The 59982-nt window shown below is 37.3% G+C and overlaps 2 protein-coding genes across 2 annotated transcripts; one reads left to right on the top strand and one right to left on the bottom strand.

Annotated features, from left to right (window-relative positions):
- Positions 1-621: 621 nt before the first annotated feature.
- Positions 622-13227, top strand: NTS (neurotensin; the record flags this gene model as incomplete). The annotated part of the gene is made up of 4 exons (XM_082309219.1): positions 622-682; positions 4922-4983; positions 10799-11023; positions 13081-13227. The coding sequence occupies 4 exons, from the start codon at positions 622-624 to the stop codon at positions 13225-13227; spliced, it is 495 nt and encodes a 164-aa protein (XP_082165345.1).
- Positions 13228-47081: 33854 nt separating this feature from the next.
- On the bottom strand, positions 47082-55579 carry MGAT4C (MGAT4 family member C; the record flags this gene model as incomplete). Its single annotated transcript, XM_082311094.1, has 3 exons — positions 47082-48238; positions 50076-50223; positions 55451-55579. The coding sequence occupies 3 exons, from the start codon at positions 55577-55579 to the stop codon at positions 47082-47084; spliced, it is 1434 nt and encodes a 477-aa protein (XP_082167220.1).
- Between the last annotated feature and the right edge of the window lie 4403 nt (positions 55580-59982).

Genomic DNA, 59982 nt, shown 5'->3' with positions numbered 1-59982 from the left:
CGCTGTAGGGAAAGCTAAAAGAGATGACAGACAAAGCGCATCAGACGACGACAGCACGAGGACCGCGGCGCTACGCGCGGTGCTTACGCTTAGGCGCGGCCGTTTCCCGCTCCTGACCTAGCGCACAGCACGCGCTAGGGGTCAGAGCAACGGCGGTAACTTTTTTTTTTTTCTTAATACTAAAAAAATCATTATTTCGGGGCTTTTCCAGATCAGAGGATAGTTCCCGTTCGGGAAAAACCCGCTCCGGCCGCGCCCCGCGGCGGTGGGTGCGGGGTTTCGCTGCGCGCCCCGCGGGGCTCCGCATGCGTCAGGCGGCGAGTGGCGTCAGCGCTGGCGGGCGCGGAGCGGCGGGGAGGGGGCAGCGGGAGCGGGGGGGGCTGGAGGGGGAGGGGGGAGGGCCCTTCATCAGGAGGCGATGGCGGCACCGCCGTGACATCACCCCGCGGCTTATATAGTTGGGGAAGGGTCCGGGTCCCCCGTCTGGTGCCTGCAGCCGCCTGCCAGCGCGCGTGCTGAGGACGCGGAGCGGCGGGGCTCTCTCTGTCTGTCTGTCTGTCTCTCTCTCCGTCTCTCCCCAGGATTTATGGACTTTACTTTCTAGAGGGCGGCGCGGCAAGGATGAGAGCCCAGCTGGTGTGCGTGGTGCTGCTGGCCTTGGCCTCCTGCAGCCTCTGCTCAGGTAAGCCCCTGGCGGCGCCCCGCACCGCCCTCCGCCCGGGCGCGGCCCCGCAAGGCGGGCTTGGCGCTCGCCGCCGGCCCCCGAAGTCTCTGAGCGGTGGGCGCTGAGCCGCTCCCGGAGCCTTGAGAGGGGCCAAAAGAAAGGAGGTGAAGTCACTTCGGGCTACCGCGGCTGTACCCAATGATCGCCAAGGAGCTGGCCCTGATAACGGGCTCTGGCCAGCATCATTTGTTCGGTCACTCCCATAACTTTCTCCCTTCGTGTAAGCCATTTCCCCTCACACCATCCATACCATGGCAGTTAGTGTAAGCTAGTCATTGGAAATACACATCAGTATAGACCATCTGCTTGATTATGCTGCCTTGTTTGTGATTTATTGAATGCCATGCATTTCCAAACTATCATAGAAATTATAATTTCTGCAGCTCGTATGAATAACTGCCATAATCCAAATCAACATGAATATAGATGCACTTTAGTCACTTTTTAGTGACAGCAATACAATTTTAGTATTCTGGGGAAAAAATTGCTAGCAACTGATCTGAAATTATGACAAAAAATGCTGAATCAGATGCAGATCGCACAATAGGAAGGTTAATGTAAATGCATTTCTACTCCAAGAGCAGTTGCTTTAGAAACCTAAAAAAAGAGGACCATATATTAAAATGCATTGCCTGCGCCTTTGGAAAATGACACAGGTAAGTGTGTGTCATTTATGCCCGAAGTTTGTGACCAAAAATAGGTATAGTGGCGATTAAACAGGTGTACACACACAGACATGAAGCAGAATAGGCTTCAAAATCCAGTCCTAACTAACTTGCAAATTATTTTAAACTCCACAAAATTTAAAGAGTAAATTTACAAGTAGCTTCATTTTTCAGCTTCAGTATTCAGGAGGAGTCAGAAGTCCTAATTCTCGCTTCAGATGAAAGTTTCCAGTTTGTATTTCCCTGCAGAAGAAAAATGTAGAACACGTAGTATCTGCATTTTATCACAGTTTAAACATAATTGTTCTGTATATTATAGAGAACTGGTGATCTTAGTGACAAGGCTTAATGTTTATTATTTTCTCCCCATATATTTGAAGCTTTTTAAACAAATACTTGACTAGTATTTTCAGTGAGGCAATTTCAAATTCAACTGTTTGTAGAGCCTGAATGAAAGCCCACTAAAATAAATAAATAAAAAAAAAATCAGTGGAAATTAGAATGGGCTCATAAAAAAAACCCAGAAACAAAATTATATGTGTAACCGACATGATGGTTTATTTGCTTGAAAATTTGAAATTACATTTAAATGAGAAATGGCATGGAGAGGCTTGTGTGGAGGGGCCAAATCAGTTTTAACTAATATAGACAGTTATGTCATAAAGAAAATGACCATTCATTTTAATTTTCTTTTGAAAATGTTTGCTCTCAGGGGAAAGTGTGTACTTGTAGAATGTAACCATTCCTGTAGAATGTGAATATATGAATAGAAGCTATATTTCTTGTCAATAAGAAGTGAATCAAGAGGACATCAAACTGTGTGAATTTCCTTCTGATTTGAACAATAATGTGTAACCAGACTTCTTATACATTGTTCTCTGAGAGTCTGCTCTTTTTACACTTCCACTCCTCATCTGTCTCCCTCACTCCTGAACTACCTGGATGTGCTCCCTTCTCCTCCTCCAAGCCTGGCTTTATTCTTCAGTCAAGGAATCTTGACCAGCCTCCTAAATAATGTCCTCCAGACTTCTTTTCTCAATCAAAATGTTTCTTAATACCTACCTACCTTCCACGTCTGCAGCTGTCTTCCAACCTCGATGGCGTGGAAGCTATCTTCCATCCTCTATAGAATATAAAAACCAAGTGCTAACCAGACACAAGTCCTTTCATTGTCCTCAGCTGGTATGACCCAGGACACCACAAATCATGATGCTGTCACACGTGTGCTGCTCACCCATTCACAGGAGCTGCTGCTGTCATTAGTAGAAATTCAGCTGAGGTGATCTTGTGCTGCCAGCAGAACTTTGGCTAATGGTAAAGCGGTTAAGAGATCAGGTAACACTGACAACCAGTAGTGCTGAACGGGCTGAAAGGCACTGGGTTTGTGATTAGTTGCTAATGATTTGCTGTAATACTGATCTACAAACCAGTCTTAATATTTTCAATAACAACTCCAATGAAAAAAGTAAGAATGAATGAATGTAGTGCGCTGGTAATGCGGAGGTGAACAGGAGCATCACTACAGAGGAGGATGGGCATAACACACAGAAGTTTTTGATGACCTGAGTAATAGAAACGAGAAGCAGTGCAACGGTAAAAAATGCAATAGCTTAGGAAATAACAGAAGTTCCTATTAAAAGCTCCTTTTAAGAGAACTTCCTATTAAAAGCTCCTTTTAACAGAAGCACAGCTGTTGGAAATATCTGGGGAGATAAAAGACTTGGTCATATTATCTGACTTTTTTTTTAAGAGATACTAAAGTTTTTCAGCCATGAAAGACAAACAAAATAAAAAAAATGTGTAAGAGAGCTACTTCCTGTAGTTAATGGTAAGCATTAAGGTAGTTAAGTACTGAGGCTTCTGATCCAAACTGTGCTATGCTGTGCTGCCGTGAGATCACATCAGGCACAGAGGAGGGCCACTCTGATGAGCTGGGGAATACAAGGCTATTACAAGAGAGGAGAATAGATGAGAGTCTCATAGCTCTGGGCATCACCTTTCAATGAAGTATTTATGGGATTTCCAGGGGAATGGTTTATGTCCAAAAGGCACAGTGATCTTGCATTTGTTTGCTAATCACCATGTAAGCACACCCTAAAAATCTAAGCTGGGAAGGGCTGTGATTGCTTTCAAAAAATACATGAGTTGGGTAAATATTACAAATAGAAAGGTATCATTTATAGTGAAGGAAGTTATATACAAACCATTAATAAATTTGTAATTAGAAATAAATTAGGCTTGAAATTAGAAGGTGAATAACCATTGATAGTTTGGAAGAATTCTCCAAAGAAGAAATAGAGTGGTGGTGGTGGTGGTGGTGGTATCTTGTTATTAAGATTGAATGTGATTGATTTTTAAGAATATTATAATGCTTGGCTTTCGTGTGCTAGCAGAAATCTGACAAGTTAGCACACGTTTGTATAAAAGGTCCCTTGCAGTCTCATGTTCTGTGAAAGGTAGTGACGCAACATGGTGATGATCCCTGAAATGAAAGCATAGGCAGAATCTATCCATGGATTCTGTGGTAGGGTGTTACATGCCAACAGCATTAATCATTTTAATGAAAGTGAGGTGTGACTTATACGAATATGGAATAGATTTTGGTTTAGTTTGGTTTTAAATATAAGCAAGCATATCGTTTGGCTTTGGACTGCTAGTATTCCAGGAAAGCTAAAAGCCATGTGGAACTGTTTTGCCTGAAGACTTAACTGATTTCTATACACATCCCATCTTTGAGCTGTGATTGCTGCTACATTTTCAAGGCACCAGGTTTTCCTTGTGATTCTGTACAGCACAAAGCAGAAAAGTTTGTGTCTCTTTTCTCTTTCTACAGCAATTTTTAGCCTATTCACCAAATCACAGGTCTTGCACGTCTGCTGAGCTATCAAAGGTCAATTAAAGTAGTAAAGAAAATCCTAAGGCTTTCAGTCAGAATACTTTCTTTTGGTGTATGTGTTGTCAAGAGCTTGTATCACAAACTGGTCAAGCTCAATTCCCTCATATCAGTAAAAATATTCTTAATTTAACCAAGAATAATCAAGACTAAATCTTGCCAAGTAATTATAACTGCTATTCACTTATACACTTAGCTGCTACTTAAATGAATATTCTTTGAAAATAAATATCCAAAATCTTCTTCCAAGGTAAGCAGAGATGACAAATAGTGATTATGAAAATCATACTGATTTTGAATGAGGAATATTGCAGCAGTTTTGTTTACTGAAAGGGCTGTAGGTTAGTGGGCTTGTCTACCAGTGAACTGAGATGAATGAATCATTTAATTCACTTCTCTAAGCTTGATGATGCTTTAAAAAGGTAGTATCCATTTTAACATAATGTTGCTGTTACCTGAAGACTCCTCACAGTCCCTCTAGATCACTTCGCTGTGTTTTTATCTAAGAAGTTGTTTGTTTGTTTTTGTTTTTTTTTTTTGTTTTTCAAAATTCATTGATATATCTAATTCTGTATGCTGAATTGAAATGTCCGTAATTTATGATGAAATAATAAACATATGTTTCTGGTTTATTCCCAGATTCAGAAGAGGAAATGAAAGCATTAGAAGCAGATTTATTGACCAATATGTACACATCAAAGGTAATTATTTTTCCTCTTTTAGCTGACGGGTAGGGAGCAAATGAATTCTCATTACAAACCCAGAAGTCTTTGCATGAAGTAATAACCTATGGTCTAGACCAAAAAGTTCAATGCTAGACATTACTTTGGTGCAAGATTTTCTCCAGTTCAAAGGAAATTTGAAGGTGTTGATGTGACACACTAAAAGTGCTCCTCACTAGTAATGCTGGTACTTTCATTAAACTGTCAAAACTGTGTTAATGTGCAGAGATGTAAATTTATATGAGGAAATGTGTTTCCAGTAGGATTATGCCTGATGAAAGCTAAATTAACCTTGAGTCAAATCCGTAAGTGCTATTTTTATGCAGAACTTTTCCTATAAGCATATAAAATTAAGACAGTCATAAAGCAAAAACTATTAGTACATATGCTGATTTTGGTTTAGGAACTTAACCATAGTGTTAGTATAGGAACATGGGGACATGACTGTGAAAATATTAACCTGATAAATTACATTTCCTTGACAAGTTGCAAGACTATGAGCGATGTACATGTTATTTAATACAAATAGACAAAAAATCAGTTCCAATCTCATATTGCAAGGTGAAGCGGCAAGTGTTTCACATATGTATTGAACAGGCTGATAGACAAACACTTTCTCAACACTGTTATTTTCCATGAATGATCTAATAAATATATATGTCTAATATTTCTTCAGCAACATATTAAAGAACAAACCCTGAAACAAGTGCCATGGACTTAAGGTTGAATGTTTTAGTTCTTTGTTCTAATGAAGTTCAAGTGGTACTTAAATTCAATGGAAAATAAAATGAGAAATGAAAAATTTCCCTAAAAAAAGAATTTCATAAGCCAATGACTAGTTGAAGGTTAAAGACAAAGCCTGCCTGGAAGAATTCTGTATTTACTGTATTTGCTTGTATATGAACTTTTTCACAGGAGCCTTTGAATAGACTAGAATAAGAAATGAGGCCAGAAAATACATGGTTTTGATCTGGTCTGGCAGTTCTTAGGTTCCCATGTTCTTTACTGGCATGGTACTTAACCTTAGATGCCAAATAAACCTGTTTACCACTCGCTTCTCTAAAGTACAGAAAGATTTAATAGATATTATTTTCCTGAGACAAATTTAAATGTAGGAGGCTGACAAAAATACTTCTCTCTCTGTGTGGCAAAGCATAGTATGCCCTGGGAGGAAACCCTGCAGCTATTGGTATTTCTGCTACTGACTAGTGGAACTGTGAACCTAACTTCCACTTCCATCTTTTTGTCCCTCTCAGCACAGAGCACAATCTCAGGTAACTAAAAATGCACAAATATAGTACACCAGCTAATAATGTAATGATGTTTGCCATCATACTCTTATATGTTGTTTAACATCATGTAGCTTGCTATTCAATTTTCTTATGGTACATACCATAAGTCAAGTGACATCTGAAGTTCACAGAAGCCGTAGATGCATGGTGGAGGCACTGATTTAATTCTACATTATACTGCCTTAAATCACCATCTAAAACTCATTAGTTCAATATGTATTGTCTCTTGACATCAAAGTAAGGCATGATGGAACCACTAAAAAGGGTGCATAATTGCTTCTACAAGAGGCATACCACTATTCCATTCATTACTGAAATGACAAATTCTTTTTATTTTTTTCTGTTGTCCTCTGCTAGCTTTTAACCCTCATCAGAACCAAAGTATGATTCTGGTGTGAGAGACAAATTTGAGGATGGTATGTGTAATAACTGTCTTGTAGTGTGCCTGAGATCTGGTTCCAGTTGAGGGCAATTGCTGTTAAATTTCATTAACCATGTTTGACACTGACTTGGTAATAAGCAGCAAGGGAAATCCAGACAATTTAAATAGCATTAAGACAGAGGGAAAAAAAGAAAAAAAAAAGAGAAAAATTTATGAAAGCTCAGATCTAAAACCGCTGCAAAGTGGATTATCACTTGTGGTTCTAGTATTTGACAGAAAAAATCTTCATACTTGTGAAGTATAGCATCAAGACTACAGCTAGGGTTTAAGCACACACCTTTTGCAACATTCAGTAGTCTACCCAATATTATGGAAAGAGTTACCATATGCTTTTGACTTCACAGACTGCTGTCCAGTGTCTACTGGCCCTTTTCAAACTGCTCTTTAAAGTCTTCTATACGCTGAATCACTCTCAGTCTTTAAAGAAGTATGTCCATGCTTATTACCTCTCTTCAACATTTAATACAATTTATCACCCTTCCCTGTTGTTACATCTTAAAGAAGATACAGGGATCAAACAAGTCCCTAAAATGCTTTATCTGTCTTTCCTCTAGGATAAAATCCAAAGAGTCTTTTGGAAAAATTAGTAAGACAGCACAACCTGAAGTGTCACAAATACGCAGACAGTTATCTGCTGTCTCTCTTTTGTATCAAATAGATAGCTCTATTCCCAGCTTCCTAAATGCTTTCCTGAAACCACCACTTGCATGAAGAATGTCCTGAACTCAAACAAGATTGAGATGATGTTAAAGAAAAAAAAAAAAGAAAAAAAAAAAGAAAAAAAAGAAAAAAAAAGAAAAAAAAAAGAAAAAAAGAAAAAAGAAAAAGTGTTTCCTTGAAGAATATATCATCACTAGAATATACTCCACCTTTGGGATCCTCACTCATATTAATTTTCTGAAGTCTTGGGCCCTCACCTTCTTACTGTTGTAGGATGCCTATTGCTGACTGTATGTGCCCAGGCAGTTTAGCTTCCTTGCCTGAGGCAGATGAGGTTACAGCTGCCTAGGAGTTACTGGCTTCCTGACTTAGTCATCACATAAAAAATCATTACATTTACAGGCATTAGTATACGCCATGGAAGAACTTCTGCTGTAACAGAAGTCAGTACCATATCTGCTTAAAGACAGATAGTATTTTTGTTATTTCTATGGTTACATTGTGAACAAAATTCAGCTACTATTCCGAAAGGGAACCATAGAGATCCTCCGTTACCTTGGATTTTGCTTGGTTATGAATTTGTTTTTCATTTGCTTTCACTAGATAAAGACAAGAATATAAAAAGCAGAGAAATCAACTTTCTTTTTGTAAAAAAAAAAAAAAAAAAAAAAAGGCATTTGGGAGGTATGTATCATAATATAAGAAGTATCTTAAACTATTAGGGGTATCATTCAACCAGAAATTGAAAGAAAAAGATTATAAAAAAAAAAAAGTTATAACTTGGGATTCTCTCTAATCTTTCATAGGATAAGCCTGTTGTCAAAGAAGGACATATTCTCAAGCTTGTTTCAGTTTCTTAGATGATTTAAAATTCTAAATTTAAAGAGCTCCATGTTCAGATAAAAAAAAGAATTCACTCTTGACTGAAATTCTTAATGCTTTATAGTCTCATTCTGTGAGCTGGCAGAAGTGTAAGTCAGAAGCAGGTGTACCCAAGTAAAAATACTTTGAAGTGATATATGCGTGGTATTAATGGGAATTAGACTCCCTTAACAAATGAAGTATGCTTGCAGGCAGCGCTGCAAAATTTTTTTCCTCTAACCTTATAAGTAGCAGCTAAGACCAATTTCACCTAAAGAAGTCTGCTATTTAAGTATTTTACTAATATACAGAGGAAGGTTCCTTTAAACAGACATGCATCAAACTAACATAAAGTAGTGACTTTAGATCAAAAAGATTCTATAAATTATGCGAGAAGGCATAACAAAATTTCCCTGTCCTTTCCTTTTCTCTTCTGTTCCCATCCAATGGAATATTTTTTGGTTTTTTTTAACTCAGAACTCTCACTTGCTCACGTAGCACTCCCCCTAGATTTTATTCTTCATTGCAATTTAGCTATTGTAGTGCTAGTTCACATTTCTTTTTGTATACCCAGGAGAGAGAAGTGCACTGGAAAAGCCTCCTAATTTGTCATGGAAAGCTCCATATTTTTGTATTTCACAAATATTTTAAAATAGACCAAGTAAGATTTTAAAATTGCAGTGGACACTTGCTCTTTTTGCTAGTTTAACTTCTGTTAATTAAATTAGACATTCTGCAAAGAGGTTAATTTTTGTTTTGAACCTGTCACATCTTTTCAAATAATGCAGCAGACTAATTAGGCACCTGGATGGGACAACAGATGAGCTCAAAATAAACAATGTAGAAACATTTTCAAGCTTCTGAATAAGATTTGAAATTTGTTTTCTTCTTAGCTGCAAAGCAAAATACTGTTGTTGGGGTTTTTTTGAGCCATGTCAGGGATCTGAAAACACAGTGGTTTTGTTAAAGGGCTAAATTATTCTTATTTTGAAAGGCATGCATATATCAGATGTATATTGGAGTAATGATTATGGGCAAAAGGGAATTTTTTGTAACTAATGGTAATAGAGATGCCAGCTTTTCTTCTTTCTTCCTCACTCCTCTCCATTTTCTTTCTTTTCCCTCAAAAAATAGTGAAGTGTGCTGAATATGCATAAATCTTGCATACAACACCCCTTTGTTAGGAAGGTGCTTTAAAGAAACAACAGATTATGTGATTACCTTATGTTCAGCTAAGTAAGAACTGCATCCACACTCTTAATTAATGCTGTCAGTACGTAAAAGGCAATGTCTGTGTTAATGTAATACCTATATTTAACTTTGTACATCCAGGAAAAGAAGCAACTACATTTCAGTTTATAGGTAAAGTGTTATCCTAACGTGCACAGCAAGGAAGCCCTTGGCAGTAATAAATAGGAATTTGCTATTTGGCTTTTGATTGGAGATTGCTATGTCACCAGTTCTAGTTTAAGGAAACTAATTTCTATATTCACCACTAAAAGGAATACAATTTGAAAGAAATAATTAATAGTGGGAGAACCAAGAAAGTGGCAAAGATATCAAAAGGAGTGAATGGGGTAGGAATTAGGTTTTTCACTTACTTTTTTCTATTAATAATCAAAACTAAAGAAGACTACTGCCACAGCTGATTGGAAAGAACAGTACCAGTAGAAAAGTAAAGTAAGTATTTTTCTCAATATTTTTTAAAAGGCTTTAAAAGTTAAATAGCTCCTAAATAATGCCAGATACTGCAGCAAGCAAAATTTGAGACAAACCATGGTGAAATTTGTCTATTTCTGTCTTTCTGTAACATCTCTAAACAGGTCCATTATGGACCACCTAAATACAGTTGGTCTGAGTTTTTCCATCAAGTTACCAAATCAGGAATACATTGTTTGCACAGCTCTGTTTCCTCTTTGCTCCATCTTCATCTAAGCCTGTAGACCTTCGATTCGCATCTCCTAGGCTCGTGACTCTCCAGCATCCAAAACTCCTGGGGCTTACAGATTCCATAACTTCAGACCCAGCCTCATCAGACAGCTTGCCCTGAAGCAGGGACTCCATTCCTTTTCTCAGGGAATTTTGAAATGACTAGTATTTGTTCTGAACTGGGGAGGAGTGTCTAGTTAACCACAGGCATCCACCTTGGATTCCAGTACTGGGAATTTATCCAGTGCTTTTGACTCATTGTCCTGATTTACACCTGTGAATTTATATTATATTAATTTCCATCTGTGTGTTTGTTTGCACCTGTGCAGAAAGACTATGAAATGCTACCATTCTGGTTTGGTAGCAGTTTACTTTTTCATCGTGTATGTCTACCTGGGGGGTAAGGCTGTGGGGAAGCAGACTTGGTGTGTTTAATAAATGAGTTGTCCTAATTTCAGCACTCTCTAATTATTGTCTAAAAGTTGAGCAGATGAAAAGTACTTCAAACACACAAACTTATTCCTACCAAAATGTTTGAATGTCACACATTATTACTAAAAAACAAAACAAAAATTGCAACATGTTAAATAGTGGGTATTTGTATTTTCAGATTAACAGAGCAAAACTTCCTTACTGGAAAATGACCCTGCTAAATGTCTGCAATCTTGTCAATAACATAAACAACCAAGTGGGGGAAACAGTAGAGGTAGACGAAGAGGATCTTGTTTCGGGAAGACAGTTTCCTGCTGCTCTGGATGGCTTCAGTTTGGAAGCAATGCTGACAGTATATCAACTCCAGAAAGTTTGCCACAGCAGAGCCTTTCAGCATTGGGAGGTAAAACAAACTCACAAATGCATGTTTCAACTGCTATTAAACTCTCAGGCTCTGTTTGTAGTGATGTTTTAAAATCCATATCCATGTGACCCCCATCACATTGTCTGAGCTTTCCTTCCCTTTTTTATATTCTCTAATACCTCTAATATGCCTCTTACTGAGAGAGTTGTGAATTAATGTAGTTTCTGACAAGCTGAGTGTCTGTTTTTGTATAACGAGCCATGGATAAATGAGAACTATTCTTAACTACATACTTTCTCCACTCTTTGTAGACATTCCAAGGAAGCAAACACATAAAAGTGACCTCTATGCCAGAACACAAAACTAATATCTGCTTAACAGATGTGAAGTTACTGCAGATTTATTGAGGCATAAATAAATGTAGGCAGAGTTTCTGAAAACCCTTTTAACGCCCTAAGGCAAACTGGATTCAAAATGCACGGACACATGCCCATGTGTACATGTAATTTTACCAGGTACTCTGAGCTTCTTATCATTGCTAGGAAACAAGTAGCAAGGGAACTCTTGTTTTTCACTTCCCCACACTTAAAGAGGGCCCTGGAAGTTGACATTGTGATTGTATGAGGATTGCTGCTCATAAATAGTGACTGTTTATAGTTATTTGTGATATTTATCTTAGTGCAGTGATCACACAGAGGCACACTGGGCACAATCCACTTGCGTTGTTATATATTACACTAAAAGCTGCTTTGTGTAGCAAAAAATGTTATGTCAGTGTCACTACCCGCTTTCCAGTAAACCCAGTTTCTTCAGCTATTGCAGGTTCATGCACAGTCTGGCTGAATCTTGATCCTCTTTTGTTTGTTGAATCACAGCTCTGTGTTTGCAGGCTTATTCTCAGTCCTTCATATCAGCTAGCATAGTCCATAAAAAAGACTGCAACATCTTTGAGAACCAGAGTTTTCTGAGGACTCTCTTCATCAGTACATTTATTGTTGAAAAGGAGCTACCATAGAACTGGCTATATGCAATAGCCCATATGACTTAATCACAGTTCCTGACTTTGCAGCCGCATCGCCTCTTGTGGTAGTTGGGGATCATTACTCCTAACAGTACTGCATGCGAAACCGAAAAAAAAAATTCCTCTCTCAGCTTAGGAACACGCTTATGCAGTGCAGAGGTTTATAAGACACGATAAAAGAAGAAGGGATAGAGCCAGAGGGAGAAGGATTGAAGAAGGCTTGAAATAAACAATTTATGTAATGAAATAAGTTCTTGTGATCTTATTCAACCAGGATTGACTCCAAAGTCTGTTGAAACCATGAGAGTCTTTCCATTCATTTCAATACAATTTAGATGAGCACTCATTTATTAAGTAATTAAGTGAGTAACAGAGTTTGATTGCTTAGGGAAATACTGAGGTGAGTGTAAAAATGTTTTTAGTTAGCCTTTCAACCAGATGGTAGGACTGTACTTGACCATAGAAGAATGTGGTGAGAGAATGGATGAAATCTCAACAGACAAAGCAAGAAAAAAGCTGAACAAAACACTTTAAAAACTCCAAGTAAAACTCAAAACACAGTTATATAAGAAACTTTGATTGACAACATTTTGGCTTTTTGTGCTTTATTTCATTTCTTATTTGTTTATTACACATTTTGATTTTTTTAGCTGTAGGAAGTTGCAGATAAAAATATTGCTCAAAAGCTGAAACCAGCAAGCAGTGGGTGTTTTAGGAGGTGTTTAGCCTAAATGAGTGATTACGTGACAATTATTAGGAAGTTTTCAGTCAATTTGAGTTTTAGTCCAAGGAGGACATACCAGCTTTTCTCTCTGGTCAAAACCAATGATCTGATTTGTTTCAGTGGAATTTAAATATCATCTCCGTAGGATTCAGCTCATCTTTAGCCTGATCTCAGTTTTGTGTCTTGAGTTTTGGGCTTTTTTTTTTTTTTTTTTGAAACCTGCAACTATTATGGTAAAGATTACTCTTGGTGGCAGATGTTAAAATAAAGTTTTATAAAACTTTCTAGGAATTGATAATCTTCACTACCAAAAAAAGCTGATAATAGTGTGTCTCTTCTTGCATCCTACAGTTACTTCAGCAAGATGCTTTTGATCTAGAGAACTCAAGCCAAGACAAGGAGATAATGAAAAGAAAAAATCCCTATATTCTGAAACGGCAGCTACATGTGAACAAAGCTAGAAGACCATACATACTCAAGAGAAGTTCATATTACTGATACAGCAGAAGAAAACAATGTATATTTAGTTTATAGGTAACTGTGCATTATGGTTATCTTATTTAAATCTAAAATCATACTTGTGTGAAAATATACTATGGAAAATCATTAAGATGATAACATAATTGTGTCTTTTTTGCAATTGCTGTTTCTTGATTGTGATTTTTTCCTACTTGAGATTAATTGGACCAATACATTTGCAAATAAATCTAGTTTCTAAGCATGATGTATTGTACAAAACTGAGATTTCAACATATTTCCAGCAATATTGTAGTCTTTTCCTATTTTATAAAGCACACTGACATACACCAAGTAAATTGTTATTGTCCATAAAACCTACTGAGAATCTTACAATTTCTTAATGCAACACGTCAGACATATATATGCTTGCAAATTTTTGTATAATACACTAGTCAGAACTGCCACAATATTTTATATATTGGCAAGTTTAATTTCTTAGGGATTAGGTCTAAGGAAGGAAGGAAATACTATCAGCTAACTGTTAAATGGCAGTTTCAAAATTCATATTTTAAATAGCCTGCTTGTAATTGAATTTTAAGTTCTTGACTCCTAACTTGCCACTGAAGAGTCATAATTTAAGAAAACAATACATAAATGAGACTTTAACAAAGTATGCTAGTGAGAACAAACCTAGATGTGCTTCAGAGTCTTGTGTATCACCAACTAAATAAGGAAAACAGTTTATTAAATCAATAAAGGAATTTACAGTGTTTACCTAAATCTATGAATGCTAAGGAAAGAAAAAATAAAGAGAAAAAAAAGAAGCTGATTCATGCTCCTATGCTGTTACTGTTAAAGTCAAAATACTAATCCGGTTATATGAGAAACTTGGGAGAAATATTTGAAAGAGGAATTAAAATTAGAACATCTTAAACTTAAAATTAAAAGGCATTTGCTTTCCCTCCCTCTACAAATTTGTAATAACAACAGGCAGTTTCAGGGGTTAGAGACAGTCTTGGAAGCTGATGGAGAGGGAAGCTCCCAGCATGGAAAAAATTTTTTTCAAGCCATGAGGAATCAAGTGCCACCTGAAACATACACATTTTCCAGCACTGTGTCTGTGATATGTACGTGAAACTTGGGATCTCAATGATCCTGGGTTCCAGTCTGGAGGAAAACAGTCTGAAAGAGCTGGGTGTCACAACAACGGTCAAAATAGAGGGATAGTCCAAGATCCAGGAAGCCTGGATGCTCATACCAGGAGGCAAAAAATGGGACAGACATTGCTTTTGAAAACCTACCTGTTTTCTGTTTGAGGTATTTCCTCAAAGCAATGCTGTTCCAACAAATTGCCAGAAAAAAAAAACCAAAAACCCACACTCAGAGAATTTCCAAATCCTCTCACAGGTCAGATTTTCTGTCAATTACTATTAAACATATACAGAGATATACATAGAAAAAAACATACTCATACCAATGGTTATGCCAACTTTCTTATATGGGGAGGGATGGGTTTTTTACAGTAAAATGTATTTTCACTACGTTAAAGCCAACTATATTTCTTTTTCTTACTGCAAATGTTATTAATCAGTTTATTTATTCAATAGCCACTAAATGCGTGCACTCACAAGATATAACTGAGCATACACTAATTACTGTAATAAGCGTTATGACTTGAATACAGCAAAGCACTTAAGCACATTTGGTCTCAATGTTTTAAATGCTTAATGCGCTTAAGGGCTTTGCCTAAATAAGGTTCTAGTAGATTCATACCCTTTATTTTTTTTATGAAACTGTCGTAGAATTAGACTGGAGACACGGTATGCTCTCAAGTGGCTAAGAAACATTCCTCTTTCCAACAAACCTACAAGCTCCCTAGTCCTATTATGGACACTTTAAATTCTAAATTGCCTGTTGGTCTGAAATAACAAAGCAGAACAGAGTTCATTCCAAAATTCACTGCTAGCAATATTTGAGGAAAAAAGGAAAGAAACTTCAGATCACTGTTTCATGGTGAATACAGAAGAATAAGACAAAAAGAAATAGACTGCCATGATATTTTTCTCTCGTGTTCAGTTTAAGAGTATAGAAGTTAAAAAGTAGGGTATGGTAATGCGGTTACCATCAGATAGACAATGTTAAAATTGTTGAAAACAAAAGTACCCTTCCATGTTTTGTTTTGAAGGTGATTTAGATATTCAGGGTGATGGCAGAGGACCTCAAATAATGATTAACTGTTCCACCCTCATCTAGTGCTCCACACTCAAGTGGGACTTACCCTGCAATTGTGTACTTGTTCCTTGCAGTGCAGAATTAACAGATTAGCCAGACTGACTGGCTGAAAATGGCTTAAAATAACCCATTTCCTTTCAGCCTGCTGTGAATCCACACATGGTCAGATACTGTGTGTCACTGGAGGAGGCAGAGCTTAAAGTATGGCAGGAGGTAGCTTATTCAGTTGTTCCCTAGCCCCCGATGGAGGTGTTCAGGGAGCTGTCAGAGGAATGTCATCCAGAGTGAGAGACAGTCCTAACTAGATGAGGAAACAGCATCCATAATTGTAACATGGTCAGTAAAGATACAAAAGTCAATGCTGGCATTTCAGCTTATTGGTCATTGGTGAAAAACAAGCATAGCAGCATTAAAATGTTAGAGAACACACTTAAACCATACAATTAAGCCAGATATACAGAACTGTTGAGGGATATTTTGATGTCTAGGGGACCCTTATTTTCTTGAAATCTCTTTTCACTTCTAGCTGTTGCTACCTCCTGATGACCTCACTGCTGTGGAATTGCAGCCTTTCTTTAGCCCTCCTTTTTGAATGATGGCAGCAAAATATTAGGCAGGCTTATGCATATTTATCTCTTTTCGCACATTCTTTCAGTGGGATCCTCAGGGTATCTGCCTTGGCCCTAGCTGTGCATTGCCTTGCAAAATGAATGCTGTATTTGCAGCAGCAATGGGTGTTGAATGAAGTTCAAGCCAAAGGAGGCCCTCACAATATGGAAAGATTTGTAAAGTCAGACAGCTTTTTTTTTTTTTTTCTTTTTTCTGCAGCTCATAATTGCCTTAAGTTTAAAAATGTTGTTTTGAAGACCATTAACTCAGATTTCTACCTTGGCTTAAAGAACTGCCTCTTGATATGGACAATTTTGTTTTATAAAGGCAATTACTGAGAGATTTACTGTCTGTCTCCTCAGCGGAGTACATTTTTCCCACATATTCCATTGCTGATGTTTTTACAAAGTTCATAGATGAATAATTATACCAATTATTCAGAAACTTTATACTGAATTATTTCTCATACTACTAAAATATTGGATATGGTCATACAGAGCAATTGCAGAAACCTCTCTGTTATTTCTAATGTAGAATTAAAAGTAACTAGATTTAATTTGATTTTATATATTTTTAATAGTTATCATCCATAATCTTACAAATGCCCTATAGAAGAAACGTAAAACAGAGAGAAATGAATAATTTTATCATCTCTCAAGCATATATTTGTTAGTTTTTCTTTAAAAGAAACATTAAAAAATAATAGTTACCATTCTCAAAGTTAAATGTGGTTATAAAATAAGTCTTCAGATTCCTTGAGTCTTGCTTGTGGTATATTATAAAATTTGTTGTTTTCTGTCTCTTCTATTATAAGTCTAAACTTTGTTCTATGTTTTAAGTAAGAATTTAATGGCTGTGGTCTGAACAGAGTGGATGAAATGTGGAGTTTGCAGATTAAAAGAGATTTAATTTTGCAATGTATGATTGTGGCTGTGCCTCAGACCCTACGCTTAACTAACTCACAAAGAAGACATGTTAATTTGGTCTAGATAATTAGTTATCAGTTTGTACTATGCAGTACCAAATTGAAGATGCAAGCCACCACTATAATACTTGAGTGTAGGAGGGCAGAAGGAGGAGCAGGTTCTTCTGAAATTCCCCAAGGCTCCAGACTGATCATTGATGTTCTCCACATTCAAAATATTGGACAGACTGAAGGCAGTCATAAAACAAGAATTGCAGAGAACCTACAAAATAAAGTATACTGACTTCTGTGACATAATGATAGAGTCAGAACTTGAACCTTGCTGTCCAGGAAGCAAAAAAAAGTGGAGGGAGGAGTTGATCTTCATAAGGAACCTGGGGAATGAGATTTTCATTCTACACTACCAAATTCAAGCATTCAAAAGTTATGAGTGAGGCTGAAAAAACCTGCAAATAAATAGGTAGGTAGGTAGGTAGGTAGGTAGGTAGGTAGGTAGGTAGATAAAGACCCCTGACATCTAAATAAAGTAATAAATAGATGTTAAAAGATTTTTATTTCCTCCATTTACTGGACTGCCAGGGAGCATCTGAATCACATTTTTGAGCTTTGTCAACAGGAGGAACTAAAACATATTTGTTTGTTTTTATTGCTACTGAAAATTGACATTCTCATCCAATCTCTTGAATCCAGCAGGTGTCCCATTAAGACACACATGAAAGCACAATGTTGATGGTCAGATTTCAAAACCTGTCAGATCCAGGATACCTGGATGGGTCTGACAGACCCAACAATCAGACAGTGGACTAGAAAGAGCTTTGTGGTACCTCATTAGCAGGCAAGCTTTGGGTGGCTGAATGACTCCTCTGAGGTGGCAATATGGGGAAATGGCAGGGGGGCCACCCAGGAACTTTTGGAAGGGTGTCAGCTATTAAGAAACAAAGCCTTCAGGAGCTATTAGTTGCCCAACTAAGACTTGATTTTTCCAAGTAGATGAGAGCGTACAGCTGTTGTCTCAGGAGACTCCTCACATGCCTTCATACAGAAGGAAAAGATAGGACTATCCATTACTGGACTTGAATTACCAAGGAATAGCATTTGTCTGTTTGATGGCCCGGTGGGTCAAGTACCAGTCTGTTTTGTCTCGAAAGTTACAGTGCAGGATTAGTCTGGAACTATTTTCTATTTTACTCTTGAAGCTCAGTTGTAGGAAACTTTTGCAGGATGTGTTTCTCTTATGTGTACATAAAGGGCTTCACAGATAGTCTACACATTGCTTTCATAAATGACTGCCAGCAGCCTGAGGATCTCTGTCCAGATGTAGTATCTAAGCTGCTTAACAAAGCGTTAACAGTATGTGAATGAATAACTGCTGGGTTTGTACGTCAGTGAATCTGATCTTAAGGATAGACTGGAAACATCCTAAAAGACAATCTTGACATCATTATTGCAGCTTTTTCTAATTCATTATTTAGAAATCCAAGCCGTGTAACAGATTTTTGTAATCCAATATTTTAGATTATTTTCCCCTATAAATATTTAACTGAAGGTCTAAAATAAATGTGTACACAAAAAAAAAAAAAAAAAAAACAAAAAACCACACACAAAAAAAGAGAACTAGTATGTGCTATATTGTGCATTATTTTCTTAAAGAAAGTTGTCACAGAGCAACATGACTTGGGAATCATTTCATCTGGAATAAATGGTGTGGTTCCTTCAATTTTTTTTTTCAAAACTGTATTGTTTGTATGTATTTAAAGACAACTGTTCCTAGAATGTGATATTGTAAGACCTTTTATTACAATACAAAAAACATTTTAGTTGATTCAATGAGTAATCCCTATGGTTAAAAACCAATCCTCCTCCTCCTCAAAAAAAAAAAAAAAAAAAACATTTCCTATTATATAGCAGGTATAGAGAAGGTCTTAGAAATAGTTTACTTAGTAGTTCTTGCATGAATGAAATCTCTTGGTTATTTTTGTGTACTACCAAATCCTTAGGATAGTTGTATAACCCGTATACTGCAGTTGTCGTTGTGTTTTGGTATCTTATTTACCGATCTTTTAAATAAAGAGCTGTTTGGAACAGACAACATGCCTTCTGTTCTGTTAAAAAAGAAGGAATAAAAAAGAAAAACACCACATGGAGTAAAGATATATGTGTATGTACCCACAAATGAAGAGTTTATTCAAATTATTCTGAATTTTACAGCACATATAAAGTATAACTTATGGGGATATGTAACTGCAGAATACTATGGTACCACGGTACTTTTGCTGTTTGCTGCAGAAATAGACAATAATGACACAAATTTCTAAATTATTGTCTTTAATATACAGAAGGAACTGAAGTACTAAGATGGCAGCTGCTTTTGAAGCTGAAATCCTTGATGAATACTATTGTCCTCAAAAGTTTCCATTTACTGAAGGCAGTTTTTTCATTATAGTGGAGTTAAGCATTACTGTTCCTAGACTCTGCCTCTGGAGAATGAGGGAGTTATGAACATTATAATTTGTGGTTTTTTATATTACATGTATCTCCACTTTACCTTTGTGGTTTTACAGATTTTTGTGTTAGAGAGTTGAACTGAAAGGGGCTGTAAGGGAACAAGCAAATAGGAAACGAAATACAGACAGATAAGGGACTAAATGAGAAAATATGGGAAGATGTTAACTGGGTATTCCTTCTGTCTGGCTCCAAGCAAAGAGTGTCAGAGCTGGCTGAGGCATGGGTTGTATGTATTTGGAGGAAGGGAGGGAGAAAGGGAGGGGAAAGTCGGGGAGAAAGGAGGAAAGGGAATCTAATACTGAGTTAAGTCTTGCTAGGTTAGTGTTAGTTGAGGACAAAAGTGTATATAGGCTGTATGAACTAGAAGATACAGTACATTCTGAAAAAAAGGGGAGTTCCCAGCAGAGGATAGAAAGGACAACCATTTGGCCCCCATTCCCAACACTTCCCTTGAATCAAGAAAAGCAGCTTGAAACTGAGAGGTTTCAAATTAAGAGGTTTTAAGCTGAAACTGGAACAACTAAAGAAAATTGATCAGGAAAAGGAGAGAGTGGGTGGCAAGGGTCAGGAATGACAGAAATCAGAGTCAGTTCAATCATTCAGTAAGCTGTGCATAGCCAGGAATATCAGTACTGAGTAGGGCAGAAATACAGATTGCTGTTAATAGTTTGGGGTTATCAACACCAATCTGTCCAGGTTTGAGAAGGCTTGTGGTTTGAATGTGTGTCTCAAGCAAATTAGCACCATTTTCTCACACTGGTCTCAGAATCAGAAGACATTGTGGTATCCATGCAGGAGGCAAGGAAGACCTTTTAACAGCTATGAAGAAGAACAGAAGAAAACTTAGCTCCAATGAGAAGCCCTTATCATAAAGTGGAAACTCATTTCATTCTTGAAAGGTAACAAGAAACTTACATTTGTAGATGTGTATACATTGATAGATCATACACTGCTTATGTTCTCGACTTTATATTATTTTCCCTGTTTGTTTGTTTGTTTGTTTCACTGTGGTGAGACCATTTATTACAATTTATGAAAGTACTCAAAAAAGAGTGAATCTTTAGGAATTTAATTCTTAATGTCCCTTGATATTTTCCATCTCTGATCTACTCATTCTCATCTACCATAGCACTAATTCCTTGTCCTACTTCAAATTTCTGTGCTGTTATTTACTCTGGTTCACTTAGCAAGTTCCCTAATAGGGCTGAATCAAATATTAGTGAAATAAAAATAAATTACATATGGTGCATTTAGCATGTATTAAAAAAAAAAGTTATCAGAGAAAAATATTGAGTCGTAATATGAACTGAATTTTATCTCATTTTACATGTATCCAGTTAAATTTTCCATTGAAAGCCTCAAATTCTACTGAAATTACATTAGTCTGTAGTTATACAGGTTAGTTTTCTTCCCACTAGCTCTTAAATATAGATTTGTTATTTTTTCTTTGTATCATACCAGTCCAAGATGTATATATCATTAAAACCAGTATCTGCAGTTTCAGAATTCACATCTATTGCTTTGAATGTTGGCATGGAGCTTATCTGGAACCCTGACTCAATCCTCTGTATCATTCATGCTCTGATAATCTTTACGAAGTGTAGCAAAATGTTCCCTTTCAGAAAAATGACACTCAGCTAGCCATCTCTTTACATCCTTTACACCCCAAAAGAAATAAAGACAGACAGAAAGACTTGAAAGTAATTTCTTATTCCACAAAGAGTTTTGAACTAAGAAAGCAGAATTAGAAAGTAATTTTGTGTAGGCTTCATTATTGCTAATGATTGCATGTGGTAACACCTCAGGTTTTATGGGTTTTCCATGGTAATAAGATATTTTGAATGCTAGAAATATCTAAAACTAATATGTAACACTAACATATAACACTTTTTTCTTTCTATTTAAGTAAAGGCTTATTACAAAGTAAAGTAAGGAAATTACTCTTTGAACAGTCTAAGGAATATCTTTGTTAAATACTTGTATGTCATTTAGGACAATGAAGTAGTCCAGGGACTGTTTGTTCTAATACAAACTATGCCTAGGTAATAAAAGCTTGACTGAAGTGTTGCTGCACATGGACTAAGTTAACTTGAAAAGAATAAATTTAGTTTTTCATAATGTTTTTTCTTTGGTAGTTTTGATCTGTTTTTCTCTGTATTTCCATTCTTATTCTGTTCTAGTCTGTTTACTCTACAGGGCTCTGGTTTGGTGCTCTGCTTCAGATAGGATGCTCTTATAACTGGAGGGAATAGAGATGGTCAAATGAGGGTGTGTGGTTGCAGAAAACCCCAGTCCCTTCACTTTAGCAAAATGTGCAAGTCTTCAGGGTTCAAACCTTGATGATTTCTGCATGGCCAGCACTCTAAATCATGTTTGCTTTGAATGTTAACGATACAGGAAAAGAACAAATATCTGTTGAGAACCCACTCACAGTGTCTAGAAACTGAAATGATCTGGGATTGCTGATATTAGACTTCATGCAAAAAAAGCTGTAAGCCTACATTTCTGAACCCCATGTTCTCATGTCCTTTGGGGGAAAAAATACCTATGAAAAACATCTGAATCTCTGTGAAACTTCTCTTTCAGTGTAAGATCAAGGAGTGACATTGGGAACTGTAGTTTTATCAGAGAGGCTTCACAGACAAAAGTTTAGAGAAAAACTCCAGAAATTTGTATTCTCTTAAAGAAAGTAATCTGGAACTGGTCTTTGAAAAAAATTAGATTTTCTTCATGTATCTATCTAGTGTAATTGTGGCAAATCAGACAGCCTACTTCAATGCATAGTTCTCTGACCTGATCCTGAAATCCATGTTTCTGTGACCTGGATGGATATAGATTATAAACAAAATCTCTTCTGAGCATTCAACAAGGCAGAAGGCAAAAGAAGATATGCTGTGCTAAAACATTTTTGATGCCTTATTAGCAGCTTTCAGTAGTGTGTGAAGAAACATAATGTACTATTTGCACCACTTTCCAAGGCATGTCTTAATGTGAAAGAAGGAGCTGACATTTACTGTGAAAAGTAAAGTCTTTATTTAGATAGAGTGAGTGTTAAAATATCTGAAGCATGGTGCTTGTAAACCTGATTTCTGTTCACTTAAGCACTTCAGTGCTTTTCTGCTAGAATCATCTGCCCCTTTGAGGATACTGAAAGTCTCTCTGACTCATCTTCCTTAGCTAAACTTTTACCAAGAAAATGTGTTTGGCAACAGGTGTGAATGAGAAAGGATTGCTCAGATTCACCATTATAGATATTCATTGAGACTGATAATATAAAAAGCTAAAGTTTACTAAAACAGGACAGTTTTGTACAACCATTTGAAAGGGTTTGGGGAAACAGGGAAAAGGTCAAATAAATGGACAATATTTATTTTGCTAATATATAGGTACATATACACACAAGCACACGCTTGTATATGAAGACACTGCACATAATGTCCTCTGCCATATCTCTGTTAAGCTGTATCTCATTACAAGAAGATCTTTGCAGGGATGTTACTTGATATTTCTGGCCAAAAAATGAATGTCTATGCTTGTTTCCTGTATAAAAAAATGCCGACAGTTTCATAATTTTTGCTGTGTATTAGCAGAGCTGGCCAAAACGATGATCCATAGCTGATCTCATCTACTGTGGGTGTGAGCTGCAGAACTCCAGAACTGGATAGTACGCCTGATGGTCACCTTCCACCATTCACAAAATCAATTCCGTGTCCTGTAAAGTCACACTGGACCTGAACTGAACACACAATTTTGAGTGGGAGAAGAGGAAAAGATGCAGTTGACAGAGAAGCCTCAGCCTTCTAAGACAGCAATAGACATATAAAAAAACCTCAAATATTGCAAAGGTGATAGGAAGGCACCTTCTGGAAACTATAAATGATGATTGGATATAATAGCATAGGTGACAAACAAAAAATGGAGCAACTGGTTGCTCTCAAAGTTAGATGAAAAAAACAGGGACAGAGAGAGATATTATGTTGCTCCCCACATAACGTAACATAAACTTCTTTAAAAAGATGTTGCCATCCTTTAAAGTTGCTTCCTTTCTGACACTGAGTACAAGAAGCTTATGTCTGTCCTCTTCCAAGAACAAGAAACAGCAGGCTCCTACCTGTCCTCCTGGGATTGCAGAAATCAAACTTGTGAGAACTAGTATTTCAGTTTTGCTATTGAAGTAGCACCCAGTCAGCAGCAGAACGTGAAAGTGCACAAGCCGGAGTCTAATCTTGTTTTTGGGGAAGAGCAACTGATACATGGGTATCCTACGGCACTTATTTTTTTTTTAACTGGTCTCTAGAAAATTGGCCCATTCTAAATTACAGGAGATCAATACTACTCAGCAAAATGGAGTTTCCTCTGTAATTCCTTAAAAGCATCCTGATTGTTGCATGGATTGTAAAAGTAGAGTTACTACAGAGTTGAAAGTGCATGAAATTCGATGTGAAGTAATACAAAACACAACAAGAGTAGAAGACACCATCCAGGTCACTGAATTCAATCCTTCACAATTTTAGGCTGGCAAGTATTAGAGACTTTTCACGTGGAATTCATCTCAGAAGCTGTAAACCATCTGAAAGTCAGGTATCTAGGTCTAAGCTAGTTATGCAGACTTCCTCCATGCCTACTGAAGAGAGAAGCACTTTAGGGGAGAAATCCTGCATCAGGAATTATCTATCTGTAAACAAACAATCTACCTTGGACTAGACACTTCAGCTTTGAGTGTTGCAAAGATGCCAAGTGAATCTTGATTTGAGCCTATAATGAGTCATAGAAGTTTCTCGCTATACAGTGATCATCATCATATGAAAAATATGAGCCAGCAAAAGGACTAGTTTCCTGAAACAAAGATGGAAAGGATAAAGTAATATTTAAAGTAATAATCACCTTACTGGTCCTGGTATCTGGTGTCATAGAAAATATTTTTTCAGTGCCATGTGAGATGTTCATTGAGTGAATGTTTGAGAGAAGTATCAAAGATTTAGAAAATATTTTGGAAATTAAAAGGGAAGAGAAATAAAATTTCAGATAAAGTGGACATAAGGTAAAATTTTAGCAGGAAGTTTATTGAATCAAAAATTAGATTTTCAGATCTGATAGAAAATATAAGCATGTGGCTATGAGTGTGTTATGTATCTGCAGCTAAAGAAAGTCTCAAAGACAATTTACATAAGGAAGTGTTAAAAAAAATTGCAGAGTGTGGAAAAATGATTAAAGATTAAATTTTTGTTTCAAAGGATATGTTCTGTGAAACTGCTATGGCAACAGAGAGATTAAGAACAAGCTTATTTATACATGTTGGTTTGGAAATTTTTGTCACTGAAAAAATGACAGGCAAGCTTGAAAACTTTCTCTAAAAGGGAAGCTGACTTAAAGTGTGTGTCAGAATATTGCATATATTGCAATATTTAGGTCTTGATTCAATAAGTATTTGTGAATGTGCTGAAGTTTATGTACTTTGAGTAATCTATCTGTACAAACAAACTACTCACCCTTCTTTAACTTATCTTTGTTATCCGTGGCATGAGTATTGCTTTCTTTTTCATTTTACAGATTATCCATTGTTCCTGGCTGAATCATGAATCTAAAAGAGATCAACTTTACATTTGTAATTCTGTTACTAGCAAAAAATGTGTTATTGAAGTTTTGGGCTGGCAATCACAATTTTTCTTTCAAAAGTGTTTGTGATTACTGTTGATGTTTTTATCAGATTTTATACAGTATCAATAGAAAGTTCAGGATTTGATTTAATTTTGGAACTGGAGACTGAAGCTATAAAATTTGCATCTGTATTCTAAAATTTTGGAATATGTTGTTATCAGATGTGTAGTCTTTCTTTAAAACTTTAACAAAAAGGGAGATAGTGATGAGTTGGTGAATATTCTGGACAGAAGGAGAAGATAAAGAGGAAAGAAAGTAAGAGAGAGAGACACTCTAAGGATAATGTTCTTTTCCTTGTTTTACAGCAACTAAGTAAGCAACAGAGTGTCTTAGACCTTATGGTTGCAACCAGACACTATTTGACCGGTTGTAAATTAAGGAATCAATTTTTCTAAAGTTGCTAGTAGCTCTGCATGCCTGATTTGTACTGTGTTAATCAAGATTGCCTTTTAGAAAATGGTACTTTCTGTGTGCTGCTTTTTTTTTCCAAACTATTTCAAGCTAAGCACCTACAAACTAAGGCAGCGTGTAAACTATAAACTGCTACTTGAAAATTATTGGTAGGGTTTTGATCAAATTCCCTGTTCTAACAATGTTTCAGGCCCATTTTCAGGTGTAAATAAAGCTATGAGTAAATTACAAAAGTTTCCATGACTCTTGTGCTTCGTCAGTTTCCCAGCCTATGGGGAACACTTCATTTTAACAGACTAAAACATGCATTTCCCTTTCACTTTCTTTTTTGGGTGAGGCAGATTAGTTCCTACTGTGGACTTGAGGAGATTACTGGCAATATAAGAAGTTTTTGTAGAGGACGCTGTCAGTTCAGCATGTACCCATGTCACGTCAGGCAATTTGTAACTCAGGGTAAGGAGACCAAATGATGAGCTGCTCTTCATGATCAGTGGTCTTATGATGATCCGTGTTATCGGTGAGCAGGTAGCTGAGGAGGCAGCAGTCAACATGGCAAAGAATAATTTGGCAGAGTATGGATGACAGAGCTGGGAGTTTGGGGTGCTTCGTGTTTGGGACCAAAGCGTAGAATATCTGTTTTAATTACGTTTAGCTTCTGAGACTTTGACTTTCACATGAACAGAGCATAATTAGAAAACAGTCCTGCTCCAGGCTTGAAGCCTACTTTTCACATATACACAGCTTAGGGTGGAGTGTCAGGACTTGTGTTAAGCGTCATATTCCCAGGGGCCCCAAGCTGAGCCTCTGGAACTTAAGGATTAGCAAGTTGGACCCTTTTATTTGTGAATGCATATCAAGGCATTGCCTGGAGAGACACAGTGAATAAAGCATAGACAACAGCATTATATTTTGCCTTTTAAGTTTTTCCTTTTTTAAAACCAGTAACATACAGCTTCCATTCAGTTCAGATGATGAAATAACAGTTTTCCAATAGAAGATGAGAATACAAAGTTTTTAACTGGGACTCTTTCAGCACTTTTTTTTTACTTGTAAACACTTAAATGTCTGCATATACAGATTCTAATTCAATAGCACAATACATGGAGATGAAGCGTAAGAGTATTAACTACCTAGAATAAAGCTTGAAACATCATGAGTCACATCACCCCCTGCCACCAATACCCATGGCTCTTGCAAGAAAAACCCAAGAGCTTCAAAACTCACTGTTTCTACTGAGATACTGAGTTCTAGAAGGTGCTGGGGATGCTGATGTGCCTTTATGTACATGCTCACCTCTTAGCTGAGGTAATTCTTTCAGAATCAGTGGGAATCTTCCTGCATTGAAGCCAAAGCCCATCTTTAAGCCAAAGTTAAATTTTCCTTGAGCTGTTGTTAAAGCATTCAGAACATTCAGGAGTTATATCATGACTAAGTACTTACTTTGGAGTGTCCAGGACCTTACACTTAATCCATCAGAAAGGTGCACCAGTATTACTAGTGAGACAGAGAGCAAAATACAACTAGCAAACTCTGCTAAGAAGAAAGAGACAAAAACAGTGTAGTCAGGAATCACTGCTGAAGTGGGATAGAAAGATATTAAAATATTTGATTAAAAACATAATAACTGTGAATGTCTCGCCTACTCAATCTGTTGAAAATAAAGCTATCTGACATCTGAAACGACAATGAACAGACTAGAAGGAAAGTCACTTTACTAGTAAAGAATATCGCTTGCTTTTTAGGTAATGAGTGGAAAAACGGTCTTCAAGTGTACGGTTTTTTGCAATATACCACCATCTGGTGGAAGTAAAGAGAAAGACAAGGCTTTTGAGCGGTTACCCTGTCTTGATAATCGGGAAGCTTTAGTTTCCTACTACTAACTGACTTCAATGGGCCCTTAAGGCTTTAGTGTACCACTTAAAAACATGTGAAATTTCCACACTGCTCTATTCAGCTTATTTACTTAAAACAGTTATTTAATTTTAAGGGATTTACTTTTAAGGGGCTTAAGGATGTTCTTAAAGCTAAATAAACACTTCATTATTTCTTAATATATCTGCTCTGTAAGACAAGATAGAATTTTGCACATGGTGATATAAGATACTTCAAAATACTTTGCTAAATATCAAGCAAGATTTATCATATAGGCTACAGGCTATTGCTGTATATTCTAGGTATTGGTAGAATTTGATTTCTTTCTTTCAAAAAAATTGGTAGCAAGATGACATTCTTTTTGTTATTAGGGTTTTTTCCCCCTCATATTTTGGTTAAAATCTTAGAGAAAAAATTCTGATCATGTTGTCCCTGCACTTTAGGAGCTAAACTTCATTTTGCACTGCATTGAAAATTCACGTGTTACTAGAGTTCGTGATATATACTGATAGTATCTGTGCTCTGTGGTCAGCACGTACTTTCTGTGTTGTCACCAACAAATGTTGTTAAATATTGTAAGTAAGTACAACAAGATTAGAAATAAAATTAGAAATTTAAAAAAATCGTACTAGAAAAATATTGGGGGAAAAAAAAGCCAAATAATTCTGTTGATGTGTGTTTTATTGTATAATTAAATTTTGTGCTCTGGAGCTGTTTTCCAGGATCCTCAGTGTCTTCACTTATTTTTTTGCCAGCTGCTAGGCTCCCAAGCTAAATGCTCAGGCACCCAAAATGTCCACCAACCAATTATTTGGGGACTTGAGGTGTGGTACCACCAGATGCTGCGGAACTGGCTGCAGAGAGACCTAAGCAAGCTTATAGCCAGGCACCGTAAGCAGTCTTGGACACCAGCAAGTCAGCAAAAGCTTTCCAGGGAAATTAGGAGTCCTGCTGAGCTAGGTGACATGGTCACAGCCAAGTGGTCAGCTTGTCTGTCAGTTTCTGCTGCAGTTTTGGCCAGGTCAGCCAGTCCACAGGTATGTGTCAAGGCCAGACAACTGGCATTTTTTGATGGGAAAATGTTTTGTTACAACATTTTGACCAGGCCTAATAGCACACTGTGAATACAACTGTGGCATTGGCTTTGTAACAATTGCCCCTTTTGTACCTGATAGAAGGATCCCTTCAGGTCTCTAGAAAGCCAGAGGGAATGCAGCTGGCTGGAGAGGGCCTGTAATGGTGTAGAGCTGCTGATCCCTTCCAGTATGCCAGGGAGGAAGAGATCTCAATGGTGGCATAAAGAAAATATTGAATGTGGCCTATGTTCACAAAGGCTGCCACGTGTACAAGGTGGGATAGGATCTGTTTCTCTTGCTTGCTGTTTTCCAGTGAGGCTGTATTCAGGATGATGCAATTTGTAGCTGTACCCAGCACATGCAGACGCCTGTTTATGGGCCTGGGTGCTGCCCTTTGTAAGAATAGGGGCCAGCTGTTAAATTTGGTTCAATATCTGGAGTTTGACTGCCCTCCTACCTACTAAAATCTGGAAGGCCTCAGATTTAACTTTTAAAAAATAAGGCCTTTGTTTCTGTAAAATCATTATCTTGTGCAGATTAAAAGTGTTCTTATTTATTTATTTATTGTAATTTCAATTAAATTTTGAAGAAAAAGCCTAGAATAATTTAATTGTACTATATAAAGCAGGTATCATTTTCATAGTGCACCTAGGCATGTGGGACAGGGCCTCCAATTCCCCTGGGAACAGAGGATTGGGTTTAAGCTATACTGCTGAAGAGAAAATAGGAAACCTATATCCAGTGGAAAGCGCAGCTAAAATGACTCAGAACATTGTACCACTTTAATGCCACAGATATTTACAAAAGCAAGGAATCCATCTATAATGCTTATAATAATGTTGAACAGCTTTGTTATACCTACTATGGCCAGTTTTGTAAGCAACTGTTCATTCCTTTTCAATCACATGGCAATGAGTTTCACAAGTTAATTGTGTCTTGTAACATGAATCCTTTTTGGATATTTTTAAGCAGGGTGGCTTTAATTTTTGTTTTCAACCTATAATTATGTTAACCTTTAGAGAATGAAAACCAGCATCATTGTTATCCACTTTTAAGGGCTTTTTTTGGACAAATAGTCTGCTTTTTAATGAGTCCTTCTGTTTCCTTTTTAAAACTAACGTGACATGGCTATATTACATTGCTCCATTACCTAAAGTTCTGTTGCACCACTAGGCAGCTGGTTGTTTGTTCAGAAAATTGCTTTCTTCCTAAAAGAGATTCTTGTATGGCCCACCATACTTTTAAAATTATTGTATGACTTTTTCAGTTCTCTCCATGTGTTGTGGTTTAATGCTGGTAGGCAGCTAAGCACCACACAGTCGCTCACTCATTCCCCCCAGCAGTGGGATGAGGGAAGGGGAAAGGAAGAGTAAAAGCAAGAAAACTAAAACATTAATAAAAACAGTAAAAATACTAATAAAAGTCAAAATATTAATAAAGAAGTTTAATAAGTGAAGGATAAATGGAAAAAGAGAGAAAGAAAACAAAATAAGTAATGCAAAAGTAATCACTCACCACTTCCCACGGGTAGACCAATGCCCAGCCAATTCCTGAGCAAGACAGTTAAACCTCCTCTTTTCCCTTTTTATTGCTGACCATGATGCTATAGGGCATGGAGTATCTCTTTGGCTAGTTCGCGTCATCTGCCTGGTTGTGTCCCCTCTCTACCTGTTGTGCACCCCCAATCTATTCAGTGGGGAGGCAGTGTGAGAAACAGAGGTGGCCTTGGTGCTGTGCAGACACTGTTCAGCAATAGCTACAACATCAGTGCGGTATCAGTATTGTTTTTGTCAGAAATCTAAATGACAGCACTGTATGAGCTGCTATGAAGAAAGTTAACTCTATCCCAGCCAGGCCCAGTACAACACGTCACTGTTGGATATGACTGAAGCTCTCCAAAACATCTGGACTACATATAGCACCGAAAACAGTTTCATACACAGCCTTCAATGCAATAAAAATTTATTCGAGAAAAAATATAAAATCTTCCATTCTGTTCTTTGCTTGAAGGAAGTGCAGGATTAGTCTGCAGTCTCCATTTTCACTGCAAAGAAGGTGATGTTATTTGTCCTATTTTTTGCCAAAGGTTCAGTTTTCCCCTGCTTAAGGTGACAAAATTAGTAAACACACCTAGAAGTCTACCAATTTTATTGAAAAAATCCCCATACAAACACTACCACTCTGCCCCAAATTCTGGATTTACTAGTTGGTTGTATGACTTGAGTAAAGATTACAAAAAAATATTTTACTAGTTAATGTCACATCTTTTAACTATCTGCTGTCTGGTCTGAATAGCCACAGTCTTTCTGATCTTCTGAAGCCAATTCCATAGGTCGTTTGAGCTTTGTCCTATCTGTCTGCAAGTATGGCAGCCTGAACTGAACCCCATATTTAGAAAAACAGGTCCTACATGATACATTTCAGTGGCAGCGTACAGAAGTTGATGCTATTTTCCTGATTACATTATACTCAATCTTCTTTCCTTTTTAGACTTGTAGTAGGCAAAGGTCTGAGGTTTGCAGTCCAGATGTCTAAATTGGTGCTCAGACATTTTTTATCAGTGGATAGAGTTCAGAGAATCATAATTACTACATGAAGAATGAAACATCGAATCACTGATTCTGCTTTCCTCTACAAGAGAGACAAGAGAATTTAATCAAGGCTAAAGCTAATTTTCCAGTCCCCATTTGAAGACTTCAAAAAGACAAATAGTCTCACTCCCACCTTTGATCATCTTTTCCAAAGACTAATCACCCTAATTAATGAAAATTAGAAATAAACAGTGCAAGTTAGAATTTATCAAGTGTTAATTTGTAGCTATTTGTTTATTATGTTTTTCTCCACCAGATTAAATATCACTCTTAGTATCCAGTAATTTTTGTCTGTAAAATACCTTATAAATGTCATTTAAAATACCTCTTGATTTTTTTCTTGATTTAAATGCTTTCCATATTTACTGTAGGAAATGTTTCCGGCTCAAATCAGAGCTGACTCCAGATTTTCTGCACAGGCAAATTCAATTCTGTGAGAAATTGGGGCAATGTGGGTATGAAGTAAGAATAATCAGCTGTGGAAGCAGGAAGTTGAGGCGAGTCTGGGAGAATGGTATCAGTAGGGTGGTGGCAAGGAAGGGAGGCTGGGCCTTTGGGTATAAGGGTAATGGCTGCAGAGTCTATGGGGCTTGTTTTCACTGGGTGGGCAGGACAAAGGCACGTAAATGGGAACTTTCAGAAATTTGGCCTTAGAAGTGAGGCTGGAAAAGATCAGTGGTATTTCATGTAGCTGACTGTTTAAGGAGTGAGTAGTGTGAATATGCTGGGTGAGGAAAGAGAAGAGCGACTGCTGAGTTTCTCCTGACCCAACCTAGATCACGCCCCTCTTGGCACTTACAGGACTTTATAGTTTCTCTGTGGACCCTTGCTACTCCTAAATGAAGCTCCACCTCTTCCTCCTGTCTTCTCTGCTTCACACACTGGCGGGAAATGAAGGCTGAAGAGGAAGAGTTTGAGCATGCCCTACTGCTGCTGCAGAGGAAGAAAGTGTGCAGGACAGGGTCAGACACCTGAGCTGAAGATCATGAGTAGGAAGACTTTGTTGTTCCCTATGCCCTTAAAGGAGGGAGAGGTAAGAGCACTCTTTCACATTTCTGTGTAGGAAATCATAGGATTCTGGAGACCACACCTGCCTAATACTGAAGAAATCAAGCTGTTCATTGATATATGAATGCTGACCTGCATCAATAAAGCTATACGCTAAAGCAAGAGCAGTTGGCCTCCTGCATATTTGTCTCAATTCTTTGGGCTTTATTGATACATGTATTTAAAGCAAAAAGAACATTGTTCAAATCCACATGCCCAGAATGTTATGAAATGATGGGAAAAGTATGAAATTGTTTTTTTTTAATCAATAGGGAAGGAATAAGGGGCACTGAGCAGAAGTAAAAGGATATTTTTCAGATAATTTCACAAAAAACCTTATGGCCAGTAGGTGGTACCCTTATTTCAAATAACAAACGAGGGGGAAAAAAAATGCTGGAAAGCTGAACATTAGCTCAAAATCGTTAATATTTTCCCTCCCTGTTAGCTGCTGCAGACTTCAGCACACACTCTGTAAAGAGCACTGGGCAAGGCTAATGAGAGTTTGGGCAAGGCAGCTGTATGTGAACTGTGAAAGGGCAAAGGGTCGGATTCTGTTATTGACAGGCCCTTATTGCTGGAATTAGACACTGCAGTTTTCCACAGTAGGAAGCTTTAACCATTTTGGAATCAAGCTTTTATGTATTCAGCAACTTGATATTCACACTAAGTACATAAACCTTTGACCCACAGATTGTACTACCGGTGAATATGATTAACTTAATAAAACTAAAAGATGTTTAAAAACTTTATGCTTAATTTGTGAGAACGTTACTTTTTTTTTTTTTTTTTTTAACTGAGAGAAGCTTCTTTACTATTTTAGAAAATTCTTAGAACATGGAAGGAAGTTACAAAGAAAACCGAGTTTAATAACATAGAACATTAATTAGTTAATCCTTGCAGATATACACATTGAAATGATTAGAGCAAAACATCAGTGCCTGTGAAATAAAAGCCAGGCATAAGATGTTACAGTAGGATGGACAGCCTTTCAAACCAATCCTCAAGTTTTTGTACAATGAATTGAAATTAGTAAAACAGCAAACTGGCAGTATGTATTGCTCTTTTTTTGGAAAAAGTATAGAGACAAGCATCTTCAGTTTAAAACGTCAGTTTGAGTACTCTGGGGGGGAGGTGTCGGGGAAAACTGAACTAACAGACAAAATCACAGGATACATGTCACTCAATTAGTCCACTTAACGCTGGAAGTCTTGTCTAAGCTAGTCATCCAGGTATCATTACAGCCTCATGTGAGAGAAGTACCCTGAGAGGTTGCCATCTCTCTTTGGCACTTAACCTAGCATGCAATGAATAGCTCTCTATAGATGCTCCTACACTGGTTATCTTAAACTAGATGCCTCAGTCTTAGGTTGCTTTAATTGAGTTTTATTGCTGTTTTTTATCATGGAGGATGATAGTAATACTTGGCCACCAGCTGACACTTCTGAAGACTGTTTATTACCTATGATCCAATACTCTGTTGATCAACTCTGCATTTCAGATGTCTCTGATACAAAATAATATCTAAAATAGCACTGGACATCAATACTCATGAAGATGAGTCTTGTCCAAGAAAAATTACAAACTTTTCCCATTTAATGACCAGAATCAAGTTAAATTCATTTGAAAACACTGAAAGGTTAGGTTATTTTTCTTTTCTTTCTACACTTCCTTCTCTTTGATTTTCTTCATTTTTAATTTAAAACAAACAGAATTGCAAATATGAGATATTGTGAGTACACCACTTCTGATATTTTTATAGTAATGTGAAACAGAAATTTAAAAAAATTCTTAATTAAAGAAATGAGACTATGTAATCAAATAAATTGAGTAGGTTGACAACACCCATACAGACTGGGTTTGTTTGAAAATATCTTCTGAATTGAACTCAGTTTTAGGCCTTTCAAGATGCTCATAACCCAGAACCCAGTCTTCACACTGAAAACCTGCATGTAATACTAGTAGAGATTTGGTGTCTCCAAACCTAACTTTATAGGTCCCATTAGACTTCACTATTTTCTATTCTAACAGTAAAAAAAAAAAAAAAGAACAAATAGGAAATATCATTTTGTCTGAATTGTTGGCTTCTTTAAGTGACAGCTCAGAGAAAGTTATTCATGTGAGTGTAAATTGTATTGGTTCACATTCTTCATCTCTATATTCTCTATTCTCTTCTGCCTTCTTGAATCCATCTGATATTGATCTATGCTATGGCTTTCTGACATCTCTCAGTCTCTACTTGCCTCCCAATGGGCCTGGCTGCACTATAAGCTTTTTTCCCACCCTTGTCATTTTTTTTTAAATTGCTTCACTAAAGGTCATAACTTTTATGTCCAGCCCTCTATGAAATGGAAAGGATTGATGTAGTTTTATCTTTCCAGCCTTACAATCTCTCTCCCATCCTATAACAGAGTTTTTCTGATACCATTATTTTTAAAGCTGAAAGCTCTGTTCATCTTGCAAACAGAAAATTGGAGTTATTTTACAAAACTATGCGATTCCAAATGTCCTTTTCAATGTTAAAAAAAATCAAGTGATTGTGGAAATTACATTAGAAAATTGTACAAGACTTAATTCAATTAGTCTTCTGTTTTCTATCCCTAGGTTTACAACTATGCCGAAAAAATACTCTTCTTTGTTTTTTCCCACAACATTCCTTCCACACTGCCATGACTTTGCATGCTCTCACTATGAAACTTGTTTACTGGCAATGAAGTCTGCCTCCACAATTGTATTCTGCTCACACTCTTGAGTGTCTTGGGTGAAGTAGGAACCTTCACACGGGAGTGGGAAGTGTGGGATATGCTGAAGGTAGACACCTAAACACAGAAACTGGGACAACTCCAAGGTCCTGCAGTAGCGCCTGTGCTTGTTCTCTGCAACCTCATGCACTCTGTTGACAATTATCAATGATATGCCATGCACATTTATTTACGTTTATGCTTTTAGTGTGTATTAAAGATATGCATGTGCTTATGAATTTTGGAAAAGAATTGGTAGACTTATAAGCTCTAATTGGAAGATTTTTTTTTAATACAACCAGAAGATGATTCTTAGGTTTTCTGGTTTTAATTTTCTTAATTCATTCATAAAGCTCCTGGTTTATACTCAGCTGTCTTTACCAGTCTGCTAGCAACAGCGTTCACCTCTTTGGCTATGGAGACTTAAAATCCATACCTGGTATTCAAATAAGTCCTAATTTATGCATGTCAAGCTGAAGTTCTCAAATCAGTATGATTTTACAGTGTGGTAAATGCTTGTCTATAACAATAGTTAGCAAAAATGTAGCAGGAGACATGAATGAAATTAGAGAGAATTTATTTACAGGGATTGCTTTTTAAGGCATAATCTAATAAGAAATAACTGTTGGGGGGGTGGTGTTCTCATGGCCATGAGATTACATTTCATGTAAAACTATAGAAGGCCAAAGAAGAAGAAAAATCAAAACAAAATATTTGCAGCTGAAAAATGAGAAGACATGGAGGCCTGGGCCCAGCTCGTGGCTGTGATATAGTTTTACTTTATGGTCTTGGTAACTCTTAGTATTTCTCTGCTTTATTTCATCTGCTTGGATTAACACTTTTTTCTTTCTCTCTCTTGATTTATCCTTTTTATTTCTTTAGATCTGAGACAATGAGAAGATTATATGTGCTAATACAGACACTAAAGGAAAGGGATTATAAATATCTCAGGGGCTACAGACAACTGCTTAGTCATTAACTACACAGTGTCTTCTTTCCATCTAACTGAATCACATTAGCTCCAGTCCCTCAGCTATGCCAGCACAAGTGCAGATATGGGCAAATGGTAACTGAACTAACATCAAAGTTTTTATTCCTCGCTTGGTTATAATCCGTAATTTATTCCTCTCTTTGATTCACTATCTGACTCACTGGGTACTTGTACCAGCACAGTGCAGAGAGGTGGTGGAAAGACAGGAACAGAAGTGGGGCAGGACCACAAAACCCTACTTTCAGCTTAGGGGAAATGGTGGTAACTGATTTTAGTTAAATTTTGCATAACTCTGAACAGAATTTCTTAAAAACCATCAATACCAACAGTGTTTTGTTTTCATGGCTATTGTCACAAAGTGCCATCACTAAGATTAGTTTAATGATTAGAGATAATTTCCAAATTAGAACGTGATCAAAGGCCTGTTGAAATGAAGACATACACTCCTTTGAATTTCAGTGGTCTTTGGATTAAGTTTGAAATATTTTAAATTATAGAATATTTTGGGAGCACTAGAAACATCTGAGTCATCCTTTGCTTTGTTAGTGACTGTCCCCTTCTTACAGCTGATGCCTCTTCAGTGGCTGTGGAATTGCTACCTTCAGATTCAAGGAATAGTTTAAGCTAAAGTAATTTCTTTGCTTTGCCTGTTTAGATGTAATCCAGTGTGCTACCCTAGTGCTCACTACCAAAGCATGGCAGGGCATTCCAAAGGAGAAAAGCCCTTCAGTAACAGTGCTCTGGCAATTTAGCCCCACTTCTTTCTGTATCCTTTCTTTTGTAGTAGTGAAAAAGAAAATACAAGCTCAATTTAGCAGATGAATTGTTTCTTACAAATAGTTCCCATTCTGATAAAAAAAAAATTAAAAAAAAAAAAACAACCTCCAAAGAGAAGCTGTTAGCAAGTTCTCATCTGGACTCCAGTACAGCCAAAAAAGAAGAAAAAAAAAAAACAAACCCACAAAAAACCATCTTGGGTTCATAACAGACAGTGATTGCTTAGACACAACAGAAAACTAAAAAAAGCAGCTGAGGGGAAAAAAAAAAAGGTGCATTAGCACTGAGGAATATGTTGCAAATAGCAGTCTGAGTGCCAAAAGCTCTGTTCTGAGGTGCCATATGGGAGAAAAGATCTGTTTTCCAACAAAAGGGATAAAAAATGAACAATTCTCCTGAAGGCTATAAACATTTTTCCTAATTGTTTCTTTGTGTCTCTCACATTTTTGTCTGAAAACTTCAGTGAACTGAAGCAAACAGGGAGAACAGAAATAATTCCTGATTGTGAAATTTTATGTCATTAAAGACCAAAACCTGAAAACTAAGTCTGTTAACACAAGTGCAGTAAAGGCAGTTAAGCTACTGAATACAGCATTTTAGAAGTGTGGGACAAGCAGGAGAAGCTCTCTTAAGAGTCCTAGTAGATGTACAGCCCATTCATGAAATTATGAATTTTATACTTTGGAATAAAGACTGTTTTAGAAGAAAGGTGCTTTTCTATAGCTTATACTGAGATGAGGAGGAGGAAGGAGGCTCTGTTCCAGGTTCCTGAGATTCAAAGGTTCAAATTCTTGGGAAATCTGCTTTAGCACTTCTTTTTGTGAGAGAGAAGGGAATTTAAGTCTCCGGTTTCTTACTCTGAGTTAAACTAAAGATCCTGTTTTTCCCTTAAAAGGCTTTTGAGGCTATTTTAATCATCTTAGTCTATTTACTTACAGCATTAAATTGAAGAAAATAAAATAAAGAAGGAAAAAAATAGGTATAGCTTTTGTTTTTCAACTAGTATTGGAAGTAGTTATTTGCACCAGGGTAATTCAGATAAGCATCTGGCCCACAAATGCCTGGCACAGACAAAGATTTGGGTTTTTTTTAAGAACTAGGAATTTTTCCAAGATGTCCTGACTACTGGGAGCAGACCGTCTGACCAAAGTATGCTCACCAGATGGTAGATGTTTCTATGTGGGTAAATATTAAAAAGTTCTAAATCTATGCAAACTGGGAAGTAAGGGTGGGAAAGGTTTGCTGTTGTTTTTCAGTTTTAGTTGCCTCTGCATCTAATAAATGTGAGAGCAAAAAACCAAAATAAAGCTAAATTTAATGGAAAAAGGGAGAAATGTCTCCTAATTTGTTACTGGATCTGACCTATTGTTAATGACTAATTTGGGAAACTTTAGAATTAAAAGCTATTTTTTTCTTTTCTTCTTTCTTTTCTTTCCTTAATATCTTTCTTACTTTACTATTCAAAAACTTGCTGCACTAAAATGTGATAGGTCCACAAATAATGTCAAGAAGGATTGTTTTTTGTAGGGAAGAAAATGTGAAAAAAAAAAAACATCTTAAGGGCCAGCTAAGGCTTTGTGCAACCAGCTCCCCGCTAGCCACTGCTGCCTAGTGAGGCAGGAGCAGAACGCAGCATGGGGCAGCACTGCTGGTGCACCAGGTCCCCACCCTGTTAGCGTATTTAAAATACTGATGAAAGTAGGTTAGCACAAAGACACTGCATTGAGCACTGGCTTTACTGAGCTCTTCTCTTCCACTGGTTCCATTGCTGGGGCTGTAACTTTAAGCAAAGTGAGGAGAGGGGAATACAGCAAAAGCTGGTGAGTGGTAAGGTTTTAAACCACTATAGCTGTCGGCTGGCTGGATGTGAGTTGGAGGCCTATGGTGCTATAATGCACACCCAAGGAGTCTTCGAGGTGATGTAGCATGCCACGTTTGGCTCCAGTACCCAATCTCAGCAGGAGCAGACACCTCTCTAACATCTGCATAAATGTTTGCGGGGTTAGTAATTTATCCCAGATTTAAAATCTTGTAGGCAGCTAGAGAGTACATCTACACAGCATGGTGTAGTTCGACCAGAAAGCAAGCTGGCTTACATGACAGAAGATTTATAGCTGAAGTGGCATAGCAAAGTAGCGTGAAGTTAATAGAAAAGTTCCCACTAAGTGCGGTGAGCTTTAAATCACGTATCCACAGAAGCATATGAAATGGAAGAAGTGTCACAGTGAAAAGGCAGGGCAGCAGGAGAAACTGTTCTTTAGCTTTCTTTATACTGAACTTGCAATATCTAAGACAGCTTCTAATTCTCTCTCATGCTCCGCTCTCTACCAGAAACGCATTGCTTACAGTGCCTTTCTGTTTATTTGGTTTTTTTCACTGTGTGAGTGTGTGCCTGCAGTGAACTCGGGAGTAGCAAAATCTGGATGTGAAGAAGGTGATGACAGAAATAAGTGATGCAGAAATACAACCAATTTTTCCTCCCTTCACTCCTCAGGAAATCTCTCTCTATGAAAATAAATAAAAACACACACTAGCCACTAATTATCAAAACAATGAGACATATTGACCAGAACTTCACAATATTTTCTTCTTTAGGACAGTGGAAGATAGCTGTTCAATCTTTAATAAGCATAAAAAGATAAAAGTTCATTGAACTAAATGCATCCAAACCTGATGGGAATCTGACTTCATTTTGTGGAGGTGATGGAAATACACGATACAAAGACACTACGTTTCATGAAGCAGAACTGGAGAAACATGATGCCTTGCTACTGGCACAAGAAATGAGTTTAGGAAAGGGAATTTTTCCAGTAATACGGTCTTATTTGTGCATTTTTTTCTCACAAAGTCCTGAAACAAAGATGTTTTTTTAGAACAGATAAATGCTTAAACATACTTTTATGGCTTAAATACCTTTTCTCAAATATGCTATAAGTACAATGTTTTGTACCAGAATACACATGTGGCTCCTAATCCCTTGTTCTAGAATGTTTATGCTAAAGCTATTGAAAAGAACAAATACATTACCTCAGTTTAAAAGAGAAAAAAACAAGCTTTCAAATAGAACAAGACAAGAAAAATATTTTATCAATAGTCCATGGTCAAGGTAAATGTATTAATTATAATCAATATTTGGGAAAAGTAACATCTGTTTACAAAATACATGCAACAGCTTGGCAAGACATATTACCCAAGAGATTATATTCTATGGAATTGGCTTAGTATCAAAAGAAAGAGTGATTAACTGTAGAAAAGTTAATGTCCAAATTATTTCTGACACATTGCTTTGATCAAAAAAACCCAGTTTCTCTCCTTAGGCAGAGAGCTTAAAATCTTTGGTGCAGAAGGCAGCTATAGATGTGGTTTATTGCAACTTTTTTATTAATGCACTTATGCACGCACATACACACACTTACGTAAAAAGCCTTACCTGACTTTTTGCTTGTTTGTTGTTGTGTGCGGAGCAGTTAACACAAACATGCTTGAGCAAATATTTTATCTCCTTTGAGGGAATATATTGCATATCTCATTTTGAATGCTTAAAAAAAAAATGGACCTTTGAACAAATTTGCTGTCTGGGTTGTGTCATTTATTCCCCAAATATAAGAGTTTCTGCATAAACCAAAACTACCCCTTTCCAAAAGAAAAATATGAGTGTGCAGATTGGAGTGAGTTGAGGTATCAGGAAGAAGGGCGACCACATGTTGATTTTAATGTGCAATTTTGAGGGAGAAACTGTATCTTTGAAAGGTAGCAGACAACCACTAGAGAGAAGACCTGTTCTGGGCTTTTTTTTTTCTTCCTTGAAAGACGCTATTCAGCTCTGTGGAGGAGAGAAACCTGGCTTTGTTTGCAAAAGCAAAAACCGACTGCTGCCAGGAACCATTTGCAGGAGTGATTAACAAACCCAGTTTGCTTTATGAGATTTTCATTAAGGTAAAAAGGTATGCATATAATTTTGACACAATCAAATAGTGCACCCTTAGAGTTATATGGCAAAAAAAGAATTAGCACTTCTCCCTTAAAAGCATATAGCATGCTTATTGACTTCTTGGCATTTAAATATAGTGTGCAATGACCAAATGAAGGAAGCAATTCTGAGAAATAAATGACAGTAACAGTCCCAGTTTCCTGAATGGAGGTGAAAGTGGTTTGGCAATATTTACCCAAGGTGATGTTCACTTATTCAGTACTGAAATTAAAGAAAGAGGGAGGGAATGCCTGTGTGTGCTGGTGAAAGTGTAACGTGAAATTAAAATAGACTCTAAAGCTGCAGATGAACTGAAATGTCCCAAGTACCATCAGAGCAAAGCAAGGGACTTTCAGTAGCAGCAAATGGTGTAAGTGTTTAACTTATGCCTTAAGACCTCTGCTGTTAGTGGTACAAGGTATACTAAGGAAAAAAAGACAGAACATTTTCAATTGCATTTCTAGACTTCAGTTTGAGCAGGAACTCTAAATCCAGGTTATCAGAACAAGGCGAACATACATTTGAGAAAGCAAAGTATACAATACCTGTTGTCAAATTTCCTTTAAAGTATGTTTTTTCCTCTTGTGTTATGTACACTTTTGGCCCAAGTTAAACAAATGAAAAAGTAGTATCTACAGTTAAAAGAAAACTGAATAGTACCATGGTTAAAGAGAAGGGCATTAAGCCAAAGTGTCTTTTCTTATCTTACGTTTATTTCAAAAAATATTACAGGTACTGTAGCAAGGATAGTAACTGCTCCTTGTTACATTTCCACCCCGACTCTGGTAGACATAAGTATTCCAGTGCTGCAGTACAGCAGGCTGGACAGACAACCAATATTGTTCTTTGTGTACCACATCAGTATGCATGCCCAAGGCAATGCTTTTGAAAGATGAATCTGTTATTTTCATTGAGACAGCTAAAAAGAGGAGTTCTAGGGGCCATTACGGGCTCCCTTTTGCTGTAAAAGGGTTAATATAGTGATGACACTCTGACAAACAACCACCTTTAAATAATAAATTTGTTTAAGTGCAATCATACAGCAGAAATGTACACACATAATATTTATTTAACCTTTTCTTGCCATCATAGTACTTTCTTCTACTCAAATTGCTCAGGATAGATGAAACCTAATCACAAAGAAACCTTTGAACCTGGTTTTAAAAATTAAAAGTAGGTCTTTTGCACAGCAGTTATTTTTTTCTTGGTAATGTCTTTTTTCATACCTTTGCTCGATGCAGTTATCTAGGAAAAAACCCCACTCTAATAACACCAAGGGAGAGCCCAAGAAACTGAACACTATGCTTGTGCTGGTTTTCAAAAAATGATACAGGTCTGTTAAGAAATGGGAACATTTCATAAAGTACAAACACAGTATCTTTGAGACTGAGAATTCACAGCCTGAGATTTCCATAGCTGCCAGTCAGGTTTTCCTGAACTGGCAAAAGCAAAACCAATGTTAATGAGTAAATAGCAAGAAAGAGGGAAGGCAGCTATTTAACCAGCTGAACAGAGGAAGTGAGCATAAGCCCAGCAAATGGCTGGCAAAGGGTTTAATTAGCAATATAACCCTACTTAACGTACTTTCAAGTTCTATGTGGAATTTTAAGACCCTTTTTACAACTGTCAGGACAAAGTGAAATTTTATTTGAGGACTCGTAGTAGGTAGTATAACAGCTGAAAAACATACAGAAATGTGGCTGAAAAATAGCCTTGTAGCTGCCCAGATGCCAATTCAATTTCATGCCAATTTAACAACAATCTACTGTTATAGAAATGTTACTGTAATTAATATTTCTATGTACTTAATTTCATCATTAAACTAATGTAATAAATAATGCTTTAGATTCAAGGTGGAAATTCATATTCCTTATTTTAAATCTGAAAAAAAATTATTTTCATTGAAATTGTAAGATAGTATTTATAAGGAAGATACTGAACATCCCTGCTGTGAAGAGTGGTGCTGCTGATAGGAAATTATCTGTAAAGGTTTATATGTATCATATCTTTTTATCTAGATTTATATGCATTATGTGTAATCATGCAAAAGAAACAGATCTCCTGTATCTCTAATTATCTAGGAAATGAATATTCAGGCCAAACCACTTGCATAGCCTCCCACCATAGTCAGTAAAGAGAAACAGGGCTTAGACAACCACTGTACGCTGAGATGACTCTGGACATGCTCCTCTTTCTCTCCATTTAGAGCAGAAGCAGCAATCCAGCCTTAGTCTACATGCCTGACCGTGCTGCTAAAGGGAATGAATGCAGAGGTGACACAGAATGTATTTGCTGTGACAAAACTGGTAAAAGAGGCAAGAACTTGGAAAATGCCATTGAAGATACCAAAACACATCTGTTTGGACACTATTTTCATTTCAGCCTTCCAGGATGGCTAAAACTCAAATGGAAGAGATAAGACAAATATTTGTTTACATAAAAAAATAATTATTTTATAAAATCAACACTTTCAGTCTTATGATATATGTGTCAATCCTGCTTCCATTAAAGGGAGTAGAAATTTTGTAGTTTTCATCTCCAAGGACTAAGGAGAGAAGAACAAGGATTAAGCCCCTTGGTTTACTTTATCTGAAAAGCTGATGGAGTGGTGGAGACACTTCAATTCATTTGTCTTTGTATATAGAATATGACATCAAAATCACTTCATTTGTTTTCATTATAATACATCGGTATTTTCCACCTGTGTTTTGCAAAACATTATATTGTACCATTTGAGGATATGACACTGCTTGAGCTCATGATACATGATCTGCATTACGACTCAGAATTTAATACTTATTGAAATGTAGCCTAAAAGAACTGCAAATTTAACATGAGAGTAGTAAGAACTATCATTTCCATCAGAATCTCTGAAATGTTTCACAATGAAAGCTGATTGATTGCATCTGCAGTTTTTAAGATGGTTAATCATGTTCTTTTTCCTTTAATAGTTTTCCAAGATGAAATATTTTCTAAGGTGTTATAGTTTGCTGTTTATTTAACTTTTAATAATTCAATAATGAACAAGTTCCCAATTTCCCTTCGTAAAAGCAAAACCATTAGTGTCCAACACAAGAGAATACTGAGCAGAGAGTGAAACAGAGCATCATGTTAGAACACTGACCTAAAAATAACATATTCATATAGCACCTTAGTGAATTATCTTTATCATAGTACATACAGTAAATATGCTAAAACTGTTTTGCCTGAAAATTACAGTCTTCTGGGTTTGTTTATTCTGCATTAAACTAAAGGTTCAGTTCCTCTTTTAATTCACAGTGAGCAGTATTTTACTTCCCAAGAATTCCTTTTGTCAGGGGGATTATAATATGTGAAGAAAGATAGAAGACAAACTGGCTTTTAGTTCAGAAAAGAAAAAAAGGCCCAGGGACATTATACAATAAGGAATCCCAAACAGTGGCAATAGGAATGATACATGTATGTTAGTGAAGAATAGATCCATCAGTGTGCAGACTACAGTGTAATATTTTCAGTATTGGCATTTCAGTATGAAAATAATGATGTTCAGTCCACAAATGAACACAAGAAATACACACCAACAGAACCAACTGTATACACCAATGAATGGAGCTTTGTGCCACTGCTAATCTTTTGCTTCATCAGTGAAAAAAAGAAAATCCAAACTTTGGGAAGTATTTGTGAACATATACACCTCTGATTAAGTATTTCCCTTTCAGAAGTCATTCACTTTTCTTAGCATATGAAGAAAAAAACATATCTTCAAATACATCTTTCTGAAATTTTTCTGAAAACCAGTTATCATAATTTTTATGGCTTTTCTTTGTTTGTTTCCTAAAAATTTGGCAACCATTTTCACGTGAATGAGATCGATAAAATATGTATTCTGTGAAGGAGGAGCTGGGACCCATGCACTAAGGTGAGCACTCAGAACACTAGCTAACAGAACTGCATTCTTGCCTCTCCTGGAATAAATGTATCTTTAATTACTTTTTCCAAATCAACTCAAATTCAACAGGAAGAGTAGTGCATGCCTCTCATTCCCAGCACATACCACTATCCACACCCAAGGAAAGCTTCCTTTGAGGGCATTCACATTGGCATTTGTGGGTTTCACCCTCTCAGACTGGTAACAGCCAGATGAGAGTTCTCACTGCTAAGCCATGATATCGAAGATGAGACTCATTACTACTGTTGTTTTAAAAACAAAAGCAGTTTTGTTCAGCTCTTAATTCAAACATATACCATTTAAATTACTTCAGGCTTATCTTGAGAGCATTTAATTTGCACTAGCCATTCACATTATGTATGGTTTTGATTAGAAGAACATTTTAAACCTTGGAATTGAGTATGTTTTCCATTCTAATTTAGAAGATTTTTTTGGACATACTGTATTTCTGAATAAAAGTAAAGGTAATGTTCCTGGTTAACCTAGTTATGTTTGCTTTGGCACTAATAGTTAATGATCAAGGAAAAGAAAAATAGAACAATGACAGTTCATTAAAAAATTGGTGTTGACTAATGACTAATTATCAACTAATTATTTTAAAATCATGGGAAATCACTGTTAAAAAGCAAGTCCTTCGTAAGTGTTTATAACCATATGAGAGTAGCACGTATTTTTCATTTTAAAAAATGATGTTATTTTCCTTTTCAGATTGAACATGTGCACTGCTTTTAATTTATTTTACTGAAGATATGTATCTGAAGAATAGAGATTTAGGTGTGTATTAAGGAACAAAGGAACAAAGAGGAAAAGACTTTCTTTGAGAAGAGGATGCTTTTCTGAATTATGTAGAAGCATATATCAGAAGATTTAGTTTAAAATGTACCTTAACTCTGTATAGGGAGATTTACCAAACCTGGACCTGAATTTACCAGGATTTATGAACCAGGAAAAGCAATTGCATTGCTGTTTTGTGTAGATTTTTTAATAATTTACCGTTCTGAAATAGCCATGTTTGTTAGGTTTGGATGTACTGAGTACAGTAGTTAGTTCACTCTTGGTCAGTGCAAGCATTCTTGAAATTTAATCCTTGCCTTCCAGGTTTAACTAAAACCCCTACATGCAATTAGATGATAACCACAGTATTCATGAGATCGACAATACAGTGTTCATCTGTGTCACACTTGATACTCATGGATTTCTTAGTGTGTCTACTAAGAGAGTATGGAGAATTTCTTAGAGGAAAAAAACCCATAGATTCTGCTAATCCAAATGTATGCATCTGGTATAAATCATATAGCTATACAGACTCCCTGTGTGATGCACTAAAAGCCCAGAGCTGACACTGAAGTCATGAAGACTGCGGGAACTTTTCTGCTGATTGGCTAAAGCCAGGCAAAAAAACCTTACAGGGAATAACCAGAGGCAGTGGGAAGATGTCTAAAAAACTAACATGGTCAGGATTAGAAAACTGAAGAAAAAATAAGAACATATTAATTTTTCATTAAATCAAGATTCTTCATTTTGCATCTGCTCTGTGGGCTAGAGATCATCCAGGAAAGACTGGTGATTACATTCACCTCCAACTGATTATGCTGGTACACTTCACATTTGTATCATACATGGACTGGACATACAGATATGGAAGGCTTAACAGTCCTTGGAAAGCATGCTGCAGTATTCGCTATGTGCAAATTTCTCATGGGGAGTTCTGTATATCGTGAAGGAACAGAAAATGTTGGAGCTGATATCTGTTAAGATGCCTGTCTGAGAGAACAGTGTTGCCCTTGAGGTGCTTGGGTTTGATACCGACATCTGTACTCAAGCAGAATGCTTGCTCACTATGAGGCATTTTGTTCGCATAAGGAGAGTAAATTGGTCCCCTAAGTAATATAGAATCCAAGTAGTGCTCGTTTCAGTGAAAGGACCCAGGAAAAAGAACAAAGGATATTTGTTGAGACAGAATAACAGATGCAATTATCTATTTTTTATATAGTTGTCATGTCAGATTTATAATTTTACATACATTCCCTTTTGAAAAGAAGTTGCAACACTATTTTCTTACAGTGCTCAGAATGAAACTGCCAGTTTCAGGACACATTTCCTTGTCACAACTGCCTTTAAAAGAAACACATCACCAACTATTGTACAAATGCATACTACCATAACATTTTAAATTTATATGTGCGAAGGTGCAACCCAATTTCTTTTCACAACTTACTGGTCATAACTTTAAACATTTTGGTAATTATAGGATGTTTTGTTTTGTTCTGTTTAGTCCAGCGGATTTCTCTTACAGAGAAATGATAATAAAAAAGGGGTTCAAGATCTCAAGAGTGGTTTGAGAACTTTGCATTTCCTATAAAATTCAAAATTTTCAACAAATAAGTGTTTGTATATTGCCTGGCCAAACTAGTAAAAAATAAATTGCTTTGCTTGTGTTGTGATTTCCCCAGATTTTCTGTGTCTCTAGTAAAGAGTTGGAAATAAGTCAGTTTTTCTGGGGAATGGCACCAGTTGGGACCCAGCTGATTGTATGCACTCTACCTTCTCAGGTGGCTTCGCTTTATTGATTTGGTGTTTGTGAAGTCCAGACGCTAATGCTCCTAATGATCAGCCATTCTTTTTGACTTTTGGTAACAAGTATTCTCATGCAGTTAATATCGAACAGAACTTTGTGCTCTACATCCGTTATTTCAAAATTCCCGTTTTTGAATTCCCCTAGTCTCAAGTAAGTAGTACATTGTCTCCCTTTTTTACTCCCTACAATCTTTTCTCCTACTTCCAGGGCCCCGTGATGCAAAATGTCATTTTGCCGGTCTTCAGTTCCAGTGACAACTTTAATTTTACTGATTCTAATGGGTTTTTCAAATACAATCCCATAGAAGTCTCCAGTAGAAGGAGCTTTGCCCCAGAAGTACTCATCAATGCTGCTGTAAGCCTTGCTTGCCTCATAGTTTTCAAATACATTCATGTTGGTGTGCAAGTTTGCAGGTGGGTTGTCAGGGATATCAAATGATTCCTCTTCAAAATCATCATCCTTTAGCTTGTTTTCAGCTCCTTTGTAAGATGAGTAGTATCCCATGTGCTGGAACAGAGATGGCTTAAAACGTATCACTTCCTTTTGAGCTAACAGCCCACGAAAGTGGATGAGCAGCCAATCGCAAGGCATTTCTTGGTAAAACATCAACAAAAAATGGGCCAGGCGTGGGAGGTCATGGGAATGGTAAAGCTTTCCAATGTAACCCAGTTTGGAGAATTCCAAAGTCACCCAGTAGGATCCTTCTCGTGAGGTAATTACTTTCTTAACAGCAGTCAAAAAGTTCTTTGAGCAGCGAACGTCATCTTCTAGCATCACATAATAATCAGAAAGATTAGCACAAAAGTTAAGAAGGAAAGCATAATCTACATTTTGTTTGGATCGAAACTTCACACGGTCCTCTGGGTCATTGTAATTTCTCTTGAGGCCATCCAGTACAGGATAATACTCCTCAGGGACGTGAATAACTATTAATCTGCCTGCAATTATGTGATGTGCAAATTTCTGTGAAATATCCTGGACCATCCCGTCACACCAGGCTGAGTCAAAATCTGCCAGCTGCACTACCACTGCGATTTCTTTGAGTTCCTCATAACTTGACTGCTCAAATATGGACTTGATGGTCTCAAGCAAGTAGTTTCCCTTTTTCCTTTTCACAGAGGATAGCCCAATTGTAAGATACCCTGTACAAAAGACAATTCAAACAAAACCTGATTATCTGACGTTGGAAACCATTTCACCACAAAGCTATCCTCCAGAGTTGTGCTCATATTAAATAAACCTTTTGAATGGTGAAGCCTGAGAAATTTGGTATGTGAACTTATTAAGCTGCATGCAACAAAGGATGTCTATTGCCTTTTCATGAAAGAAGAGTCGTATTGCAAGCAAATAGACATATGGAGGCTATTGCATTAAACATTCACTTGATAACTGCAAGGAATGGCATGTAGTGGACAAAAGCCAAAGCAATGTGCACATATATGCCTGGTAGAGGAAACCACATAGACAAGGATAAGGCTGTAAAATCTGCTAAAAGAAAGGGGATTATAAGATAAGATTCACACAATATTTTTAAATCAAGTAACTACGAAATACAGCACAAAAACGTGAGCTATAGATTAATTGCCAAACTTTTATCATTTTAAGCACTCTACAAGACTAGTTACACTTATGCATAACGTTACAGTTTTATGAATGCTGCATGGATAATTTCTTTCTGTGTGTTCATTTTTAACTGAATTTTTCCATTTTTTCCTTGCTAATAGTTCTTCTTCTAACCCTCTTTCAGGACTCATTGAGCATTTTACAGGGAACACCTTTAGATATTATTCCAAAGGAGAAGAGAACTTACTACTGCATACCTGTGTTTGTATAAATAATTTTTAATGCTGTTATATCTTTCTAGGGGGAGATGCATCTTAATTATAAGGGAAGAATTTTCATCTCTGCTGTTTTGGAGTCACTGCCATTGCATTTTACCAGCAGTCCACATATTTTTTTTCAGATATTTGCTAATATGTCTCTATTTTTCTAACTTCTGATATAAAAATTGTAAAGACTTTGTAATTGACAGGGCATACTTTAGTTGAACCTACCCCAACTTTATTAAAATATTATGGTTTATAAAAGATAAAGTGATTCAGAGTTTCCCTTGAGACTTGTCTGTTCAAAATGCAGTTGTACAGTGGAGTACAACCCCCAGAAGCCATTCACAGCCCCATATTTCTCAAATCTAATTTGAACAAACTTTACTTTATAGCTTTCTATGAAGATCAACAACTCACAGATGATTTTATTTTACCATCTGTGCTTGGACTTCTGAGCCTTGTTTATGTTTGTGAAATGATTGATTTGGAACCAAAGGACACCTATCTAAAAGCTAGGTAAGGCCATATTTCACTTTGAGATGAAAGTCTTGAACTATGCCTGAAGTCAGAATAACCAGATAGTCCCTCTGCAGATTGCTGCGAGAAGAATCCTCCTTTACTATCCCCATAATAGCACAATTCTCCTCCCTCGTTATCACAGCTAAAGGAACAAGGAGATCCATTCACAGCTGCTGTACTGGCAGAACAGGGGACCTGAAGGGTGTATCTATGTGATCCCAAGCATACTTTAGATTGGAGTTACTGGTTATACAGAGGCTGTGCACCCTCAGAGGGTGGTTACAGAGCACCACCAGCACGTGTCTTGCTCCTGCTTCCTGAATCATCTCCCTCTGGCCTGGGGGGAGATCCACAAAAATATGCTCACACAGACCATCCAGGGGCTGCCTGCAGGACAACTATAAATCAGGCATTTGCTCAGAAGGTAACCAGGCTGTGGGTCAGTCACTGCTAGGGCTGAACTGGCAGCTGGCCAGGCACTGCCTATGCAGGGAGAGATAGCTGTCCCACGAACTCTCCGAGATTGTCACTGCTTAACTCAGACCCTCTTGCCTAGAAATACCACAGAGACTATATGGATTTCACCCATTTTTAAATTACCTCATTTCATAACATTCAGATTGCAGTTACTTACTTTTCCTTGGCAAAGGCGTGCCAGCTAGGTAGCGATAGGAAATGTTTATAGATCCTGAGAAATTAGACAAATCTTTAAAAGTGTGAACATAGCGCTCTGGGTTGAGCTGGTGCGTGGCTGTTTCTCTGATTAATTGCTTGTCCCCTTCCTATTAGTGAGAAAACAAAAAGAATAGGAGAGGGAGAGAGACAGACAGAAACACATTTGTGAATGCCAGCCAGAGAGGAAACACAGACAGGCAGGTTTCCAAGAATAACATTTTTCAGTGTCAGGTTTCGTGAAAGCATGTAGATGTCACCTCATTTTTTTAAAAACCCATTACTGAATATCATGCATTTTTGGCTACAGAAAATCTACCATAACCCTTCAGATTACGGTAACAGGAAAAGAAGAAAAAATATTTTCGACAAAAACTCTGGAAAGGTTGCAAACACTAAATTATTACCAAAAAATGCTGCGGTATTCAAAATAGGGATAAGAAAGCATCAGTCAGCAACAGATGAGATAATTTTCATAGATGGTGAAGTAGGGGGGATGTTCTGAAAACATTTTCAGTGATTAAAAAAAAAACACCAAAACTGTTGCAAAGGAAAGACAAAACTAGATCCTGGCATCTGGCTCATTTTGCCACTTTTCTGAGTAGGTCCAGCTCAGATTAGTGATAAGCAGAAATGCATATGATCATCCAGACAGCCAAAGCCTTCTCTGGATTTGGTGAACACTGATGGTATAGAGAAAAGGCAAATTTATCATTATGCCTCTGCTTCCTGCCTCCTTCTCCTGTCTTTTTCTTCCAAGACGCTTCTTGAGCCATAGTAAAGTCACACAAGTGAAGGAGCGACTTCATCAGTGGTGTGCTATTCATAAGGTACGTTGGGTCTCAGGGAAAATCTGTTCCTCAGTCCTTAAGAAAAGGGAAAATATTTAACAGGTTGTAGTGTCACGAGACTGAATTTAAAGGTAGGAATTCTTATCTAATTTACACTGCTTGATTCTAGTCTGATGACAGGCCAGTGTATGAATGAATTCATTTCTTCTGATGTATACAGTATGTTAACGCACTAAAAACTTCCTGATCTGTCATTAAATGGGAGCATTGTGCAGTGATAGTACTGCTGCTAACAATCATAGAATCACAGAATGTCCTGAGTTGGAAGGGACTCACAAGGATCGAGTCCAACTCCTGTTCCTGCATAGGACAACCCCAAAATTCGCACCATATGTCTGAGGGCATTGTCCAAATGCTTCTTAAATGTTGTCAAGCTTGGTGCCATGACTACCTCCCGGGGGAGCCTGTTCCAGTGCTTCACCACCCTCTGGGTGAAGAACCTTTTCCTAATGTCCAACCTAAACCTCCCCTGGCATATCTTCCTGCCATTCCCCTGGGTCCTATCATTGGTCTTCAGGGAGAAGAGATCAGCGCCTGTCCCTCCTCCTTCCCTTGTGAGGAAGCTGTAGACCGTGATGAGGTCTCCCCTCAGTCTCCTCTTCTCCAGGCCAGTGACTTCAGCTGCTTCTCGCACGGCTTCCCCTCTAAACCCTTCATCATCTTTGTGGCTCTCCTCTGGATACTCTCTAGTAGCTTTGTATCCTTTTTGTACTGTGGTGCCCAAAACTGCACACAGTACTCGATGAGGCTGCACCAGTGCAGAGTAGAGCGGGGCAATCACCTCCCTCGACTGGCTAGCAATACAGTGCTTGATACACCCCAGGACACGGTTGGCCCTCTTGGCTGCCAGGGCACACTGTTGGCTCATGTTCAACTTGCCGTTGACAACAACAACCACAGAAACAGCACTCATATTTAATGATATAAATATTCAAAAATGTGTCACTGATATATTTTATAGCACAAAGAAATATTTCTGTAATTCGATCCTAGGTTCATTTTAAGTTCATTATTTTTCTTTCATAGAAGTAGTAAATAATCCGCTTCTGAGCTTAGTAAAGATCTTTGGTGGACATCCAGGGGCATCTACCTGCACTGTTACGCTCTCTTGATCTGCAGTGTCTCTCCAGTAATTTCTTTCTAGTGCTGCTATGCTACTTTGCATTTGCTTATAAGTTATGAGAGGAAGGTTTATGTTGATCAGATTCCAGATTAAAATGTAACTCAATGTTCTAGGAAGAGAATGCACCAAAACTGCAGGAGATTTTCCATGAAACCTGTCAAATGAAAAAAAAAAAAAAGGGCTGGTCCAAAAACTTTCTTTTTTTAAAACCAGTCTTTCTTTAATGCCAGAACATCATGTGTCATTAGTTCCAGAATGGAGCACCAAAATTCTTTGTTTCATAAGAAGGTTTCGGAATGGAAACCCGTTCTGCTGAGGTTTTTCTACATAAAAAGTTTCAAAATGTTTAGAAATAGAGAATGTCAGGACCAAATGTTTTGATTTTAACAAGAAAAATATTTAAAATGACCACAAAAATTTTCCTTTTTTTTTTTTTTTCTCTTTAAGAAATGCCTTTTGTGGCTAACAATCTTTTTGTTAATTGTTGTTGTTTTCATTCCTTTGTTGAAAGAAAATCAAAACTGAAATATGGATTTTTCCAAAAATTTTAAATCTGGTTCTTCTACCTCTGACTACTATGCAGAGGTCAGTGAAGCTGAAGAGCTTGATTAGCTCTCTTTAGCTGTCTTCTCTAATTTTTTCTATGATGGTTCTGGCTTTTGCCTGTTAACTAACCTCTCACTTACATTCCAGTGTTTGCTGGAGCTTGGAAGGTTCCTGTGGGTGCCACAGGAAGAAGTGCGAGAAGTTCTCCATTCTTTATAGAGATACTCTGCTCCGCTAAGGATGCTGTGTCAGCTACAATACTATTGTTTTCATAGTGTCCAAAATAATGATTAGAAGAGTGCAGAAGGCATGCTTCACTTACAGTTCACTTACAACTCAGATTATGTATAAAAAAATCACTGCAAATCATACAGATATGGTGATCTAGGTTATATTAATTCAGTACATCTTCAAAATGTTTGATCAGATGTTGTACACATGCTGCAGAAGAAGCATCTTAAACTGCTCTGCTGACACACATGCATCAGCACTGTATACCCCCATTAAACGTACTTAAACAATTTTCTCATGTGGGCCCTTACTTTCCATTTCCAGAGCAAATGCTGTGCAGAAAGCAGTGAAGGGATTCTTCGGCCATACAACATTTTCTGAGCAAAAAGGGAAAGTTCTCCTCTCCCTTCTTAAGATTTGCCACAATGAATCTCACTTTGTCATTCTAGCTTGCTGAAAAAGGCCATTCATCTAGTCCTACATCTGGTGAAAGAGGTGCCAGCCCTGCATCCCCTTGCACAGCCTTTTCTCTGAGACTGGGAAGAGAAACTTGGGGTCACTTGCACCCTTCCTCTCTCAGTTACCTTCAGGAGATATTCCAGCAGGAGAATCACTACAATTAGAAAGTCGGAGGGCCTTTGGGACTCTGAGAACTTTCAGATTCCTGTTCCCTGAGAGGGGCTGTTTAGCCTGCTGTTCTTGAAAGCTATTCCCCAGTGTCTCTCTCCTCACCACCAACACTGAAACTGCTTATCGTTTACCTCAGCAGAGAAAACACACCAGACAAGTTAACGGAGCTGTCAGACATGGTCAGGAAAGTTGAAAATAAAAATAAATAAATAAACTAAAAAGTCAACAGCCTAACACATTTGAAAAATGCTTGATGGACCATAAAGGTATCAAGAGATCTGGGAGAACTGTCAGGAGACTTGGCAAGAGACTTGGCTGGGAGCTACATGAATGCAAACATGCCAGAACTGTGATGAGAGAAGCAATGAAAGAGAGTGGATTACTAAAAAAGGGGGAAAAAAGAGCAAATTAAGAATAAGACATGGAGCTATCTGGGGAGCTGGCAAATAGGACAGGAAAAGATTTCAAAAACAAACCAAGAGGAACAACATTAGCAGTGATAAGAAAAGTACTTTCAGAAACATCTGTGGGACTTTGAAGCAATTAGTGAAAGGAGAAGAAGCATCAGGGAAAATACCACTGGGGAAAAAAAAAAATTATGTGATAAGCCAGGTCAAATTTAATCACAACCAAGAAATGATGAATAAATAAAATATAGTGCAAAACCTTAGTGCAAGTACTGTTAGAGAAAGCAATATGTCTGTAGTGGAGTAACATGCTAGAAGCATGGGTTATCTTTTCAATAGTTTAAAAAGTTGTAGGATAGTCTTAATAATATTTACAATATTTTTAAGTAATAAGTATAATATTTTACCTTAAAATTATTAGCAAGTTGTCTATGGTTTTGATAAATTAATGTAAGGATTTTGCTATTTATGCGTTGCATGTTTTTGAAACTATGATGTTGCTTTTCAGATCCAACTGAGATTGGACTTCACCTTTCAGAATATTGGAAAGGCCATACTGTCCCAATTATATGAATCAGACAAAGAAGGGTGGCATAGAGGATCGGAAAGCTGCTCAGTAGTTCAATTCAAGTTCAAGAAAGAGGACTGTCTAATTATATCACAATGTTACATGTTCAGTATAGTCATTTTATTATTTGCAAGTTCCACTTGTTAAACTACCATGTTATTTTACTGGGCCCAGTCCAACCTCAGAGGAACTGGAAATTCAATCCATTAATCAAGTCTTCAGAGCTTACTTGGCATTCAGCACTGAGACACCCATAGGTTACATATAAATTGTAGAGTTATGTTACATTGTCAGTAGCGTACTTGTTGAAATTCCTAACACAGATCTTTCAATAAATCTTTTTTACGATCATAAACTTACACTTGGTATCATTTATGTCTAATTGTTAATGCTGTAGCACTGAACCTGCCAGACTCAAATCTGGGATACAGGAAGTGAGAAAAACACAGAACAAAAGCACTAAAAAGAAATTATTCATGCAAGGAGCTTGAAATACATGGAATCAGTGAAAGTTGTCTTCTATAATTGTACTTCTAGAATATTGTTTAATACAGTAGTCACAGGTGAGATTTTCAGTGTGGATTGAAAAAGCTCCCATGAATATTTCAGATTTAGATGATTTTCAACATTAAAATTGAGGGAAATCCAGAAGTATGGAAAATACAGGGGATGTTTTAACTCAAAGTAAGATACCTGATGGAGATGTCTCCATGTTTTGTTACATTCATTTTCTCCTATACTTCCAATAAACAATGACATATTTTACTTCCGTGAAAAGGAGTGTTAGGATCTTACTGACACACTCTGTATGCAGTATATATTGATAAGATGGCTTCATCATAAAGGGCATATTTTGAGGATAGTTCATTGTTAATAGTACACTAACACAGGAAATAGCAGGAATTATAAACTTTATTGCTTAACTAGGGATGTGTCTTGTTCTGTCTTTCCAGGATAATTTCTTCCATCTAAGAAACTTACCAAAACATAACCATCTTCAATGTACAAGTTCATGAACAGCAAGCAAACGACAAGGACTCCTAAGAACGACACTGCTGATCGTTTCCGCAAGCATCTCATTTTATCAAAATATTTCAAGTTTTGTCTCATGTGAAGAAAGGCATACAGTAGTGTCACCTATGAAAGAAAACCGGTGTTACAAGAACTGCACATCTGATAAACATGATAGCAAAACAACTTACCTTCAGATGTATCAAATCCCTTCAAACATGCATAGACTGTACCCTTTAAGGTAGACTTAATTTAATTTAATCATGGTAATCTTCAAGTTTAACATACAATCTTAACTATAATTTAAGCTTTCTTGGGTTTTTTTTTTGTCAATAAAGAAAAAAATGTACTTTATCCTACCCATTTTAGGCTGGAATTATGATATCACTGTGGCAGGAGTGCATTAGCAGTTCAGTTTTCCCTGTATAACTGTCAGATCCCAACTTGATGTCAAGAGAAGACGATGTTGTGCACTTTTTCCCTGTGTATCCGTGTCTCCTTCCAAAGACAGCTCAGGCCAACAGGCAAAGAAGAAGCTATTGCATGATTCAGTATCATTGCCAATAAGAGAAGTCTGGGTACCAGAACTGCCAGGCACAAATGAGGTACCTTCCCTGCAGTGAGAAGGCAGTAGCAAGACTGTGCAGCATCCCTTAGCCTTAGATCTCTGTATTAGGATGGAAAGACTCTCACTGGAGGTGTCATTTTCTCCAGAAGAAGAAAGGTGGGTGTCTACCTTAGACCAGACACATCTAAGCAGAGTATTGGAAAGTCCTTACTGCCCCAATTAGATGAATCAGACAAAGAAAGGTGTTATAGAGGATCAGAAAGCCACTCAGTAGTTCAATTCAAGATCAAGAAAGAGGACTGTCTAGTCATATCACAATGTTACATATTCAGTTTAGTCACATTACTATTTATAGCAAGTTGTATGCTGTTCCTGGGTACCAAATCATAAGCATTAGCCTGTGCAGGACTACAAGTGTTTGCACAAGATCTGGCTACAAACTAAAGAAACAGACTCCAAATCAGACTGCTCAAACTCTGAGGGGTTCTTAAATAAAAAGTAGATTATAAACTCATGATTTATGTTCTCACTTGTTTAAGTGCGAATGTATTTTGGCTATTGTCCATAACATTGTCTGTCTATCAAATTTAATATATTGAAGTAATGTACAAATGGAGAATTTAAAACTAGCCTATGTGAAGTAGTAAAGAGCACTGCATGTGGAGTGGTTAAACTCTACATTTATATACCTTCATTTCTGAAAGGGCTGAACATCTAAACTGACATAAAGTAGGCCCAATTAAGAGTTCCATAAAAGATTTGTCATGTCATATAGGAAATTTTCTGGACTAATAACAAAAAATCTTCCAAGTGCAAAATTCAATCTACATTTGCTTTGCTAAACTGATTAAATATATCTAACAGTATAAAATATGAGTCCATTAGATGCTAGAGAACAGGGAGGCAAATGCATCAAGTATTAGTAATGCAAACATTTAACTGCAAGGTTTTGTCCATCTAGATTCAAGATGAACTGCAGTAAATGGGCACTGATTTTAAAATCACTATGTTGAGAATAAGAACAACTTACATGTTGCACTAAGGAAAAAAAAAAAAAAGAATTAATAACAATATGTATTTCTGTCCCTATTTATTTGAGGATGATCTGAATTTCAGCAGATTGATTATCCAGAAGCTGAAAAAGCCCAATGTAGCTATTTTTTAGTTATGGCAACAATTTCCTTTTCCTTAATATCTAATGAAAATAAACATCAGGAAAGAGCTGTCAGGGCCATGAATCTCTAAAGTCTTGCCCCCCCTCCCCCCCTCCCCCGTGACAGCACAGCGGTTGCTGCGTGTCTGTGGATTCCAGCAGGCTGCTGTGGAAATGAAAGATTGCCCCTGTTTTAGAAAAGTCCATGTTACACATACAGTTTGGGTTTAATTTTGTTTCTTTTTTTTTATTTTTCTTTTTTTCTCCCAGCATAACTACTGATTTTCAAAGCAATACACTCTTTTAAAAACTTATCAGAGGATCACTGGATGGATTAAATACTGACACCTCTCAGAGAGTAGTGTGAACTAGCCTGACTATTGAAGATTCAGATCGACACTTCCACCCAGCTTGGTGTCATCTGCAAACTTACTGCGGGTGCACTCAATCCCCTCATCCAGATCATCAATGAAGATGTTGAATAGGACCGGCCCCAACACTGAGCCCTGGGGAACACCACTCGTGACCAGCCACCAACTGGATTTGACTCCATTCACCACCACTCTGTGGGCTCGGCCATCCAGCCAGTTTTTAACCCAGCGCAGAGTGCACTTATCCAAGCTGTGAGCAGCCAGTTTCTCCAGGAGAATGCTGTGGGAGACAGTGTCAAAGGCCTTACTAAAGTCCAAGTAGACAACATCCACAGCCTTCCCCCATCCACTAAGCAGGTCACCTTGTCATAGAAGGAGACCAGGTTAGTGAAGCGAGAGGAGATACCCTCAAGCTGCGCGAGGGGAGGTTTAGGCTGGATATTAGGAAAAACTTCTTCACCAAAAGGGTAGTCAGGCATTGGAACAGGCTGCCCAGGGAAGTGGTTGAGTCTCCATCCCTGGAGGTATTTAAAAGAAGGGTAGACGTGGTGCTTGAGGACATGGTTTAATGGTGGACTTGGCAGTGATAGGTTAATGGTTGGACTTGATGATCTTATGGGTCTTTTCCAACCTTAACAATTCTATGATTGATTCTATGATTCTATGATTCAAGTAGTCTGGAGCGCTTGCAACTACGGGCAGCTCCAGGGGTAGCAGAGATGCACTAGAGTTGCACACTTTGAAGTTTTTCTTTGGAAAATTTGGAATAAGTAAGTGTCTTTTCAGTCACAGGATGACTGTATGTGCCGTGTTTGCTGATTGGGCTGTGGCATTACACAGTTCCCTCATTTGAGCAGCCTGACTGAAGTCCCCAAGTGTGAGGAAGTGGACTTACAACTATGTTTGCTGGTTATATTACATTAGTTTTTCCCCAGGCAGTTTTCATTAGGTCGTTACCATGACGGATTAGGAATAGAAATTGAGGGAATTGTGCAGGTGAGGCTGGAGGAACACAGGACTGTCATTACTAATGCGGCTGTACAGAAAGAGAAGAGCCCGGTATGGCCACTGCTCAGAGGAAAACACTTGCATTTCTTACGTTGTGTTCACACACAGTCATTACAACATTCTTGTTTTACAGATAGAGTTCCTGAAACGATTGAAAGCAAAACACTGTTCCAGTGACGTTTCTTTGTTCATAAGACCTATTGGTAGGCTCCTACCAACTGAAAGAACCAAAGGGAAGCACACTCCAATTAGGGTGCGACCCGTTACAGGCGCTGCGTCACGGAGGAGGCACGGGCGGGATCACTGACACCAGATGGCACTGCGGACGTGTACTTGCGAGCCTCCAACGTGCTCCTAAACCCGTTCCTTCCAACCAGTTTGTCTGAAGGCACTATTTGGCATTCTTATACTGTAAACCTTTAGCTAAAAATGTGCACAGACTCATACATATATACATACAGAATTCCTTACGTTTCCTAGAACTACTGCTTCTTGTAGCTCCATTTCCAATCTGTTCCATTGCATTGTGGAGCACTACGCAAATGAAATTTGCAAGGAAAAAAAGGTAAATTTTGCCTTTTTTGCAGGTGCTGTCAGTCAGCTTTTGAAAAATAGTCTCAGAACTTTCCACAGTGAGACCCCTGATGTTCTCTAAGACCATTTGAGCAGAATATTCACCATTACTCAAAACTAAGCCTCTGATATTGAAAAAAGACTTCAACTCATAATTCAATTCTGAAGTCACAGCTTTGCTTGAAGATTTTATGCCTTCATTATTCATGCACAATTAAGTAGCTATCAGGATGGTATAAATGCAATTTGTTTCATAAAGCTGGCATTAAGCAGTTAAATGTAATAATTAATAAACATACATGAATTATAAATCTTTTCCTTTCTCAATGAGATGTATTATCAGTCTCTTCAGAGAGATCTGTTCAGATCTCAGATCCCTAAATATATGTTTGCCATCACACATACATGTTCAGTTTTACATAGTAATATGAAACTATAATTCTTTTGACTTTCTAAAATGATACAACAATGAAAAGGCAGTGAGCTAAAAAATTCAATGACATACATTTACAGTGTGAAGTAGCTATTCTTTATAGGATCTGCAAAGGTATGAAAGCCATGTAAAAGCCAAGACTGATTTTCCTGTGATAATATGATGCTTTCTCTTGCAGAATTTGCAATACTCAGAAGAATTTTAAAAATTGTTGTTTTAAAAAGCTAATCCCCCATGACCTTCCAGTAAGTCTGTTCTTAATAAGCCAAGTCCTTGAAACCAAAACATGAAATTAAAATATTTAAATTTAAAGCTGTTAAAAATTGTTAAACATCTTTCAATTATGATGTCGATGTAGCTGTTCCCAAGAGGAAAAAATGAGACAAAGCAAGATTT

Source organism: Platalea leucorodia, assembly GCF_965183815.1.
Source record: "Platalea leucorodia genome assembly, chromosome: 4".
NCBI lineage: Eukaryota > Metazoa > Chordata > Aves > Pelecaniformes > Threskiornithidae > Platalea > Platalea leucorodia.
The sequence above is the reverse complement of the archived record's forward strand: the minus strand, read 5'-3'. Positions and strand labels throughout refer to the sequence as shown.